The sequence below is a fragment of the Cervus canadensis genome, chromosome 16, assembly GCF_019320065.1.
Source record: "Cervus canadensis isolate Bull #8, Minnesota chromosome 16, ASM1932006v1, whole genome shotgun sequence".
Classification (NCBI taxonomy): Eukaryota; Metazoa; Chordata; class Mammalia; order Artiodactyla; family Cervidae; genus Cervus; species Cervus canadensis.
The window spans coordinates 6,497,269-6,569,357 of NC_057401.1; the positions used below are offsets into that span (position 1 = coordinate 6,497,269).

Here is a 72,089-nt window from a genome sequence, read left to right on the forward strand (position 1 = left end):
CTTGTTAAAAAATAATCTGAGGCATATAAAAAAATTTAAGAGTTTATTTGAGCAGAAATTGAATTGAATTGAGCAGCATCCAAGCTAGCAGACAGAAAGGAGCTCTAAGGAGCTACACAGAAAGGAAGACTCTTACATGCAGAAGGAAGCAAGGACAAGCAAGTTATAGAGGGTGAAAAGCAGGTTGGTTATTGCAAAGTTGCTTTTCTTTAGGGTGTGGCAGGGCTATCAGGCAGATGACCTAACTAGTGTTAATCAGGCCATTTCTGATTGACTGGTTTAAGATTCCATTTGCAGGAGAGTTGGAACTATAATTAAGTCTCAGTTTGGAGATGTGAGGCTTAGCATAAGTGATCTCTGTTGTCTTGTTTTTAACAAACTCCAGGTCTGGGACTAGAGGTCAGGACACTCTTGTTCTCATCCGGCTCCCATTACTCATGGTAATGGGTCAGACCTACCTGCAGCGCATCTGATGATACCAGCTGACAAAGAACAGTAGCTTGTTAACCTGACACTGGGCTGTAACTTCTCTCCACTTGCATCTGTCAAGGAAGAAGTATGTAATTATTGTGCCTTCATCCATTTCCAAGAACTGTTGATTTTAATCTCAATATTTAAGCTTGTGTAGCTGGCAGAATTTTGGCCCCCAGGACCTCTGCCCTCCTTTGTAATGCTCATGGTTATATTGTATTGTGTAGCAAAAGACAATCTAGACAGCATATTAAAAAGCAGAGACATTACTTTGCCAACAAAGGTCTGTCTAGTCAAAGCTATGGTTTTTTTAGTAGTCATGTATGGATGTGAGAGTTGGACTATAAAGAAGGCTGAGCACTGAAGAATTGATGTGTTTGAACTGTGGCGTTGGAGAAGACTCTTGAGAGTCCCTTGGACTGCAAGGAGATCCAACCAGTCCATCCTAAAGGAGATCAGTCCTGGGTGTTCATTGGAAGGACTGATGCTGAAACTCCAATACTTGGGCCATCTGATGCGAAGAACAGACTCATTGGAAAAGACCCTGATGCTGGGAAAGATTGAAGGTGGGAGGAGAAGGGGACGACAGAGGATGAGATGGTTGGATGGTATCACCAACTCAATGGACATGAATTTGAGGAAGCTCCGAGAGTTAGTGATGGACAGGGAGGCCTGGCGTGCTGCAGTCCATGGGGTCACAAAGAGTAGGACATGACTGAGCAACTCACTTGAACTGTAGCAAAAGGGACATTGTGGATATAATCAAAGTTACTAATTAACTGGCCTTAAGATAGAGAGATTATCTTGTATTATCCAGGTGGATCCAATGAAATGATACGAGCCGTTAAAAGCAGAGAAGGCAGACAGAAGAGGGGAATACATAAGTTTGGGAGAAGCATTTGAGGCACCATTACTGGCTTGAAGATGAAGAGGCTTATGAGTCAAGGAAATGGAGAGCACAGTCCTACAACCTCAAGGAAGTGAATTCTTTCAACAACCTGAAATGAGTTTGGAAACAAAATCTTCCTCAAAGCCTCTTGATAAGAGCTCAGGCTGTCTGAACCAGGACTTCAGTCACAGGAGCCTCTGAGCAGAGGAAAGAGTTGAGCCACTCTGTGCTGGCACTTCTGACCCACTGTGAGATAATAAATGGATATTCTTTTCCTCTTATTTATTTATTTTTGATGGGGGAGATGTGTGGGTTTTTTTTTTTTTTTTTAAGATTTATTTATTTTGTTTTTTGGCTCCGGTGGGTGTTTGTTGCTGGACTTGGGCTTTCTCTAGTTTCAGAGAGTGGGGTCTACGCTGTGTCACAGTGGGCGGGCTTCTCACTTCGGTGGTTTCCTTGTTGCAGAGCATGGGCTCTCAGGGTGCGTGAGCTCAGCAGCTGGGATCTTCCTGGACCAGGGATCCAACTGGTGTCCCTAGCACTGCAAGGCAGATTCTCAACCGCTGGAACACCAAGGAGCCCAACTTACTTATTTTTAATTGAAGGAGAATTATAATGGTAGGTTGGTTTCTGCAGATATTTTTTGTTTTTAATAACACTTTGGGAACTTCCCTGGAGATCCAGTGGTTGGGACTTTGCCTTCCCGTGCTGGGAGAGGCAGGGATAGTGGCAGAGGTGGTGGTGGTCCGGGTTTGATCCCTGGTCAGAGAGCTGGGATCCCATGTGCTTTGTGGCCAATGGCAAAAGCATAGAACAGGGGCAACATTGTAATAAAGTCAATGCAGACCTTACAAATGGTCCATATTAAAAAAAAAAAAAAAAAACTTTAGGGAGTAAATAAATAACACTTAAATTTTTGTGGTTTCCTTTCAAAAATTCCTAACATTAACCAAAGTAGTAAAGGCACGTGGATGCAGAACCGGCACAGAAGGACAAGAGGAGGGCAGCAGCCCCGGGCCTCACCCCTGCCAGCTTCAGCCCACTCTGCAGAGGCAGCTGTCCTCCAGCCGTTCCTCGCATCTGTCAATACTGCCTTCACACTGTGCACCTTTATTTCCCAATTTGAGATTTTTCTTACTGATTTGTTGCTTAGGTAGATGTTACTTGCCTTAAAAAAGAAAAGCTCCAACACGGACATATGCTTGTGTTCAGCATCTTTCTTCTAAAAGTTCAGTACAGGAAAATGTTTTATTAGTCATTCTAGCGATTTGGCTTCTAGACAATTGAGGTTTTATTGTGTTTGGCTTCTTCAGTGAGTGAAAAGCACCATCACATTCTAACGGAGGATCCATGCCTCCTCACTGACAACATCCTTCGCCATGTCCTTCTCCAGGGGAACTTCCTGACCCAGGAATCAAACTCAGGTCTCCTGCATTGCAGGCAGATTCTTTACCAACTGAGCTACAAGGGAAGCCTCCCATCTGTAAACAACTGTCCAATCAAAAGATTTCAAACTTTACCATAACCTATGTATCCTAGGCTTTTAAGCATAATTTCACAGTTGCTGGATATAGCCAAGCAGTACAGTGCGTCCTTTATTTTCCACTGCATGTTTTCTACAAATCCTTCCAGGAGGATACGCAGAGCTCTACCAGACATTTGGATTTTAGACAATGAAGTGGACAGGTATGTGTCTCTTAGCATTTGGTGTCAAGTCACAGTTGGCACTAGAGGTAAAGAACCTGCCTGCCAATGCATGAGACATGAGACTCGGGTTTGATCCCTGGGTTTGGAAGATCGCCTGGAGGAGGGCATGGCAATTCACTCCAGTATTCTTGCCTGAAGAATTCCATGGACAGAGGAGCCTGGCAGGTTTCAGCCCATAGTATCGTGAAGAGTCAGACATGACTGAAGCCACTTAATGTACACACAGTTGGAGAAATAGTGCTTCGTACCATAGTTAGGAGACTATGTCTGAGTTACATTTTAAAAAGCAATTTGATTAGGACATTATTTTGCTTGTGAATTGATGTACCAATTTCTAGTGGGTATAGTGTGCCAGAATGAAAGAATGATCTGATAACATGTTTAATCAACTATAGTTAAAGTGTAAAAATGAATAATTAAAAAAAATGTAATTTTAGTCAGTTGACTCCAGCTTCTCATTTGTCACATCCTTATGAGCAGAGCAAGCCAAACAATTCACTTCTTTTCCTTCTCTTGTAAATTCACTGCATATATACCAGGGGTCCACATCTGGCCTTCCAGGGGCTGGAAAAGCAGGGGCCCAAGCTAATTAGGACAGTAGAGGAGGCAGGGTGGATCAGTGGTTAGGAACACAACTCTACTGTGATGAAACCCACCTTGGGTTCTGGATTCCCCCATTGAGACCTTCAGTCTCTTAGGGTCATTGCGGGGATTAAATAAGGTGGGTGTGTGTAGTCTTTGGCACAAGAAGCAGAGATATAAAGAGGTGGCAAGAATACACATAAGAACTGTACAAAAAAGATCTTTATGACCCAGATAACCACAATGGCGTGCTCATTCACCTAGAGCCAGACATCCTGGAATGCAAAGTCAAAGTGGGCCTTAGGAAGCATCACTATCAACAAAGCTAGTGGAGGTGATGAAATTCCAGTTGAGTTATTTCAAATCCTAAAAGATGATTCTGTGAAAGTGCTACACTCAATACGCCAGCAAATCGGGAAAACTAGTAGTGGGGCCTGGAAAAGGTCAGTTTTCATTCCAATCCAAAGAAAGGCAATGCCAAAGAATGTTTAAGCTACTGCACAACTGGACTCATCTCACAGGCTAGCAAAGTAATGCTCAAAATTCTCTAAGCCAGGCTTCAACAGTATGTGAACCGTGAACTTCCAGATGTTCAAGCTGGATTTAGAAAAGGCAGAAGAACCAGAGATCAAATTGCCAACATCCACTGGATCATTGAAAAAGCAAGAGTTTTTCAACTATGCCAAAGCCTTTGACTGTGTGGATCACAACAAACTGTGGAAAATTGTTCAAGAGATGGAATACCAGGTCACCTTACCTCCCTCCTGAGAAATCTGTATGCAGGTCAGGAAGCAACAGTTAGAACTGGACATGGAACAACAGACTGGTTCCAAGTCGAGAAAGGAGTACGTCAAGGCTGTATATTGTCACCCTGCTTATTTAACTTATATGCAGAGTACATCATGCCAAGTGCTGGGCTGGATGAAGCACAAGCCGGAATCAAGATTGCTGGGAGCAACTAACACTTTTATTTTACTTTAAAATCACTGTTGATGGTGACTGCAGTTATGAAATTAAAAGATGCTTGCTCCTTGGAAGGAAAGCTATAACAAACCTAGACAGTGTATTAAAGAGCAGAGACATCACTATGCCAACAAAGGCCCATGTAGTCAAAACTATGGTTTTTTCCAGTAGTCATATATGGATGTGAGAATTGGACCATAACAAAGGCTGAGTGCTGAAGAATTGATGCTTTCGAATTGTGGGTGCTAGAGAAGACTCTTGAGACCAAACCCATCAATCCTAAAGGCAATCAACCCTGAATATCTATTGGAAGGACTGATGCTGAAGCTGAAGCTCCAACACTTAGGCCATCTGACGTGAAGAGCCAACTCATTGGAAAAGACCCTGATGCTGGGAAAGATTGAAGGCAAAAGGAGAAAGAGATGGCAGAGGATGAGATGGTTAGATAGCATCACTGACTCAATGGACATGAATTTGAGCAAACTCCAGGAGATAGTGAAGGACAGGGGAGCCTGGCGTGCTGCAGTCCGTGGGGTCACAAAGAGCTGGACACCACTTACGAACTGAACAGCAATAACAAGATAAAATAAATGCTGGGGATTCTTGTCATTCTTATCAGCTCCAAGACCATCCCAGTGGACAAAGGGGTCCCTGTCCAGCAACCTTTAGGACAACTTATATTGGGCCTAGCTGTGCCCTCTGTTTGCCAGGCTGTAGGTCATAAGAGTTGCAGACTGTCAGCCCCCAGATCACAGCTGACAGTGCTCATGTGAGTCATGACCTTCAGGGCTACATAGCTACACAAAAGGCTCCACACCGTGTCCACTATTTCTTTTCCCATATCTTGGTTGTGTGTGTTTTTGCTTAAGAAAAGCACTTTACTGAGATATAACTGACACAAAAAGCTGTACATTTTTTGTTTTTAAATTTATTTTTAATCGAAGGATAATTGCTTTAGGACATTGGTTTGATTTCTGCCATACATCAATTAGCCATAGGTGTATCTATGTCCCCTCCCTATTGAGCCTCCCTCCCACCTCCCAGCCCTTTAGGTTGTTGCAGGGCCCCTGTTCGGGTTCCCTGCATCATACAGCTAATTCCCACTGGCTGTCTATTTCACATTTGGCAGTGTGTACGTTTCCCTGCTTCTCTCTCCATTCATCTCACCCTCTCCTTCCTCCCTCCCCAAGCTGTGACCGTAAGTCTGTTCTCTCTGTCTGCCTCTTCATGGGTGCCCACTAAATAGGTACTGTCTTTCTAGATTCCATATGTATGTGTTAACATACAATATTTGTTTTTCTCTTTCTGATTTATTTCACTCTGTATAATAGGCTCTAGGTTCATCCACTTCATTAGAACTGACTCAAATATGTTCCAAAAAGCTGTACATTTTTAATATATACAACTTGATGAATCTGGGATTAAGTCTATACCATCACTGCAATCTAAGCCATGAACATAACCGTCACCTCCAAGTTTCCTCCTGTCCTCTTTATTTATCATTAAAATGTGATACGAACACTTAATAAAAGACCTACCCTCTTGGCAAAATGTCAAGTACACAATACACCATGGTTACCTACAGGCACCAAGTCCTAAAGCAGATCTCTAGGGTCTGAGCATCTTGAATTTTGTGTGACTCTTCATTGCGGTCAGGAGAGGGCACTGTTGCTTCACCCCAGTTCTGCACTGTGGCCCTGCTTCTCCGGCCTGCCCCGCGGTGTCCCATTCGTGACTTTGTTCAGGAAGACAGTTTCCTTTCTTATGTAACCAGGAAGGGGAAAAAAACAACTTTTGTCTGTAGCAGAAAAATATATACAGAAAATATTGAGAGAGTTTTTAAAGTTTTAACTTGTTTAAGTTATGCAACATTGTGTATGGCATTTTAAAAATATACCAGTGACTTGTTTGTAACAGATGACCAACAAGGACCTTCTGGGCAGCACGGGCAACTCTGCTCAGTGTTCTGTGGCCTGGGTGGAAAGCGAGTCTGGGGAAGGATGGATCCACGGTATGCATGCCTGAGGCCTTTCGCTGTCCACCAGAAATATCACAACATTGTTAATCAGCTATGCTTTGATACAAAGTAAAAAGTTAAAAAAAATACACAAGTGAGAGAGAAAATTCATGCTGATGAAACTGATCGAGAATCTGCCTGGAACACCATCAGTCAGAAACATCAGTGTTACTTGCTGTTCCTGCTGATTTGGGGCAAGGGACCCAAACCAGATGCAGAAGAAACTGATGCACAGTTTTGGGGACCCGAGATGTTTCCTTGCATCTCTTGAAAACAGAAGCCCTTGGCTTTGCCAAGAAGGTGAGTATTGACTCTCACCTCCTGCCTGTAAGGTTTCCCTTTTCCTTTCTTGGCTAGTGGCATTCTGAGCCACTTAACCATTTTTAACAGGCCAGTTTTTAATGAGGCAATAAAAGCTTTATTTATAATCCTTGGGTGAAAAATGGCAATTGAAGACCACCATTTCACAACCCCGGCGCTCGGCCTTCTCTTGGTTTCCTTCTAAACTAACAGCAATCAGGGTGACAGAAATTGAGCTCCTTTTCTGCCTGTGTTTATGTTCTTTCCCGCTTATTTCTTTCAAGTTTCTTTATATGACTTTTTCTGTGGTTTCAGCTTTGGGAAGAGACACATTCGAAATGCAAATACGAGGACATTGATGGCAAGCCGAGCCTACACAGTGTAAAATCACAGTAGAAGGCTAGATAAAATGGAACTGGGGACTTCCCCAGCTTTAAGTATTAATATGATGCCTGTAAGTAAATATTGGCTGGGTGAATGACTGAATGAGTGGACAAATGAATGAATAGAACCACAACTTTTCAGAATTGCAGGTAAGAAAATTGATTTAGAACTACTTGAATATATATACTTTTTTAAAGTCCTCATTTCTTCTTGATATTACAGTATTTCCAAATATCCTCAGATCAAGAAATAGCAAGTCTTCCAACTTTATTTGGGATTTTAGGACTGTTTTAAAAAATGACTTATGTGTCTAGGGGAACATTGTGACTTTACTTTTTTTTAAATTTATTTTAATTGGAGGCTAATTACTTTATAATATTGTAGTGGTTTTTGCCATACATTCACATGAATCAGCCATGGGTGTACATGTGTTCCCCATCCTGAATCCCCCCCTCCGACCTCCCTCCTCATCCCATCCCCCAGGGTCATCCCAGTGCACCAGCCCTGAGCACCCTGTCTCATGCATCGAACCTGGACTGGCGATCTATTTCACATATGATAATATACATGTTTCAATGCTATTCTCTCAAATCATCCCACCCTCGCCTTCTCCCACAGAGTCCAAAAGTCTGTTCTTTACATCTGTGTCTCTTTCACTGTCTCGTGTATAGGGTCATCGTTACTATCTTTAAAAATTCCATATATATATATATATATATATATATATATATATGTGTGTGTGTGTTAATATACTGTATTGGTGTTTTTCTTTCTGACTTACTTCACTCTGTATAATAGGCTCCAGTTTCATCCACCTCATTAGAACTGATTCAAATGGATTCTTTTTAATAGCTGAGTATATCTTGTGACTTTATATCCTTGCTCAGGCTGTATTTTCAAAATCATGAGGAGAAATAGTTACGAGAACTTAAAGACAACACACTCACCAGCATCTCTCTTCTTGTTCATTTTTTCTTTCTTCTGACTTGCAGCTTCCTGATTTCAGACTCTGGTCTGAGTCCAGTGTGTGCTCACAATGTGCCATAAAATCCTCTTAATATTCACTCATTCAAAGGTAGGAGCTCATGGACCACAAAGGTCCCTGCTTCTGGCCCCTTTTTCATGCCCAGACATGCTCAGACTTGGCGTCTTGCCCCGCAGTAAAGCCTATAGGCCAAAGAAAACCTTCATTTCACGGCTTGGAACAACGATCAATTCTTCAATGTAATTACTTAGGACAAATTAAGAGTTTAGATCCACGGGCTTTGGGACACTCAAAAATTATGGAGAAGCAAAGGAAAATGGTTTCAGATGCCCCTGGGCTGTGAAAGACCCCACCCTGCAGAGGTCCTGGTGTGATTCTGACAGACAGGAGTGGGCTTTTACCCAGTCCTCCACCAGCACCTCAGGGCAGGAAGAAGCAGGGGCTGTGTTTCACGTATGCACTGTTTTGGCCTGCTGCCTTCTAAAAACTGCTTTAAAAAAAATATGATTTCTTAAATACTTTCCCCTTTCATCTGCTTAGTTTTTAAGATGATGGAAGGTGAAGAATTGTTTCTCCATCATCAACAGAAGAACAATCAGGACAAAAAGAAGAAAGTGTCCGTAAGAGATGGAAGGAAGCAGCGGTGACTCCCGTGAATTTGAGTGTTTTTGCACAAGTTGGGTTTAAGAGAAGCACAGCCTCAGATAAACACTCCAAAATCATATGTATTAATAAATTAATTCAAGACCGGAAAAGTCCTTTAATCCAGTGCTATTGGGCAGGTTGTAGAAATATTAATAGCAGCTTTGATAAGGATTCAAGTCTTTATTAGAAGACCTAGGAAAAAACTATGGGGTTGTAGGAGTATCATTCTCAAACAGTTGACTACAGAATCATAAAAGGAACCATCATATAGCACTTACCACTAGCCGGGCTCTGTTCTACTCACTTTACATATGCTAATTTATTAAGGAGCCAAACAAACCTCTAAGCCAGGTACTGTTATTAGCTCATATTGCAACCTGGGAAGCTAAGGCACCCAGGTATTACAATACTTGGCCTCCAAACACCTCTTTAGTAAATGTCAAAGCAGGAATTCCAGCTTGGTTCCAGAGTCTCTGCCCTTAACCAATTAACTGCCAAAAATAAAATACCATGTGGATACAGAAAGACTAGAATTTAAATGCTAAGTGTCATTATCTCTAATTTTTTCTTTTACTTTTCTGTTTTTTCCCCAACCTTCTACCATACAGTGCTTTTATGATCAGAGAGAAAATAATAAATGCAGCTTTAAAAGCTTGACCCTAAAATCAATAACCCACCACAGGTTGTGAAGATCTTTGTTTTAAACGGCCCTGCAATAGAACAAGTCTGAATGGCTTGATTTACTAATGACTGGGACCTTACCGAGAAACACCAAGCAAAAGTGCCTCAAACGTGTCCCTCTGCAGTCCTGTAAGCAATCAATATACTACCACTTGCCATGTCACTTGGGGATGTGGAAAGCGAGTCTCATAGAAAGAATGAATTCCCCAGCTCTCACCCTGAATAGAGGGGCACAGTCCCATGGTGGTGCTCGGCACTGAAGGTCACAAATACACTACCACACACGACTTTCCACTAAACATCATTATACACAAGTCCCCTGTATTCCTATAGAGCAGCAATGAGCAATTGGAAATTAAAAAGTCACACTATAATCCAACTTAATTCACAAAATACACGTAAAGTAGTCACAGACATAATGGATTCGCGTGCTAAGTCACATCAGTCGTGTCCAATTCTTTGTGACCCCATGGACTGTAGCCCGCCAGGCTCCTATGTCCATGGATTTCTCTGGGCAAGAATACAGGAGTGGGTTGCCTTTTCTTTTCCAACAGACGCTTTTAGGAAACAAGTAAAAACTTATAATATGACCATGCCTATTTGGATCCAATTCTAAGAATACTCTCAAAGTTTATCATGACATGTTCAACGCAAATACAGTTAAAAAGATATAAATGCAGCAGGTGGTAAACCAAAATTTAGACATCAATTTAGATCTGTTGTTTCTTCCCAGAGAGACAAATAACTGACTTGAACAATGCTGATGACTTCTTGCATTGATTACTTTACTTTTTTCCTATCCTTGTCTTTTTAATCAATAGTCAAATTAAAAGAAAAATTCTCCCGTTTATTAAAGAGTTTTGCTGGTAGGAACTGAAGCCACATTTGCCTAGGTTTGTAGGCTTGTTGTCTGTGTGGGAGGGTGAAGAGTCAAAGCAGGCATCGCACTGAGCACCTCAGAATCTCCTTGGAGAATGAAGGACAGCGTGCCTGGTCCCGGAGATGCGAGCAGCAGTCCTCAGAACTGTCTCTGCGGAACGTGCATGCCACGGCCCCTCTCCTGGGCAGCCTGCCTTCTGCAACTGGTGATAGAGCCATCGAAAGCCTGGCCTTCACGGCGTCATTTCTGACCGAGACTGCGTCAAGGTCAGCCTCTCCCCCTGCCCACCCTGCTGCCCTCTCTCTCCTCCCACAGGAGCCGAGCCCAGGACACAAGCATGCCTGCGCTCAGCACCCACGCCGGGCCGGGAAGGGGTGGAAGGTGTGCGTGTCACCTCCGGCTGGGTGTTCACTTCCAGCGCAAATCTGACACTAGGGGAGCAAGAGCACAAACCTCTGTTGGGCTCCAGGCCCCGCTGACTCCACACACCTATGTCACAAGTCACACGAGGAAGGAAAGCCATGCCATCTTCCTTACACACACTCAAAAGGAGGTGCAAAGAACAAAGAGGGCACTTTTGGAAGAGCAGCAGGCAGCGTGCCTGAAAGGCGGGTGGGGCGTTCAGGGGACCACAGGAGGCAGGACGGCAGCTGCTTAGCCCACTGCTTGGTCTAATCCCCTGAGCTGTCCTGTTCCTGGTACTATGGTCGCAGGGTGTTAATTAAATCATTCTCATTAATTCAGCCCAAGTGTAAATTAGGATGGAATGAAGATAAATTAGGTTTGAAGGCAGCTAATACATTTAACCCCATGCTGCTTATTTTGCAGCCTAACAAAATAACATTGTTAAGAGAGATAACAAGGCCAAAGCCTTGGGCACAGCTTCCTAATAGCATTAAAAACGAGCCCTTGGTTTGCTGTCACAAGGCAGAGGCGAGGACCAGCTCCCAGGGGCCCAGGGGACCGGTCTAACATCTTGAGGGAGGTGGTGGCCATTCTACAACAGGGATGTCTGTAGAGTTTCCCAAGATGTTTATGACTTATATCTCCGAAGTCTGTATCATCCGGTTTGATCACAAGTCTATCTAGAGAGTTCTTCCTGTATAAATACAAGACTTGCTGACGCTTTTCCTCCAGTAAGTGAAGTGATAAGAACTACCTTTAGGACTGGCTGAGAGACGCTGGAGGAATAACAGTTTGAATGGCTGTGATCCTAAATTGCCAAATCACTTTCAGCTGTGAAGTAAACATTAGAAAGTGCCTATAGGCCTGAAAACTTATCAGGCATCGGCTCAAGCAAACCACTGTACGGTTTGTAGGTCATTTGTCTTCCAGTTTTTATAACCCATAGAGTAAGTAATTTCTTTTCCCTTCCTCCATGCCGCTTATCTCCCTAAGGCAGATGAAGTGAATGTATATAGTCACTGAATACGTTCAAGATTTTCCAGACCACAACTTTTTTCCGCTTCTCTTTTCTTCAAGTGTAGAAAGGTGGCCACGTTAGGTAGAAAAGATACAGGAAAACAGCGTGGGTGGAAGACAGGATGGCCAGATGGAGTTCTCTCTTGTCTCAGTCCTGCCTGCTGAGCAAAGCTATTTGCAAAGACATGTAAACTTTGCTGTCCCCCCACCCCCCGTTTAAGGACACTCTGCATTTTCTGAGTGGTAAAGACGCAACAGAAACAGATGGCCTGTTCTTAGCTCAGCGGCTTCCGGTGGCAAGATCTCCAGCCGACCAAATGAACTGAGGACATGTGTTATTCCTAGGCAGGGTCATCTAGGTACAGGTCCCCATAGATTTGGTAAGTAACTGAAATAAGAAGGAAATATTTCTCTTTAATGAGAAAAAGTGTATAATCTCTTACACAGAACACCCGCCCCCACCCCAGTACCACCCTCCAGGGCAGATACTAACAATTGGTCTTCAGCACCAACCCGCTTGTTTTTGACCCGCAGTCCAGAGAGAGAAAGCGCTAGGAGGAGGTGCCTCCAGAGGCTGCACTGATTACCTTCCCCCACACCTTGCCGCAGGCTAAGAAAACATGTTTTTTAAAAGACATCTGTGCAATACAACACGTTTACCCCTCTCGGCTTTTCAGCACCTATCTCCGGTATCTGCGGCCTTTCTCTGTCTGGTCTTTGCTGATTTTTATCCACATCTTTAGGAACCAGGGGTCGGCTCGCAACCTACCCGGTCTCTTTACCTTGCAGCTCGCAGACCCCCCTGCACGTGGGTCTGATCGGTTACCGATCTGGCCTCTCTGGCTTTGTGGAGCAGTCTGGAGCCGCGACTCTGCATAATAAGTTAAAATATGAAGCAGATTTGTAAAGGCTCGTGGTGAAGCTGACGAGTTAATGCGAACAAAGGACTTCAGAGGGCACTGTCTTTCTTTGTTTGCGAGGAGCGAAATTTCTCAGCGCGAATACCTGGGGGGACCGTGCTTAAAGGAAAGTGGGGTTAAAGGACCGAGAGGGCCTTGGTTTCTGGTCTCTGGACTCCGGGCGCGCCAGGGGGAGCCTCCTCGGCCTGTTAAACCATCTCTGCGTCTAACATTTAAAAGAAAGCCGGGAAGTGGTTATCTCCACTCTAGCTATAGGGCTATGCCATTGCGAGTAGCGGTGTGCCCTCGAACTGGACAATTCACTCCAGATCTCCCTGGGCCTCAGTTTCCCAATCTGTAAAAAAAAAAAGGGGGGGGGGTGGCTGGACCGGTAGTCTCTACAGTTCATTCATATACTTTATTCCAAATGCCCAATAAAAACAGGCATTTCAGTTCCCAGTGGAAAGACAAGCCCCTGGTACAAAGATCAAAAATGGGTTTCATAAAGTGATTGCCGTTCGAGATTATTTTCTAATCACTTTTCCTTTTCGTGGCACGCGGCGCTTCAAACATGTATGGGCTGAACCATTTCTTTGCTGAACTCCTACCTAACACAACCTGGCGATAAAAGATAGGAAAGAGCCGGGTCTGAGAGGACGATTAAAGGTTTATCTCTACGGAGAGGTGGCGGCGTGGCCACTCCTTGGAGCAGTTCCTTTTGAATCAAGCGGCCGCGGCGATTGGCTGCAAAGCACGTGGTGCGCGCTCCGCCGGACAGCGCCCGGCTGCTGCTGCCCAGGGCGGCGCGGGGCAGAGTCCGGCCGCGGGTGCCGCACCCGCGGTGGGTGGGGGGAGGACGTGGGGGCAGGAAGCGCCCGGGGCTCGAGTCTTTCTGGTCCCCTGCCCTAGAGAGAAGCCCCACAGCCCGGTTTTGCCCAACCTGCGGAGTGCCCAGAGTGTCCAAAATTGTGTTCACACCTCGCCACTGTCTTCCCTCCAGGTATCTCGCTCAGCGGGCAGGCTGTGTGCGCCCAGGGCGCGAACCACTAACCCCCGTCTCGCCTCTTGTCTCTCTTTGCTGAGCCTCACGTCCTCTCCCGCAAGGCCGAGATCACACCTGGGGGGCCGCGCTGTCCCCAGCCACCCCAGAAGGGTCCCTCAGCACCCGACTCTGCTCAAGACGCGGACACAGCGACCCAGGAAAACTTGTTTTACTCGCGATTCCCGAAGGCTGCAGCTGCTCGTGGCTGAGATTTCGCATCCGCTTTGTCTCTCTCTCTCCCCCTACTTGCCACAGCCCCCTCCCCCGCTTCCTCTCTCGATTAACTCCCCCGACACGCTCTCCTCCCCTTCCTCCTCCTCCTCCTCCTCCGCCGGCCGCTTTCACGCGCTTCCTCCCTCCCCCCCGGTGTCACTTTTTGCCTACGCGCCCTCTCCCCTCCCTCCCCTCCCCTCCCCTCCCCGTCTCGCCGCTTATAGCCGGGCGCTGGGCTGCTGGGCGCAGACTGCTCGGGCAGCCGGAGAGGAGGCGGCGCGGCTGAGGCGCTGCAGAGGCCGAGTGGAGACGCCAGGCGGCCGCCGGCGCGCACGGCTCTTTCCAGCTCCCTCCCCCGAGCGTTCAGCCCGCCTCCTTCCGCGGCGCCTGCGGCCGCTGGCTCGCTCTTCCCTCCCGAGCGCCCTGCGGGAGCTGCTCCGCGGGTGGCAGGCACAGAGTCCGTGACCTGGGAACCGCGAGACCGCGGCGATCAGCCCGCGGTAACCAGCCAGCGAGCCGGAGCCCCATGCGCGCTCCTTTCGCTGGGGCAGTCGCTGTTGCTCCTTGGGGCTGAGACGTCTGCTCCGTCGCCTCCCCGCCCGGTTACCGAGGCCAGACCCAACTAACTGGTTGTGTACTGTGGCCGGCCGCCACTGCAGTAAGTCTCCGCCACCGCCGCGGACCTGTTGCGGGCGCCGCGGGTTTCAGGGGCTGCCTGGTCTGCGTGTGTGTGTGTGTGCGCGCGTGTGTGTGTGCGCGCGCGCGCGCGCACCGCGGAGCCCGGAGCTCGGACTTCGGTGGCGGTGAGGAGCTGTTCCCGGGCGGAGACCCCGGCCCGCCGCTGCGCTCCTACGGCAAACAGAGCCGGGCGCTGCCCGAGGGGCCTCCTCTCCGCCGCCCCGACGAGCCGCTGGGGAAAGAGGAGCTCAGCCAGGATACGATCGACGCCCCCAGCAACACGCCCGCAGCCCCACTCCCCTCCTCGGGAAGAGCTGTGCCGAGCGCGCGGGATTGTTTGTTCCCCTTGCACCCTTTGCGGCTCTGCGAGCCCATGGGTCACGCACAGACACCCCTAGTGAGGGCATGTTCACTGCGGCCAGATGTCTGTGGGGAATGAATGAAAACTGCTTTCTGAAAAATTAGTTTTTTGTCATTGAAGTTGTTTAGTCTTAACATGCTTAGCTTGGAAGGATAGGAATTGGTAGGCGGGGTGGAGATGAACCACTGAACTTGGCGTGTATCTGGTGTGCCCTTACAGGCATGGCCTTGTGTTAAAGAGCGTTACAATGCTATAGAGGACTTTAAGGTAAAATGCTTTTCTTGTTAACAGTCTCTCTATAGTGTTGTTCCTTTGTTATCAATAATGTAAATAGCCTGAGAAAATCTGCCTAGTTTCTCCTTTGATGGCCTGGAGATCAGGTTCAAAACTTTAAGAAATGTGACGCGCTGCTAAGTACTGGAGGCTGAGATCCTGGTAAAAGAGCATTAAGTGAACTGAAGTTACTGTAGCCAGAATTCCTTTTGATGTTCACTGGTAATAGCAGCCCTTTTCCCCTTCTTCTTTGTGGAGGCAGGTTAAGTATATGTGTGCGTTTTTTGGCCACTTACTTGGCATGCAAATATTATTTCTCTGGGGGCTTAAAAAATGCCAGAAGGATGATTCATTCTGTGTTGAAGGTGTGTTTAGAGGCTGTATACAGGGTTTCTGCTGATGCTTTAACGTTTGCATACTTTTAAAGCAAAAGGCAAGTTGTCTCCCTTGGGTCTTCAAGTGTACCTTTTAATCAAATATTCCTGCAAGATTGTTGGATTTTGACTGTGACACACTTCTCCATCTGGGTGGCATCCAAGATGACAGGCTAGGCTCTTCTGCTGGCTTTTGAACCTACTTGGGAAATACAGGAGCATAAACACAGGCTGCAAAGAGATGCAGATCCTATATCCCACGGTCTTCTAAACTGTTATGTTAAGTGTAAGCCTGGCTATGAGTGTTATTTTACACTGCTCAGGGAAATGCCTTCTGGGCCTGGTGGGTGTGATTCCAGCTCAATCTGCAGGCACTTTGGTGCTTCTGTACCTTTTGCAAGAGCCTCATTCTTCTGTCAGAGCTGCATTCACTGTTTGCCAGAAAGAAGGCAGCTTTTTTTAAAATTGAAATACAGTTGATTTACAATGTTGTTAGTTTCAGGTATAAAGCAAAGTGTTCAGAATACACACACTTTTATGAATTCCTTTCCATTGTAGGCTATTGCAGGACATTGAGTATATATGCTATACAGTAGGTCCTCTGCTACACAGTAGGTCCTTGTTGGCTGTCTATTTTATATATAGTAGTGTGTATTTTAATCCCAAACTCCTAATTTATTCCTCCTTTCTCCTTTCCCCCTTGGTAACCATGTTTGTTTTCTATGTGTGTGTCTATTTCTGTTTTGTAAATAAGTTCATTTCTATCTTTTTTAAAAAGGTTTTCCATGTAAGCAATATCATATGGTGTCTGTCTTTCTCTGTCTCACTTACTTTGTATGATACTCTCTAGGTCCATCCAAGGGAGGCAGCTTTGGAGATTGCTTTGGAAGCATTAGTTTAAAAAAATTAAAAAGCATAGCTACTCATTTGGAATTCTTGCAAGTTTCTATATAAGGCATAAGAGTATTTATACCATTTTTTGAGGTTTAGGCTAAAACTCTTCTTCAAAGTACTTAAGATTGAATGTGCTCATGCAAATGATGACTACAGCAGTTGAACAGCAGGGATGCTAATTCAGGTTTTGAACACATTGGAGAACCTGGTGCATTTACATAGGATCCTGTTGCTCTTTGGAGCACTGGGCCTTGGGTAACATGGACTAGACCTTAGAGGCTTAGCTTGAGGTGGGGGTGATGCTGGCCTCCTCACCATTTGTCACAGCTCAGGTCACTGTGGAGATGGATGGCTGCTTCCTAAAGTCTTAACACCAGAGCCCTAGGACTCTGTTGTTTATTTTCATCTCCAGTAAGTCATGTTTACTCATGATAAAAAGTTACATGCCTAAAATAAAAGAAAACAAGTTGCAACCCCTAATAGTATGAGGCTGGTGTGTCAAAGGCACCTGCCTCTGTTGTTTTTCTGTGCCTGCCTTGCCGCTGCTGGTCAGGTTGAAGGAAACAACCTGGTAAGGACTGGCTGTTCCCTCTCTGGAACAGATACTGTATCGATGCAGTTCACTGTCCAGGAGTAAACAGTTTCCCTACGAATCCTCTGACAGGTGGGTTCTTGAAGCCTTTATTCCTTTGACTTAACAGAAGGGTAGGGTTAAAAAGGAAAAAGATAATTCAATTTTTGAAGATAGGTGATAGGCGTGTCCTGTATCTTTAGTCTACACTTTGATGATTGAGGAAAGCCAAAGAGTCAATTCAGTTCTGCTATAATTCCCATTTAGATACTGAGGAAAGCACTGTAGTCAGCAAATAAATTCTAGGGTGCAAATAAATTCTAGAGTGACCGTAAGTTAACAATGGCTGGCAACACACATACACACGCACACGTGTGTGTATGTGTGTTTTGATTTAGATAAAGTAACATTTGCGTTCTGATCTCCCTGTTTGCAGGTGCCAGCGTTTGCAGGTACCCAGGGATGGTCCTGGTGATCCCTGTGTAGCCGAGAGCGAGCAGTGGATACACTCTTCGTTCTTGCAGCTGGTTTTCTAAGAATTGATTTAAAGCAGGGAGAACAGAACAACGAAACTCCTGAGTTTGCTACTCAAAATAGTCTTTCTTTTCTGGGCACAAATCCCCATTTTGGAAGCCGGCCAGAGCAGGAAAGGTGGGTGGTAATTGAGGCCAGAGTCTATTCTGTGTTTCCAGGATAGCTTGCTGATCAGTAAATGGTCATGTTTATACTGGGGCTCTTTTAGGACTGAAGTGGTAGAGGTGTCTGGTTAGAAATGATTTGTGATGTTAAATAAATGTTTGGTCACTTCAGAAGTTGGCTTACACCTGTGGTTTTAGTGTTACATTTCCCATTTACTGTACCTACACTTTGGTAAAGACAGTGGGTCTTACCAAAGGAATTCTTAATGGAATTAATTAGTAGGTATTTGTCTTACACATGGCTTTATGTTGCATAGGGCATTAAAACTTGTGCCCATCCCGGCATTACGAGAGCTGGAGGCCTGGCATTCATTGCAAGGGACCAACCCTGAATCAGCTGGCCCAGGGCAGGGACCTGTGAGAATGAGACCTTGATCCTCTTGGCTTTTGCTGACTTACATTCTCCAGGACTTCAACATCCTGAAAGTTGGCAGTCAGGTTTTCCAAGATGAACCTGCTCTTGAGCAGTGATTTTTTTTTTTTTAAACAATGTATAGTTTACATAGCTCAACAGTAGTCTTGAGTGTCTTTCCTTATAGGTAACTGTCTCTGGCTTTGGATAGGCCTGGCCATCCATTATTCAGAATATTAGGCAGCGGGGCCCGCCGTGAAGTTTTTTGTTCCCTCGTGTCTTTTGTCTTCTGGTTTCCATGTGGCTTTGGTTCGGCTGTTCCGAACACCGGGAGCATCCCTGTTCAGTAGTTGCGTGTGGTTTTTTTCAGGAGTGGAGACAATGTCTGTCAGTGTGCACGAGAACCGCAAGTCCAGGGCCAGCAGTGGCTCCATCAACATCTACCTGTTCCACAAGTCCTCCTACGCGGACAGTGTCCTCACTCACCTGAACCTGTTACGCCAGCAGCGCCTCTTCACTGACGTCCTTCTCCACGCGGGCAACAGGACCTTCCCCTGTCACCGGGCCGTGCTGGCCGCGTGCAGCCGCTACTTCGAAGCCATGTTCAGCGGGGGCCTGAAAGAGAGCCAGGACAGTGAGGTCAACTTCGACAATTCCATCCACCCGGAAGTCTTGGAGCTGCTCCTCGACTATGCCTACTCCTCCCGGGTCATCATCAATGAAGAAAATGCAGAATCGCTCCTGGAAGCCGGCGACATGCTGGAGTTTCAGGACATCCGGGATGCGTGCGCCGAGTTCCTGGAAAAGAACCTGCACCCCACCAACTGCCTGGGCATGCTTCTGCTGTCCGACGCGCACCAGTGCACCAAACTCTACGAGCTGTCCTGGCGGATGTGTCTCAGCAACTTCCAGACCATCAGGAAGAACGAAGACTTCCTGCAGCTGCCCCAGGACATGGTAGTGCAGCTCTTGTCCAGTGAAGAGCTGGAGACCGAAGACGAAAGGCTTGTGTACGAGTCTGCAATTAACTGGATCAGCTACGACCTGAAGAAGCGCTACTGCTACCTCCCAGAGCTGTTGCAGACGGTGCGGCTGGCGCTGCTGCCGGCCATCTATCTCATGGAGAACGTGGCCATGGAAGAACTCATCACCAAGCAGAGGAAGAGCAAGGAGATCGTGGAAGAGGCCATCAGGTGCAAACTGAAAATCCTGCAGAATGACGGCGTGGTGACCAGCCTCTGTGCCCGGCCCCGGAAAACTGGCCATGCCCTCTTCCTCTTGGGAGGACAGACTTTTATGTGTGACAAACTGTATCTGGTCGACCAGAAGGCCAAAGAGATCATTCCCAAGGCTGACATCCCAAGCCCAAGAAAAGAATTCAGTGCGTGTGCAATTGGCTGCAAAGTATACATTACTGGGGGCCGAGGGTCTGAGAATGGAGTCTCGAAAGACGTCTGGGTGTATGATACCCTGCATGAAGAGTGGTCCAAGGCGGCCCCCATGCTGGTGGCCAGGTTCGGCCACGGCTCTGCTGAACTCAAGCACTGCCTGTATGTGGTCGGGGGGCACACTGCTGCCACTGGCTGCCTCCCAGCCTCCCCCTCAGTCTCTCTGAAGCAAGTGGAACATTATGACCCCACAACCAACAAATGGACCATGGTGGCTCCCCTCCGAGAAGGGGTCAGCAACGCCGCAGTGGTGAGTGCCAAGCTCAAGCTGTTTGCTTTTGGGGGTACCAGCGTCAGTCATGACAAGCTCCCCAAAGTTCAGTGTTATGATCAGTGTGAGAACAGGTGGACGGTCCCGGCCACCTGTCCCCAGCCCTGGCGTTACACGGCGGCAGCTGTGCTGGGTAACCAGATTTTTATTATGGGGGGAGACACCGAGTTCTCCGCCTGCTCTGCGTATAAATTCAACAGCGAGACTTACCAGTGGACCAAGGTGGGAGATGTGACGGCAAAGCGCATGAGCTGCCATGCCGTGGCCTCCGGAAACAAACTCTACGTGGTTGGAGGGTACTTTGGCATTCAGCGATGCAAAACTCTGGACTGCTACGACCCAACGTTGGATGCGTGGAACAGCATCACCACAGTCCCGTATTCACTGATCCCTACTGCATTTGTCAGCACCTGGAAACATCTGCCTTCTTAAATGCCTTGCATCCTGGAGAGAGTGAGCATGAGGTAAGTCAGCTTAGCTGTAAGTATCTGTATAGTTGAGTAAGCTGTGTAAGCTCGTATGTGGAATAAGACAGGCTCCATATAGCCCATCCTGTAGAGGGACCACACAAACTATACCAATAAAAGCACTTGCACCCCAAAGCTTAAACACTTTTGTTGACCACAGCTGCAACCCCCCCAGATCATCAGCCAGTGGTTCTCAGCCTCTACTGAGCCTCAGAATCTCCCAAGGAGCTTGCCAAAATCTGCCCACCCCAGAGCCTAGGTTTGTTGGGTCTGGATGGGTCCCAGGCATTAGCATTTTTAGAAAGTTCTTCAGTGATTCTAATTACGACCTGGTTGGGAACCCTGACCTATGTTAATAATGCCAGCTGATGTCTTCTGAGCCCTCCCCATTTGCTGGCTGTTGGGCTGTGTGTTTCACATGGATCTTTTCATTTGGTCCCTACAACAACCCTGTGGGGCATTATTACAGGAGCACTTTATAGATGAAAACACCTGATGTACACAGGGGTTAAGTAAGTTGCCTGAGGTCATAGGGCTTAGCAGGTGGAAAGGTTGGTCAAGACCTCCGCCCAGGCAGTCTGGCTTCAGAGCGTAAGCACTTCAGCTCATGCCGAATGGACACTTAGTACACTTCACATTGGTATCACCCCAGGAGATAATTGTTGATATTTAGATTGAGCTTCCTTAAACCCTTTTAGGAATAAAGTAGGGTTTCAAAAATCGAATGCTAAAAATTATTCCCAGTGTGTTCTGTCCAAAATTATTTATTAGCTTATTTAAAATGTCCACCCGCCCCCCATCCCCAAACTGCCCCCTATAGGGCATTCACTAACTTTTGTGAAATCTGGGTCTGTCCTTGGAAACAGTTGCACCTGCATTGTATAAGCTTGTCTGATGCATGGACACAGAGCCATCCAAACCGCCCTCCCTGCAGCTTTTCAGAGTTAATCATTCAGGCTGACCTCATTGTCAGGGTGAACAAAAATTGTGTTTCTGTGTCATATATCTGAGTACATAATGGTTGTCTTGTGTACTTAAGAGTATATCATACTCTTGGTTCAAATAATTAATAGGCCTTTGCAGTTCAGGGTTCAGGGAGCTAATGGCTGCCTCGCTTGCTTGTAAAGCACTCAGGATTGGCCCCGAAGTCACTTAAGCATGTGTACGTGTAGCACAGAGCACGTGGAATGGGTTGATTTGTTTTGGTGACTAGAGGGCTCGTTACTAATAATAAGAGGATGAAGTTTAAGACTCTGGAGGAGCTGCTTGTGAAGAGGAACTCATTACTTGGAAAGGTTCAGTTCTGTGTCCTCTAGTATGTTTCACACCTTTCAAGGGGACCGTCCAGCAAAGAGGGGATTTGGACTCATTTGTCTTTTCTTTACCCATCTCTTACAGCTCGTTTAGAAACACCAGTAAAATTGACCTCCCTTTCACATGTAATCTTTTTATTTCTTTCATTTCTTCCACCATCTCCTCCCGCCTGTTACAGTTGGTACAGTTCTTAGTAATGTAATGTTTACCTGCTCTGAGACACCGTCAGGGGTGCAGGAACTGTCAGGACCGTCTTCTGGGGAGCGAATGGGGTAACTGTTCAAACCAAACTGGTTTTTGCAGCCTTGCTGGCATCTCAGTAATCCTGAATAAACAAATGCTCTGAAAGGGGTTACTTCATTTGCAATATAAATGCATTACTCAACTCTAAAGCAAGTTTAAAGAACCTTCTAGGCAGAAACATCAATTAACTGCGTGCTAAATTGGGTGTTAGTCCAGAATTGAGTATATTTGCATAGGAGAGCCTTAAAAGTTGCCAGTGACAGTTTCGATACTTCCAAGCGGTAATTGGCCTGGCATCCTTGGAGGGAGATAAGGAACTGGAGGCAGAAAGAGAGTGACCACGTGAGTCTGGTTCTAGCGTTCAGCTGTGAAGGCTAGACCTCTCTGCACTTCAGACTTCTCCTTTGTTAAATGAGTGATTCAAATTGTGCTTTCCTTGAGATCTGTCCCAGTTTAGACTTGGATGAATTGATAAATGAGAAAAAAGCAAAGAAAGGGGTGAGAATACCTAGCCCATGTCAGTAACATATTAAGTGTTCAATACTCTTTACTAGTTTTCTTTCCTCCCTTCAATTTAGGCCTTACTGCGAAGTGGAATTAGCTTTATGTGTTGTGGGAAAATGAGGTTTCTATGACTGTTACCTGCTTGTTATCTCTATACTTCAATTTTGGTACCTTCTTTCTCAGCCCAGAGTGAGTATGTTAGCAAACACTTGAATTCATCCTCTCCTGGGGCTTTGAACCTTAATCACACATGTCCGGCCCCTGGGAAATGGAGCAAAAAAAGTGTTGGGTTATATTCGAAACATATCCTCTCCACTCTTGGTGCTATTAGCCAGAGAGTCAAGCACAGGACAAGCAAATTTGACTGGGCTGGATTTGCCTTTTTAAAGGATAGTGTGGGCCTGATCAAAGCCGCTCTTGCAGTTTCCGACGGGGAGAATGTTGGTTTAAATTTTTAAAGTTTACTGCACACAAGATAGTGTTGAAACACTTAAGCCGGATGGAGTGACTTAAAAGAGGTACTGTGTAGGTATCAGCCGTGAGCTGCAAGCATTTCCGGGACCTGGCTTTGCCTTCCAAATGTAGGTGCTACCTGAATTAATACAGTGTTAAACTTTACCTCTGCCTGAAAGCTTATCCACCAAGGTGATTTTAATTCTTTCTTGCTGCTCTGTCAGCGCTGGGAGGGACGGAAAGGAGATGACTTTGATTTCACTGCATGTTCATGGTGCTCTGTGGCCCCAGCTTGACAACACTTGGATTTTGGTTCGCTTGTGCCCTGCCCCCCTTTCTAGAGGTGTTTTTGTTTTGGGTGTTTTGTGTTTGTTTTTTTTTTTTTTTTTATGGTTTGTTTTTCTGTTTGAGTATGCAACATCTTGAAATTTCATATTGTTACAAGATACATTCTTTTGGTCTCATGTTGATGTATAGGTTCCAAGGAGGTGTGGGGGTGGGGGGTGACACCTTAGTCTAAGGAATGTCTTGAAAGCTTGAATCGCTGTTTTGAAATGGAAGAAACAGCTAATGGAATGATCAGACTTCTGAACACACGAGAGCAAGAAGGACTCCGTGAGTGATGAGCGGCCGCTCCTGAATTCCCTTTGTCTCTACTTGGAATTTCAGCATCGGGGCTGCAGATTCCTATGCTAGGGCTGGAAGTGTGCTCCAAGAACAGATAGGGGGAGCTTTTCAAAGACAAAAGCCCTCTGCAAACTCTCCTTATGTAAAATTAGACTTAACCAAGTGTGAAGGATGGGTGCTGTGAGAAACCACCAGCTCCCATGAAACCTGCAAGCTTTGTGGTTCCAGCACCTTGAATTTCTAATTGACGGGCAGTCAGTCCTGTGGGTAATGATGCTGAATGCTGCATCCCACAGCCCGAGTCTCCCAAGTGTGGACTGATGAACTTGGAGAATAAACTCCAGCCCTGGCTGCTGAGGCCTGATGTGCTGTCATGTGAAAAGAAGCGAGACTGATTTCTGCCATAATGAATAGCAGAGATGCATTTAAATAAGAGGATTAATATGTCTGCTTTCTATATGGTGAATAAATTTAATTTGGAATCCTTTATGGTAAATGGGCCAAAGCGGGTGGGGGTGAATTGGCAGAGGAATCTCTTGTGACCCTCTGGTGATCACTTTACAGTGGCTCTGTTTAACCATGGAGAGGAATTACGCATATCAGAAGCAGAAGATGTAACAGCACCTAGATGTGTAGGTTTGGTTTGAATGTATGTGTGTTTAATCAGGAAGTGAGGATCTTTTCTGTGGATACCATTGTTTTTGCTGGAGCATCTGCATGCACAAATGCACAAGTGTGTTCATTTAAGTCTGGCACTTTAAATATCTTTGCACTGTGCCTACCAAATGTGTAATTAAGACCTTTAGAAGCAATATTGACCAGCTCTGTCCTGAGTTTAAATTTTTTTTTTAGATTTGAGACTTAACAAAAAATCTTCCTTCTCCTCTATTTTAGCTGACTCCATCCCTCGATGAGACAAGATGTGATTTCTACTTTAGAGATGCCAAATTGAATGAAAGACAAGAAAAAGGAAAAGAAGTTGCTACAAGACTCGCATCCAATCCACTGCACCTTGTAAATGCTTCAAACTGGACATGAAGGAAGGGGATGGGGGAGGGGGTGGGATTTTCAGTGCAAGTAGCACATGGTTTAAATATGAATGAACAAACCTGTGATCTAGTCCTTGTCTTGTAATTGTGGATTAATGTCAGCATTAATCAGCTTCTCAAAGGGAGAGAAAAGCCAGCCCTTTTTCCTTGCTGTACCATATTCAGCATTTGATTTTCCATGGGTTCCACCACTTAAGTGTAAAATTTGAAATGGTTGTCACCTCTCTCTGAGGAGCAAGCTTGAAGCCTCCACACCAGCTGCTGTTGGAGATTTGAAAACCCGACTGTGGGGCCAAGAGGGGAGCTGGCTGGGCTGGCTGCAGAAGTGAGGACCGCTGGACTCCACGCTAATCTCCCAGGGCTGTGCTCCCCAGAAATGCTTCTGAACAATGGGGACATTGTTGGTAGCTGTTTGCTAGATGTTCTTTTCTATTTATAAGTGACTTTAAACTTTCCCTTGGCTGGTAAGAAATGTGTTGTAGATTTAGCTATTTATTGTTTGAATCCTGCATGCTGAAACAGTGCTTATAGTTGTCTTCACGTGTATGGACGCGTGTGAATGGTTGTATGTTTTGCACAATTTTGTGACCATTGTGATGTGCTCTGCTGCACAAAAGTGAAAACTTTGGCGTTACAATTAGGGGAATAACTGGAGGGTGGGTTGGGCAGGGTTGGGGGTGGGCGGATTTTGTAAATGTCAAGACAGGGAAAGATTACAAAATAGAAACTTAAAGTTACATCCTAGAGGTAGGGAAAGCATGAAGGTCATTTTTTTCTTAAACTTAAGTCAACTTTGGGGTGTCGTGGGCTCTGGTCATGCTGGAGGCTCCTGGGGCAAGGGAAGCCTTCTTTCTGTCCTTCCCATCCCTCTTCGATTTACTTGCTTCTGTCTCAGCTACTGAAGTTTGGAAAGGACCAAATCACTTGGCAGGTTTTTTTTTTTTTTTTTCCCCCTTTGTGTGATATCCTGGAATCCTGGAAATTCTATCGACTAGTTCTGTATATAGGGCACAGGTAAAGGCATTGTCCAAAGTTTATTTATTTATTTATTACCCTGTGAGAATGCTTGGCCATAACCCCAGTTAAAACAGAACTCTCACCGACAGAAATTAATTCACTCATCAGATTTGCTTGACCAAGACTGGTCGTTCTTTCTTCCTGCTGTAGCATTTAGCAAGTGCTAGAAGTTCTCCAAGGCGATATTCAGAGGGGTAGAGTGTATACTTCAGTGCTCTCTCTTAGGTAATTCTCTGAGAGAACTCTTTGGTGCACCAAAGTGACACGTATGGCCCCCCCCAAACACCAGAGAATTGTAAGCAGTGGCCCCCGCCGAGAGGCCTCCCTGGAGAGCTGGGAATGGGTTGTGAATACATTCTTTGCTAGTTGCAGTGCTTGTTTGCTAAACATGTGCCGTGATGGGTATTAGCGGTAGACTCCTAGGTGCTTCCTTGCAAGTGTCCGGGGAAGCCCAGCATTTGCAACTCACACTGCTTCCATTGCTGTTTCTCATAATATTGTATCTTAGAAAATAGGGTTTAAGACTGATAACCTTTGACATTGTGTGTTTGCATTGTCTGATGACAGATAAATCCCTCACATTTCTCTCCACCTGAATACATTAGACTAATTGTACATGTCTGTCCGTGCCGTGAATAAGTGGGCTATAGTCGGACCAAAATAAATGAGCCATTGAAATCAAAGGGAGGGTCTCAATACTTTCCAGCAGTCAGTCCCTCGCTCTTAGATGTGTTCTAAGCAATGCAAATGTCTGATTGTACCCTGGCAGTGTATTGTAGCAGTTACAGCTCCGTAGTTTGTGATGCAAATCTGGCAAGATGTGGGTGTCGCTACGTGGCTTTTGAGAGCAGGGTGAATTTTCTGCAGCTGTTTCGAAGTTGTGGTCTGCCCTTGAATTCTCTATTAATTGCAGTGTGTGAGCCAGAGGGAGCGGTGGTCAGGGTGGGCCCGCAGCCTGCAGGGAACTTTCTGGACTCCTGCTCTTTGAATTGACAGAGGCATTTGGGCTCACTGCTTGACCATTCTCACCCTGTGAAATGTCCTACACTTTGAAGCAAATACAATTCACAGCACAGCGCACACAAAAACCTTGGCATAAGACAGAAAAGGTTCTTCTTATTCTGTGGACTGGTTGCTGTGGAAACGGATAACAAAGGGCAGCCTTCCACTTCTGGTATAATTGTGTAGACCCCTTTTCTCTGGGCTTGACACCTGTCTGAATAAGAATGATTAGAGCTGAATAATATCCCTCTCTTGACTATTTTGAGTATGTGGTTCACGTACAAAACTGTAAGTTGAAGAAGTAAAGTGTTCGTGTTCATATGTACTTGTTTGCTACTACATTTTTGAGGTTTTGTAAAACTGTTATTTTTTTTTTTCACAATGTGAAACTGAAGGTCAAATAAATTATTAGAGATTTTCTCTTCATTGTGTGTATGGGTCATTATTGAATATAACTTTAGGCATTTAAAAATTGTGCTTTCTCTAGTTGAATTCAAAAGAGGATCATTTCAAATTTTTCTGGGTGTCCTCTATTTCACCATTTAGTTATATCCATTTATTAGAGCAGTTTTGCACATTAAGTAATTTAAAATTTTGGCCTTTTAGAATATTTAAGCAAACCCAAAGTATACCTCAGTTGGGCTTACTGGTAGTTTAGAATATAAAGTCATGTACTATGCAGTGATAAGACAGCATGCCTAATATATAGAAGGAATTTAGTTTCTGTACTCCTTGTGGGATATATTTTGTTACGAAAGCTGTGAGAGAAGAGGCTGGAGGTAAATCCTGTTTTCATCTGACACTGCCTTAGAGTCATTTAAAGTAAGTGAAAATGTATGCATATTATTTCTTTGAAGTGGCACGAAAAAGCACAAGTTTAACCCCTCTGGTACACTTAGCTTCTTTCCAGTTGAAAGCCGCCATCCCAGTCGGCTCATCGTAAAGCCTCTTGCGCCCACTTCAGGATGGCTTCATGTCTCATGGAGATGGTCCCTTATCACTTAAGGTGGGCCCCTTGTTGTTTTAATGGGCAGAGCAACATTGGGCATGATCTTTTTTGGATAGACCATAAATTCTACCTAATTAGAAGTCTAGGAGAGACACAAGTAGGCAGAGTGCAATTACTGCCCTTGGACTTGGACCAAGATGTCAGAGCAGATGCCTCAGGTTTTACAGAAGCGTCTTTCAGGCCCATGCTGGGTGAGGCTGGTCCGGAGCCAAGCCTTGAGAACAAGTGACTGAAGAGTCCTTCGGTCCCTTGGTGCACAGTGACCCATGGAAGCCCTGTTGGTGACGTCATCTATGACACCATGTGACGTGGTGAGAGGGGAGAGTTAGTGGACCCATGGGATCCTGAGGGAAAGCCTTGATGCCAGTCCTCAGAAGGCCGGAGAAGAGTTCATGTAGAGATGATTGGGGACCGACTTCTCATTCTCAGGAGTTCTTTATCATCTCAGTAGGGATGTGTAAACAGATTAAAGAAGATACTTCAGATTCCTAATTTTCATTCATTTGGAAATTTCACTTCATTCAGATACCCTTATCACCCCAATGGTGGCTACATTAGTCTGGATTGCCTTCAAATGTGTATAATAGCAATTGAAATCTGGCCATGGTGGTTTATCCACAGTTGGTGAAACCTTTTGGAGGCTGGCAATCCAGGGCTTGAACAGTATGCCTACAAGGCCATTAGTGGTCTGGGGTTCTTCTTTTTAAAAATTTATTTATTTATTTTTTGCTTGGCTGTGTGAAGTTCTAGCGTGGCAGGTGGGACCCTCAGTTGTAGACGTGGGATCCTTTTGTTACGGCATTCTGGGTCTTTAGTTTCAGCATGTGGGATCTAGTTCCCTGTCTAAGAATCAAAACCAGACCCGCTGCAATGGAGGGGCAGAGTCCCAGGCTCTGGATCACCAGGGAAGTCCCAGGGGCTCTTCTGCCTTGGCATCCTGGACGTGGGCCTTTGGTCCTTATGCTTACAGGCTGGCAGATGTGCTGTGCTGTACGTAGTCTCTCAGTCGTGTCCAAGTCTTGGACTGCAGCCCACCAGACTTCTCTGCCCATGGGATTCTCCTGGCAAGAATATTGGAGTGGGTTGCCATGTTCTCCTCCAGGGAATCTTCTGAACCCAGGGATCAAACCGCTGTCTCCTGCCTTGTAGGTGGATTCTTTACCAGCTGGGCTACCAGAAAAGCCCATGGCAGCTGTAACTCACAGAACTACATGTGCATTCTAGGTGGCAAAGATGGGGGCAAAGGGGAAGAAGTATTTGTCAGATGAAATTTCCTTTTTCTTGAGACAATTAAGTTTCCCAAAAAGACCCACCTCAGAAACTTAAACACCTCTCACTGGCCAGAATTGGGTCTCACGACCTCCTAAAGAAGTGAGAGAGCCTGATAAGAGGAGTACTTTTATGTACTCCTCTTACAGGGCGTGATGCCACCCCATACAAAAAAGTGATTTTTTTGTTGCTAAGGGTGAAAAGGAGAGCAGATGTTGCTAAGCAGTTGCTGCCTAGGGTCTGCCACAGTGGATGATCCAAGGGTCATTTTAAACAATAGCCCCATTGATGGAGTGACTATGAGGCACTGGGGCTGCACTAAGGACATGCTTTCCTTCATCTCTTAATTCTCACAACAAATGCAGGTAAGTACAGAGAGGTTCCCTAACATCTCTAAGCCTCAGTTCCTTCCTCTGTAAAATAAGGGTGATTAATTTTTGTTCTTGTTCAGTCACTAAGTCGTGTCTGACTCGTTGCGACCTCGTGGACTGCAGCACGCCAGGGTCCTCTGCCCTCCACTGTCTCGTGGAGTTTGCTCAGATGCATGTCCTTTGAGTCGGTGATGCTATCCAACCATCTCACCCTCTGCTGCCCCCTTCTTTCTCCTTCAATGTTTCCCAGCATTCAGGGCCTTTTCTAATGAGTCAGCTAGAAACATTTATTTATATGCTACATTTAAGCACCAAGCTCAGTGCCTGGCACATCGTAGGTTCTCACTAATTTTCATGTCATTTTTAGATATTTTAAACATCCAATAAATCAGAATCTGAGTGCTTATTCTGTGTGACGGATTGTGCTGACATGTCCATCACCTTAATTGATCCTTAGAGCAATTAAGAGGCACTTTTTTTTTTTTGGCTGCACCCACGAGGCATGTGGGATCTTAGGTCCCCACCAGGACTCAAACCCCTGCCCCCTGCAGTGGAAGCTCAGAGTCTTAACCACTGTACCCCCAGGGAGGTCCTGAGAACAGGCACTGTTATTACCCCCGTTTTGTAGATGAAGAAACAGGTTTTGAGAGATTAACTTGCCAAGGAAGTGGTGAAGCCTGGATTTCAAGGCATGCTCTATGAACCTGTCCAGGAATGTGGAGGATGGTGACTCACGGGGCTGAGCCTGACTGTGGGAAAGCCAGGACTGCCCATATCTATTGTGTCTGGGAAGGCGTGACTTCGTGAGAAGGGCTGAGAAGTTTGCAAGTGGTGAGTCCCACCCTGGACACCAGGACTAAAGCAAAGGCAAGGAAAATCTACTAGGCCGCTCACAACGTTCCTTGATGACAGGTTTCTGAAATTCTGATTGAGGAGAATTTTTAAATAAATGGGGGCCCTGGGTGGTTGTTACACTTGATAACTCACTGAGCTGTACACTTAGACTCTGTGTACTTTTCATTCGTATAATGTTAATCGCTTAAACATTGAATATACAAATGGACAATGGACAGTGCATAATAAAAATACAATTCTGAACCATAAAAACCTGCAGCAACCAGACCAGGAAACCAACCGTATTATCTTCTGTAACCAGCCCAGAATGTCAGCCTGCAATCTACAAGTCAGACTTGCAGGAAGTCAGATTACTATCTCTAGCAACTGGTCTAAGAAGTCAAACAATAACCTGTGCAACAATTGGCCCCAAACAGCCAGGACCTGATTAATAACTTCCAGCTTTTCTAGTTTTTGTTGCTACTCCCCACTTCGGACCAACCAGAAAAAAATCAAATATCCCCTCCTAACTATCATATAGCATGCCTGCTTCTAGTTAGCCTGCCTCCAGCTTCCCTAGGTCACCAGCCTCCAACCCGGGCATATCTGAAACCTTCCATTTTTTCCACTATAAAGCTTTCCCACTTCTGTGCCGCCTTTGAGTCTCTGCCAAAACCAACTGACAGTGACCGACTCCCCTGCAATACAGCAAGCTCTGAATAAATAGCCTTTGCCTGTCTCATTTTGTTGATTTTTGTTTATTTTGACAGACAAATGTTTGTTCGATAAAAAGTTAAATATTTCAATAAAAGTGTTCATAAAAATGAAGTGAGAACCAACATTTTGGGTTCTGGGCAAGCTGGGCTTTCAGAGGATGTTATTTGCATCCTGCATGTCACAGTAAGATGAAACGTACACAACACATATTGTATGAGAAAAATGGATTTTGAGTTAATGAGGTTGAGATTAGGGCATCTGGTTTGCCAAAAGGAGAGCAGTTGCTTTGTTTGGGAATATTGTGAATAAAGTGAGAACACTTAAGTGAGTTTTACAGCCATATTCATGGTGCACATGAATGTATGAATAAATGCAAAAACTTAGCAGTTAATTCCTGGTCTTGCCTGTCACAAATCTTAAGTGCTTTGCCTGTCTGACACATACTCAGACAAGCCATCTGTCCTGCATTTGAGTTTAATCACAGACAATGAATTGTAAAGCTCTGTTATTTGTCAGACCTTGGACCACTAAGTGCAAGACCTAACTTTCAGAGGAAAAATAAAGTGTACATTGAAGCTTGACTAGGAATTAAAAGCAACTTGACTAAGTAAATTATAAATCTACCATAATCTCGTCCCGCTCTGCTTACAGCCCAGCTTGCTTTGTGAATTTGGGAAGACCAGATGAGACAAAGTTTCTGTCTTTCTCTTTCTCTGGTCCTGTTTCCTTGGCAACCATAATCTTTATATGGGCAAAGATGGGGGACGGCATCGAGGAAAGGCAGTTGGAGGGGCAGCCAAGTCTTCTACTAATCCTTTTCTTGGGTTGTTGGATGATTTGTTTTGTTACAAAAAGTGATTTTACACCCAGTTTTTAGACGTTGCTGGGGGTGTTTATTGAATATCCTAGAAGGGCTGAGAGCACTTGCTGATATTGTAAGTACAAAGAAGATGAAATCAGTAGATACAAATTGGGCACCTGCAAAGTGAGAACTAAAACCTCTCTCTCTCTCTCTGAGGATCTAACTAATCTATCCGCAAGCTCTAAATTGCAAACACCGGGGTACCACTCAGCCACCCACACACATTCTGGCCAAGTCCGTTGCTGCCAGGAAAACTGTTTTTGAGAGAAGAGATCTAGGAATTCTGCTATCATGTGTCTGCTCTGAAGGGAAGGAAGGGAGAAAGAGTAAAAGTAGAAGGATCCTGGGGCAGACGTGCCTGGGGGTCCACCTCACATTCCTTTCAGATGCTTACTGAGGTTGCACCTATTCAAGAGACGGAGGCGATCAGTCAGTATCCTGTTAAAATGGAAATCCCTAAGCTCAGTCTGGGGGGCTGTTGGTATTTACCTGTTCAAATGATCCAGGCCACCCTGGGGCGTGGGTGGGGGTGGGGGCGCTGATCAGATGCGTCAGGGAACCCTGTGGGGGGTTCTGCCCAAGTGGGGCTCAGGCTGGAAGGCACACACAGGGGAACACTGGGAGTCAGGAGGCCTGTGGGTCTTGTAGCAGCAGGTGGGAGAACAAATGAGAAAGGCACGATTTTACTTCAAAAATGTTACCGTTGGTGGGAGGGAGGGATGAGAGGGCAGAGCATGGAAGATTTTTAGGGCCCTTAAGCCATTCTGTATGATACTATAATCATTGAAATGTCCTTATGTATTTGTCCAGACCCGTAGAATATATACCAAGAGTGAATCCTAAGGTGATAATGTGTCAGCGTTAAGTTCCCAATAGACCCAGGCTGCAACAAATGGACGACTCTGGTGGGGACTTTGACACAGGGGGATGTTGTGTGTTGCTGGACGGGGGGGTTATGAATCCCTGGTCAGGTGGTGTGGGAACCCTGTCCTTTGCTGGCAGTTCTGCTGTGAACCTAAAACTGCCCTAAAAAAAAAAGAAGGTGTATTAAATGCCAAAAAAATAAAACAGAGTCTTTAAAGGATGTCAAATACATTGTTAAACCTAAATAAGTCATATAGTGTATATATATATATTTTAAAAACTGTTACCATGGGTGAACTCCATGTACTGGAAAGAGAAACTCTCCCATCCGTGCATTCATTGACCCAGGACCCTGGATCAGGCCCTCCTAGTGCAGGCTTAGGACGTGGAGTCATGATGAGGAACGAGCCACCAATTATAACACCGCTGCCAGGAGGATACGTCCTACACTCCAAGCTGCGAACTCAAAATTCACACTGTCAGAACCGACTGACTCACAAATTAATGACAGTCAGTATTTTGGCAAATACCTATACATGAATATCTGCATTCACAGTATAAGCGTTGATTCAGGGATCTTTATTTCTGCACATTTTTTTTTTCCTTCTTAAGACTTTGTGTTTGAAATTTAAGGACTGTAATATATTCTTATTTCCATGTTCAGGTATTTTTCTAGTGCAGAAAGTCAACTTCATAAATGGCAGTTGTTGTTCGATCACTAGGTCGTGTCCAACTCTTTGCAACCCAATGGACTGCAGCACGCCAGGCTTCTCTGTGAAAGTTGCTCAGTCGTGTTTGACTCTCTGTGACCCCATGCACTATTCAGTCCATGGAATTCTCCAGGCCAGGATACTGGAGTGGGTAGCCGTTCCCTTCTCCAGGGGATCTTCCCAACCCAGGGATCGAACCCAGGTCTCCCACATTTCAGGTGGATTCTTTACCAGCTGAGCCACCAGGGAAGTCCAAAATACAAATGCCTGTGTGACTAGAAATTCATTTTGTCGTTCACTGGTCTATTGGCTTGGAACATTTTCTTTTGAAATAACCAGAGAAGGAAGGGATAATAATCCCAGGTTGAAATATAGAAATGTTCAGAGATAAAACAAGCCATTTGGGAACAACAATGGGTCTTTTAAAAGTTCTGGTAGCACTGATTAAAGATAGCTGGGAGAAGCAGGGTGTCTGTCTCTCGAATGACACAGCAAGGCTGGCCTTGCTGGCTGGGGCTAGGGCAGACGGCTTGAAGTATCTGTGCAGAGGCACCTTGGAAATCCCTGGGGGGTGGAGAATGGGGTGGAGCATAGAGTCACGATGGAGGTGGGTAACAGGTTGGGTGTCCTTCACTCCCAGCAGACCAGAGAGGAGGCTGTGAAGAAGATGGGTCTTGGGGGACGACTGCCTGAACAATCTCTGAATGGCACCCCCAGCTTTTCTTGCCATCCAGGAACCATGTCCAAGGGCAGACAGTCACCCTAGGGCAGGGATTCCCGAGGCCTCTGGGCTGGCACTGCGTGTGCCCTAAACGCTGCACATTCAGCGAGTTACTCAGTCTGGGTGGTGAGCTGTCATCAGCAGATCCCTTCCTGCCTCTGAGAGCAAGGGCTGGGCAGCATCCTCCCCTTTGCATCTCTGACGAAGGGTGTAGGGGCTCTTTCAAAAACAAGAGAAGAAAGGGGCCACCTTCCAGGTGGGAAGGGGTGGTGGGTACTGCACCTGGAGACCAGGGGCCAGGCAGCAGCCCTCAGTGGGAACAGAAACGGGCGAAGCGGAGAGGGGAGAGGAGCCGCTCACCTCCTCAGGTTTGGCTCATGCACAGATGGCCACGTTCACAGGTGGACCCGGAGTGGCGTCAGAGTCTGTGATGAACGTACATGGTTTCTGTACCCACCGTATGGGACAGAGCCTATAAGAAAGGGAAGCGGGGGGACTTCCCTGGATCCAGTGTTTAAGATGCCACACTTCCAATGCAGGAGGTGCAGTTTGAATCCCTGGTCAGGAAACTAAAATCCCACATGCCAAGCAGTCCCTCCATAAAAAAAAAAAAAGAAAGGGATGAGGGATGGGTAGATGATGGAGCTGTTGATGCCTGGCAGGCGCCCCACTAGCAACAGGGAACATTAGTCTTTAGAAAAGCGCTTTCTCTCCTTCCTGCCTTGCTTCACAAGGGTCTGACCTGGGATGTGGTCTGAATCTCTCTCCACTTTCTCTGGTCATCTCCTCATATTCTTCAGGCCTTTCTCCTGAACATCTCTCGCTGGGCCCATCCTGTCTTGATGTCCGCTTCTCAGAAAGTCTTAGTCACTCAGTCATGTCCAACTCTTTGTGACCTCATGGACTGTGGCCCGTCCATGGAATTCTCCAGGCAAGAATAATGGAGGGGGTTGCCTTTTCTTCTTCCAGGGGATCTTCCCCACCCAGGGATGGAAGCCGAGTCTCTTGTGTCTCCTGCAATGCAGGAGATGCTTTACCGTCTGAGCTACATGAGGACCCGACTAACCCAGGAGGGTCACAGCTGAAGACAGATTGGAATCGCCGCCTACCTGCTACCTCACCCCTTGACCCTGTGATTTCATGCAGGCCAGGCAGGTGTGGGAGCAGGTGAGGGACGGTTTCCAATAGGGATGAGATCATCTGCATGGCCCAGCTCTCAGTATCTCACTTGCAGAGGGATAGTTTTTTTTTTTTCACTTTCAATTTTGTATTCAGGGGAGATGACTAAATGGTTTTGAAAACTTCCTAGCATTTGGCAGCAGTCTGCCTGAGCAGAGTGATATGATTGCTCTGCTAGCAACTAAGCTGCAATTTTCGGCAGGATTTCCAGAGCGTCTCAGCATCTAACAACTCATGAAAACTGGGTGGTAGTTTCAGGATGCCTAACATCTGTTTGTTCGTTTCGTTACAAGTCACCTGGGCAAATGCTCTTCCTCCCTCTGCCCCATAAATGAGCTAATATCCAATTAGAACATTCTGGTTAATAGCAGCAGCAATCATCCAGGGGCAGTCTACAACAAAGCCTTAAAAGTAATGGCACTTCCCCATGTTAACAAAACCAAACCATTATTTTTCTCTTAGCTCAGATGGGCTATTTGCTGATGTCTTACCAGCCATCACAGCTTATTCTCTGAGGAAGCAGCAGCCTTGGTTTCTTTGAAAAGAAACTGCTCCTTTTATCTGGCGGTTTTGAATAAAAAGATTTGGGAGCAATATAATGTGCATTTTTACAATAATGTGGTTCCATAATAGCACCGTGGCGCATCCCTTTCTGATTAGTTTTAGAAGCATGACTACTGCATCTATTCAAGATTTTCCAATGGAGACCTTTGAGCATGGTTTTGAAATAGATGTTGAGCATGCTGAGTTCCACAGTTATTTCTCCTCTTTTTTTTTTTCTTCTCCGAAATGGCTATCATGTTACTCAGGAAGAGCATGGAGATTGAACATACCTGGAAAGGTCTTAACAGCTTTGGAAGCAGCAGGAAGCCCACCCTGGTCACCTTCAGTTTATTAAACATCCTGACACCCTAGTAAGTATCTTTCCTCAAGGTCAGTCTTCTGCTGCTGGGGTGGAGAATTGGAAGATGACCAAAAGACAGCCCTTAGAAGCTGCCACAAGTGGATGCAGTGTCTCGATGCCGTCAGCCAGCAGGCAGGAGGAGAGGCACAGGCATTGCGGGGGCATCCCATCCTGCCTGAGGGCATCCAGGGCAAACCCCGTGGGACAGGGGGTGACTGCAAGTGGTCTCAGCTGGGGCCCCACCGAAAAGCTGAGAGCTCCCTTTCTGTTGTCCATTCAGGTTTTCTCTCTCTACCCCAAAGACAACGCTTTCGCAATATCATGGGATCAGGACTGGTTACCCGTCTGGGGTTTATAGTCAGCCTTGGATCCTGACTCTCAGCCTGTGCCTAATTTTCTGTGGTGACAATTAAAGCTCATTAAAAAGCTGACACATTGTTTTCAGCCTTCCACTTGTCTCTGTGATTCACTTAGAAGTTTTAAGAAAGGAGGAGGAGAAACCATATTAGTCACAGGAAAGAATAAAGTTTGGGGCCTCCCTTTCTACATCGTAAAGTCATTGGCAACCGGAGAGTTATTGAATGACTTCCACTAAGTCCTTCTGCTGAAATGGTAACAGCAGGAGATGAAGTTAAGCCTTGTCGGGGTGCCATCCTTCACCCACTGGCAGTGGTGTTAGGAACTAAAATAGAGTCAGTGACAGCCACATACCTTGCTTGTCACAAGCTCAACCTAGGATTTTAACTGAAGGAGAAATGACAGATGATAAAGAATAAGTTTTTAAAATCCAGAAAAAAGTTTTCATGTGGCAACTTGAGAAAAATAATTTCAAACTTCTTTTTACCAAAATTGAAATATCTAAGGAACTCAACCTGTTCCCTGTAGAGTAGGTGGCCTAAACCTATATTTATTTAAAGAAATAAATACTTAATTTGATATTTAACCTGATGATCATAGTTCCAGATGGAAATATTTTCCAGGGAATTTGAAAACAAATATTTCTGGAGGTGAGGTTTGAGTCTTTACGTGGCACCTATGGTAGGAAGCGTCCACAGAAATGTACCAGAGGCCTGAATGAAGATGAGAGCATGTTACCTTGCTCCTGGGAAGTAATTTTTCATAAACCACCCACCTTTTGAGAAATAAAAATCAAGGTAGGGCCAAGTGAAACCATTGTGTAACAAATTTTTGAAAGCCTTTAAGTATGACTCATGTGTAGAAGCTGATAAGCAAGAACTGTTTGAAATTTGGGACATACTTTTCCACGGAAGAGGTGTCATCCTTGGATGAACTTGCTGTGATGGCCTCTAACATTTTGTGGCCTAAATGCAGCTGACCCCACAATACCATTTGCTTGGATTCTGACCAATTTGGTCACAACGTGGAGCAAGGAGGATCATTCATACTACTGAATCTGCAACTTGCATTTTCTTTTAATATGTCATTGAGCTGTTTCCATGTGGATATTTTTCTAATATGTTCTCTTTTCCTCTGGAAGCAGCTTGGGCATCAGGACTTTAGAAATATAGTAGGCACCCTGGTGCAGTTTTAAATATCATTCAACAGCAGGTACACCCAACCAGAAACAGTTTGGGCTCCTTCCTGTTTCACGTTCCATTAGCCTCCTCAATCCAGGCTGCCTGGTAAACACTTGCTACTGTTGTTGCCTACTCGCTGATTCATGTCCGACTCTTTGTGACCTCATGGACTGTAGCCTGCCAGATTCTTCTGTCCGTGGGATTTCCCAGGCAAGAACACTGGAATGGGTTGCTGTTTCCTTCTCCAAGGGATCTTCCTGTCCCAGGGATTGAACCCGAGTCTCCTGCATTGGCAGGTGGATTCTTTACTGCTGGGCCACCAGGGAAGCCCAATAAACACTTATTTCACTTCTGCTTTTTGGGGTTCTTTTGCTAGTTTAAGACCTGGGATTTCAGATATATTTGAATGAATGGAATCAGAAAATATATTTTCTCAGTGGCTTGGCTGTGAACAGAGCTTCTTAATTAATACAGTCTCTCAGAAGCATTTACTGCATAGAAGTGCAGTCTGCTGGCCAACATCTCAGACCCCCAAATCAATTTTCTTGAAATCTTTGCAGTGCATTTGACACCACCATTGTGGTTGTAGTCTTGGCACTGCTGAGCCGCTAACAGTGATGTGCTGGATTCTGTATCAATCAACACTGTCCTGGGATGTAAACTGTTCAACTAAGAGCTGCTGTGTTGAGCAGCAGAGTAGGTGTGCAACAGTATAACACGCCAATTTTACATGTGAGAGAAGAAAATGCATGTGCAAAGCATTTGCCTAAGCTAACTGGCCGTCCTTACATAGGCTTCCTGCTTTTTACAGCAACATGAATGTATTTTTTTTCACTGAAGTACAGTTGATTCACAGTGTTCTGATAGTTTCTTCTGTACAGCAAAGTGACTCGGTTATATACATATATACGTTCTTTTTAATATTCTTTTCCATTATGCTTTATTACAGGATATCGAATACAGTTCCCTGGGCTACACATTAGGACTTTGTTGTTCATCTAGTTTATGTATAGTAGTGTGTATCTGCTAATTCCAAACTCCTAATTTATCCTCCCCTACCCCCTTTCCCCTTTAGTAACCCTAAGTTTGTTTTCTGTGTCTGCGAGTTAGTTTCTGTTTTGTAAATGTTTGTGTCATATTTTAGATTCCATATGTAAATGATATCATGTGGTATTTGTCTTTATCCTTCTGACTTACTTCATTTACCATGATAATCTCTGATCACGGATCCATCCGTGAGCAACATGAATATTTTAATAAAAGCTCTCTCTGAGGTACAAATGATGTGATGAGCAAATAGATGTACCATTTATTTCTTAACTCAATTTTTAGCCTTGAACTAAGTGACTGGAATAGAATTGTACAGCTTTGTTATCTGTGAAATAGAAGTTGAGTGAGTAAAAGCATTTCTTTCTCAACCTGGTGTCTTCTTTCTTGGGCACTAGGGCTTCTTTTTATGTGAGGCAGGCCCTAAGTCATGAGAAGAAGGTAAATGGTATTGCTGCTGTAATAGGGATGCTTGGCTTAATCTTATTTTCCTAGCTTGCAATTACATTAGCCTATGTCACTAGAAGCAGAATATGTTCCATTATGTAGTGTCTTTAATCTGGACTGTCTCTGTGCTTGAAAACCATTATTGCTTTAATTATCACCACACCCCAGGAGGAACCAGAGGTGGAAACTCTGACTGGCATTCTAGGGTGACAGGTGAAGGAGTTAAGGAAGAGATACTGAGTGATGAGACAGCCTCCAATACCCAGCCAACCTGGAGACAGTCTGCCAGCCCTGAGGAGCCACACTCTCAGACTCTGATCTGTGTTTCTGTGTGAAATGTCTGACAGTTAAGATAGTCAATGATCCTGTGGCATCTTGAAGAATTATGTCAACAGTCAATTTGATTAAGGTCACAGAGCCAGGTAAATAACCCTCAGCCTGGCTTTACTATAAAGGAACACATCCCTGGCATGATTTTGAATTGATGCTTTTGAACTGTGGTGTTGGAGAAGACTCTTGAGAGTCCCTTGGACAGCAAGGAGATCCAGCCAGTCCACCCTAAAGGAAATCAGTCCTGAATATTCATTGGAAGGACTGATGTGGAAGTTGAAACTCCAATCCTTTGGCCACCTAATTCGAAGGACCGACTCATTGGGAAAGACTCTGATGCTGGGAAAGATTGAAGGCAGGAGGAGAAGGGGATGACAGAGGACAAGATGGTTGGATGGCATCACCGACTTGATGGACGTGAGTTTGAGTGAGCTCCTGTAGTTGGTGATGGACAGGGAAGCCTGGTGTTCTGCAGTCCACGGGGTCACAAAGAGTTGGATATGACTGAGCAAATGAACTGAACTGAACTCCCTGGCATGAGAAAAAATTTAGTTCTTTCCAGGGATTTTGAATCACTGGCTTGGGGCAGCCTGGTTTAGAGGGCTAAACCAGAGGAGGAAGTGTGGTGCTCGCTGGTCTTGCTTTTGGCCTGTCCTCCTCTACTGCCCTTGAGGCCAGCAAGCACTCTCTCCCACACAGCCCTGCACAGCATCCACACGTACACACATGCACACATGCTCACGCACACATGCACACTCCAGCTCTCCTCAAGCTCTGTGAATCTTCGTCAGTTGACAGTTTAAGGAGAACTACAATTCTGTGATATTAAGAATGATATTAAACCTGTATTTCATCCAAAAAAAAAAAGTCTCAAAGGACAAAGTGCCTGGTGCTATCGAGCCAGTTTATTACTTCTTTAGGTACCTGGCATCTCTCAGAAAGCTAAAGAGTCAGCCGGCCGTTCACAGGCGAGGCTTTAAAAATGTGGGAAGGGCATGCACTGCTGCGGGTTGCTGGTTGCAACCAGCAAGTGCTTGCTGAAGGATACAGGGCCTGGCAGGTGGATAATCTGGGGGGAAATTGCTGATGTGAAGTGATGCTGTATAGGAACACTTGTTTTTTTTTTTTTTTTTTTAATTTTTTTATTAGTTGGAGGCTAATTACTTCACAACATTTCAGTGGGTTTTGTCATACATTGATATGAATCAGCCATAGATTTACACTTATTCCCCATCCCGATCCCCCCTCCCACCTCCCTCTCCACCCAATTCCTCTGGGTCTTCCCAGTGTACCAGGCCCGAGCACTTGTCTCATGCATCCCACCTGGGCTGGTGATCTGTTTCACCATAGATAGTATACATGCTGTTCTTTTGAAACATCCCACCCTCACCTTCTCCCACAGAGTTCAAAAGTCTGTTCTGTATTTCTGTGTCTCTTTTTCTGTTTTGCATATAGGGTTATCGTTACCATCTTTCTAAATTCCATATATATGTGTTAGTATGCTGTAATGTTCTTTATCTTTCTGGCTTACTTCACTCTGTATAATGGGCTCCAGTTTCATCCATCTCATTAGAACTGATTCAAATGAATTCTTTTTAATGCTGAGTAATATTCCATGGTGTATATGTACCACAGCTTCCTTATCCATTCATCTGCTGATGGGCATCTAGGTTGCTTCCATGTCCTGGCTATTATAAACAGTGCTGCGATGAACATTGGGGTGCACGTGTCTCTTTCAGATCTGGTTTCCTCGGTGTGTATGCCCAGAAGTGGGATTGCTGGGTCATATGGCAGTTCTATTTCCAGTTTTTTAAGAAATCTCCACACTGTTTTCCATAGTGGCTGTACTAGTTTGCATTCCCACCAACAGTGTAAGAGGGTTCCCTTTTCTCCACACCCTCTCCAGCATTTATTGCTTGTAGACTTTTGGATAGCAGCCATCCTGACTGGTGTGTAATGGTACCTCATTGTGGTTTTGATTTGCATTTCTCTAATAATGAGTGATGTTGAGCATCTTTTCATGTGTTTGTTAGCCATCTGTATGTCTTCTTTGGAGAAATGTCTGTTTAGTTCTTTGGCCCATTTTTTGATTGGGTCATTTATTTTTCTGGAATTGAGCTGCAGGAGTTGCTTGTATATTTTTGAGATTAATCCTTTGTCTGTTTCTTCATTTGCTATTATTTTCTCCCAATCTGAGGGCTGTCTTTTCACCTTACTTATAGTTTCCTTTGTAGTGCAAAAGCTTTTAAGTTTCATTAGGTCCCATTTGTTTAGTTTTGCTTTTATTTCCAATATTCTGGGAGGTGGGTCATAGAGGATCTTGCTGTGATTTATGTCAGAGAGTGTTTTGCCTATGTTCTCCTCTAGGAGTTTTATAGTTTCTGGTCTGACATTTAGATCTTTAATCCCACTACCACTACTGTTCATTCATAGTTTGGAAGTTTTGGCCACAGCAATCAGAGCAGAAAAAGAAGTAAAAGGAATCCAGATAGGAAAAGAAGAAGTGAAACTCTCACTGTTTGCAGATGACATGATCCTCTACATAAAAACCCTAAAGACTCTACCAGAAAATTACTAGAGCTAATCAATGAATATAGTAAAGTTGCAGGATATAAAATTAACACACAGAAATCCCTTGCATTCCTATATACTAACAATGAAAAAACAGAAAGAGAAATTAAGGAAACAATACCATTCACCATTGCAACAAAAAGAATAAAATACTTAGGAGTATATCTACCTAAAGAAACAAAAGACCTATACATAGAAAACTATAAAACACTGATGAAAGAAATCAAAGAGGACACAAACAGATGGAGAAACATACCGTGTTCATGGATTGGAAGAATCAATATTGTCAAAATGGCTATTCTACCCAAAGCAATCTATAGATTCAATGCAATCCCTATCAAGCTACCAACGGTATTTTTCACAGAACTAGACCAAAGAATTTCACAATTTGTATGGAAATACAAAAAACCTCGAATAGCCAAAGTAATCTTGAGAAAGAAGAATGGAACTGGAGGAATCAACCTGCCTGACTTCAGACTCTACTACAAAGCCACAGTCATCAAGACAGTGTGGTACTGGCACAAAGACAGAAATATAGACCAATGGAACAGAATAGAAAGCCCAGAGATAAATCCACGAACCTATGGACACCTTATCTTTGACAAAGGAGGCAAGGATATACAATGGAAAAAAGACAACCTCTTTAACAAGTGGTGCTGGGAAAACTGGTCAACCACTTGTAAAAGAATGAAACTAGAACACTTTCTAACACCATACACGGAACACTTGTTTTATTTAAGTATGTGAGAAGGAGTTACAGAAGGCATCATCTGAGTCTGGATTACTTGCCCACCTGGGACAGGGAGTATTCCTGCCCTCCAGGAGAGGGCCTTGAGTTGGAGGGACCCTGCAGAGATCACCTAGTCCAGAGGCTCTCATGCCCACAAGATACAGTGCTTCTTTTCTTATTATTACAAATATTTGCTAATTTCCCCCTTTACTATCCTCGGTTAAAATTGCCAGATAAAGACACCCAATGTCCAAATGCCATTATAATGCTGTACTTATGTTACAGTCCAGGTTGCCCAGAGAACCAGAGACGGCCTTAGGCGGTAGGAAGCACATGGGACACGCTCTCAGGACCAGCACGCGTGGGCGAGGGAAGGAAGCAGGACTGAGTGGGACAGAGGTTGGGCTGTGCTTGACCACCGTCCCACAATTGGCTCAGCAGATCCCATGGGGAGCTCTGGAGCTGGGGCGATCCTGCATAACTGTGCCAAATCAGAGCCTTATTACCCGCCAGCGACCACGCAGTGGATGGAGGCGGCTCCGATGAGGAATGATGGGGCAGGACCTTGGCAGAGGCAGCCCTCCGGAATGATGGCTGCGAGAGGGTGGTGGCGCTCAGCTCCGGGCTGTCAGCAGTCAACACTCCAGCAGCTGAGAAGGCCCTGGGGTGGGAACTGGCCTGGGTCACACAGGGTCCAGCACAACCTGTAAGAGAAAGGAAAAAGATAATAGGGAAGTAACTTATAATAAAAGCATATGCATTTTTGGTATAAAATTAAAGATATTCCATTCTATTGTCTAGCCACAACTCTTTCTTTTTTCAAGTTAACTTCATCTTTTTACTTTCTTTTACTTTCAAAATATTTATTTGTAATATTTTAATACTTTCTTTGTAAAATTAAAAATGATTTATAATTTCTTTATAGTAAATAAACATAAATATATTTTAATTTTTTGACCTGGACCATTTTTAAAGTCTCTATTCAATTTGTCACAATATCGCTTCTGTTTTATGTTTTGGTTTTTTGGCTGAGAGGCATGTGGGATCTTAGCTCTCTGAAAAGTGAAGTGAAAGTGAAAGTCGCTGAGTTGTGTCCGACTCCTTGCGACCCCATGGACTATATCCATGGAATTCTCTAGACCAGAATATTAGAGTGGGTAGCCTTTCCTTTCTCCAGGGGATCTTCCCAACCCAGGGATCGAACCCAGGTCTGCTGCGTTGCAGGTGGATTCTTTACCAGCTGAGCCACCAGGGAAGCCCAAGAATACTGGAGTGGGTAGGCTAACCCTTCTCCAGCGGATCTTCCTGACCCAGGAATTGAACCAGGGTCTCCTGCATTGCAGGTGGATTCTTTACCAACTGAGCTATGAGGGCAGCCCTCAGCCAGGGATCAAACCCGCACTCCCTGCATTGGAAGGTGAAGTCCTAACCCCTGAACCACCAGGGAAGTCCCTAAATATATATTTTCTAAACGTAAAAGATGCACTGGGGCTTCTCTGGTGGCTCAGTAGTAAAGAATCCACCTGCCAATTCAGTAGACACAGGTTGGATCCCTTGTCTAAGAAGATCCCACATGCCAAGGAGCAAGTAAGCCCGTGCTCCGCAACTACTGAGCCTGTGCTCTAGGGCCTGGGAAATGCAGCTGCTGAGCCCGTGTGCTGCAAATACCGACACCCCCATGCCCCGGAGCCTGTGCTCTATAACCGGAGAGGCCACAACAACGAGAAGCCTGCAAGGAGGGCGAGGCTCCTGCTCACTGCAACTAGAGAAAAGCCCATCAGCAACGAAGACCCAACACAGCCAGAAGAATAAATCAATAATATTGTTTAAAAAAAAAAAGGCCCTGGTCTTGATTGTGGCATGTGGGATCTAGTTCCCCAACTAGGGATTGAACTCAGCCCCCTGCATCAGGAGTGCAGAGTCTTAGCGATTGGACTACCAGGGAAGTCCCTAGCCACAGCTATTTCTTACGAATTAATTTGGGCTTATGAGAAAACAACACTCAGATGAGTATTGTCAACACTTTTTTAATACTTGGCATTTTGAAAGAAGGGCCAGGGAAGTATATTTGTATTTGTACTTGAATGCAGCAGTTACACAGGCATACTAATACACTTTCACCAGAGATTACTGAAAGGGTGATCATTTCTTGGTAAAATTCCAAAGAAGTATTTGCACACAATGGTACATTTTCAAAGAATCCAATGTATATTAAATCTGAGAAAAAATACATTGTGTTTATATGTTAAATGGAGTTAGACCTTAGATAATTTTATCAAGGTTTTTGCTTATATAACTGGACGTTCATATGAGCTTAGGGAGGGATATGGGAAAAATTTTTGTCATGTGGACCAAATCCCACACTTAGTAAGGTGCTGACTGCCTCTGGTTCCACCCATTAAATGCTAGTGGTGCCTCCCAATCCATGCAACAATCAAAAATACTCCCACAGATTTCCGTATTACCCCAAAGGGTACTACTATTCCTTCCTCTGAGAACCAAGCTGGTCAATCCTCTGCTTCTAGCTTAAATATATCTGCTTTCTCTTCTCAAGGTTTTTTAAAGCAAGGGATGTGGCAACCTCTGGTCAGTACCTGTTTCAGCAATACTGTGCTGTGCTTAGTCGCTCAGTTATGTCCAACTCTTTGTGACCCTATATAGCTATAGCCCGCCAGGCTCCTCTGTCCCTGGGGATTCTCCAGGCAAGAATACTGAAGTGGGTTGCCATGCCCTCCTCCAGGGGATCTTCCCAACCCAGGAATCAAACCTAGGTCTCCCTCATTGCCAGTAGATTCTTTACCATCTGAGCCACCAGGGAAGCCCTATTTAAAGCAAAGTTGTCCAAATTAAAGAGCCTCCATGGCCACATGCACATCTGGTCAAGCTCAAAATCACACCAGGAATCCCATGGCCTTGAGTGCCGGCCTCCCAGGCTCTCCCACAAGACTTGGGGATGTCTCTCTCAAGTGTCTGAGCAACAAACAGGTTGTCAAAGGTGCAATATGGTTTCTTGATGGCTAGCATCCAGGAAGGGCTGTTGCATCTTGGGCTCCCTTTACTTAGCCCACTGTGGCTACTCCCCTGCTTCTTGCTGTGGGAAAGCTGAACTTCAGGAGAAATAAATCTATCCTACCTGCTTAAACACAAGCAAAGGAAATGGTTGTTTTCTCTGTGTGCTTGATTTGACCCTTATGGATCAGATGCCGTATTCCTTTCCTCCTACATCAAACGTCCATCCTAGCAAACACAACAGACGTAGCCTGCCTGAAGGCATGTCAGGCCAAGCACCAAGGAAATGGAATTAGAGAGAAGAGAAGAGGTTTCTAGGCTGAAATTGGGGAAGGAGTACATTAAGGCTGTATATTGTCACCCTGTTTATTTAGCTGATATGCAGAGTACATCATGTGAAATGTCGGGCTGGATGAAGCACAAGCTGGAATCAAGATTGCTGGGAGAAAGAGCAAAAACCTCAGATATGTAGATGATACCACTTTAACGGCAGAAGGCAAAGAGGAATAAAGAGCCTCTTGGTGAAAGTGAGGAGGAAAGTAAGAGGAGATTGAAAAAGCTGGCTTAAAACTCAACATTCAAAAAACGAAGATCATGGCATCTGATCCCAGCACTTCATGGCAAATAGATGGGGGAACAATGGAAACAGTGACAGACTTTATTTTCTTGGGCTCCAAAATCATTGCAGATGGTGACTGCAGCCATGAAATTAAAAGATGCTTGTTTCTTGGAAGAAAAACTATGAAAAACCTAGGCATCATATTACAAAGCAGAGACATTACTTTACTGACAAAGGCCCATCTAGTCAAAACTATGGTTTTTCCAGTAGTAGTCATATATGGATGTGAGAGTTTCCAACTCTCACCATAAAGAGAGGTGAACGCTGAAGAATTGATGCTTTTGAACTGTGTATGGTGTTGGAGAAGACTCTTGACAGTCCCTTGGACAGCAAGGAGATCCAATCAGTCCATCCTAAAGGAAATCAGTCCTGAATATTCACTGGAAGGATTGATGCTGAAGCTGAAGCTCCAATACTTTGGTCACCCGATGTGAAGAACTGACTCATTGGAAATGACCCTGATGCTGGGAAAGATTGAAGGCAGGAGAAGAAGGGGACGACAGAGGATGAGATGGTTGGATGGCATCACCGACTCGATGGACATGAATTTGAGGAGGCTCTGGGAGTTGGTGATGGATAGGGAAGCCTGGTGGGCTGCAGTCCATGGAGTCGCAGAGAACTGAGTGGCTGAACTGAACTGTGAAGTACAAGACAATAGCAACGGACAATTTGGAAACTGAAAAGGAAAACCTCTGATGTGACTTATTTTGCACAGAATGTTTTATGCTAATTTAGATGTCAGGATTTAATGTTAAAGTGCTTATGCAGCAAAACTGCTAACACCCATGATGGCTTGGGCTGCATGAGGAATTACAAGACCCTGGAAATGACTGCCTGAGCCTCAGAGTAATTTGCATCCAGAGGACTCCATGCAAGGAGATGGATGTATTTTATCTGCGCACCTGAATAACATACAAACAAGTGTTAGTCATTTGTTTATGAGTATTTTCCATTACGGCTCCTCTCCCGAAACATGGCAAACATTTCTTATTGTTCGGGTCTGTCCCCTCTTCGATGGGCTGCCAGAAACAGCTGGCATGGATCTTTCTGTTTTTGTTGATGACTTTTCTGATGCACTGGGTTTCTTCTTGGGATTAGAGTGAAAATTTATTGATCTACTGAAAACATTAGTATGTTTTCATACTAATGATGTTGCTGAGATGTCTAAGAGTTTTTTTTTTTTTTAATGAATAATCAATCACCTTTCAGATTCTAACTCAGAAAGCGATTGTCTTAGGAATTTTGAACAAGCGTATGTTGGCATAAGCCCCATTCTATACTCCAAGGAGCGCATTGTGATAATGTTCTAAATTGTGGTATCACACCTTTTTTAAAATTTATTTTTGATTGAAGGATAATTGCTGCACAGTCTTGTGTTGGTTTCTACCAAACATCAAGATGAATCAGCGGTAGGTTTACCCGCGTCCCCTCCCACTTGAACCCCCCACCCTCCTCCCTCCCCATCCCGCCCTCTAGTTTGTTGTCCCGCCCCGGTTTGAGTGCCCTGAGCCATAATGAGAATTCCCATTGGCTCTCTGTTTTACACGTGGTCATGTATGTTTCCATGTTACTCTCTCCACACAGCCCGCCCTCTCCTTCCCCCGCTCCCGCCCCGGCCGTGTTCATAAGTTCGTCCTCAGTGTCTGTGTCTCCACTGCTGCTCTGCAAACACACCTTTGTAGGTTTCACACTAGTTCACATCTCATCAGAAAAATCAGTGCTCAAAATTATGTGCACACAGTTTTACTTGTAGCAAACCTCTTGTTAAATCTGACGTAGTACAGCCTTACTTAATTCAGCTTAATCTTGATTTTACACTTTTCTTAGTTTTTGAAAAAAATAATAAAAGCAATTCTGAATATTTGAACTTCAAGTAAGGACTCAACATGGATTTTTTAAACGCACATTTGAGAGGCAGGGCCATCGCACTCAGCGGTACCGGCTGTGCACGTACACCTGCTCTCGGAGACTGCCCCCGTTACCGACATATGCAGGTGACTGGACGCCTCCATAGTGTGTGGGTGCGTGCTAAGCCACTTCAGTCCTGCTCGACCCTTTGCAGCCCCATGGACTGTAAACTGCCAGGCTCCTCTGTCCATGGGATTCTCCAGGCAAGAGTACTGGACTGGGTTGCCATGCCCTCCTCCAGGGGCGGAACCCTAGTCTCTTATGTTTCTTTCATTGGCAGACAGGTTCCTTACCACTAACGCCATCTGGGAAGCCCCTCCTTCATAGTAGGTTTTCTTTTTTTTTTTTTTTTTCATAGTAGGTTTTCTTAAATGCATTATGCTTATTTCAAGGACGTTATTTTACCCTAAACCTCCTCGCTACTATAGTTTTCAGATCTGAATTTAGATTCTTGGGATTATAGACTGATGTGGACAGATGCAATGTGGCAATCATCTAGTCCTAGAGATGAGAGAAACTTTATCATTAGAATCTTCCCAAAGTAGGTTAAACCAAAATAAGTAAATAAGAATTATATCAACCTGGGTAATATTTGCAACAAAAATGAAGGAGGCTCAGAAACTAATTGGAAGGCAATTCCAAAAGAGGATTCTAAACAAAAATTTCGGTGAAATTAATGCACAGTTTTTCAAATAGTTATTTTTTAAAATAAATTACCTACTTAATTAAATTTTAAATAAAAGTTTCTCATTTTTTATTTTAAATACTCAATCCTTAATTTTGTTTGCTTCTGAGAGCAAAAAATATCATATGTACTTGACTGGACTGGTGACTAAAACAAAAGAGAGCAAAATTAAAATTTGTCTCCTCTTTTGCATCTCAAATGAAAGCTGCATTATTTGTGTTCATAGTTTAGAATTATCACCACAAAAATGTAAAGGGTCAATAGGTTGAAAAATATTTACAGTGCAAACTGGGGAATTCTTTTCCTCCAAAGCATAAAAGAAGGCTAATTGAAAATGGACAGAGAACATTAATAGACAATATATCAAAAAGAAAATACAATTAACACCAAATAAAGGAATATTATTAAGCACACAGAAATGCAAATTAAGATACTACCCATGACATTTTTTGCCTAGCAAATTTTTAATAAAAGTTAAGAGAGTGGAAAGAAAGTAAGAGAGAGGAGACTGGCAATGTGATTGCAAGAACGAGTGCTTGCATACATTGTCAACAGGAGGATAAATTGATACAGTATTTGAAGACACAGTCTGCACAAAATTTTAGGGATCTTTGAAAATTTATACCTTTGACCTAATTATGCCATATCCGGAAGTCCTTGCTGATGAGTAGTCCTCTTTATTCAAAAAAAAAGTCAGGTTAAAAAGCTTATGGAAGCCCTAAATGTCCCACAGTAGAAGACTGGTGAAGTAAACAATGGCACTCCCCCTCAATGGGATATTGTGAAATCCCCAAACATAACATTTACAAAAGTTATAACAGAGGAAAATGTGTATTATAGAATGCTAAGTAAGCATTACATAGCTCTCAGTTATATGTAGATTATTAAATTACTTATATTCACAACAAAAGATAAAACTTGAAAAGGAAGAATGAGAAAAAAATGGAAAAGAAATATACCCAAATGTAAATTATTGTTTTTATTTGAGTAATGATTTGAAAGATGGGTCACTTCTTTCCTTTTCCCCCCTACATTTCTCATTTTCTTTTAAAAAAGTAAAGACTATTTCTAAAACTATCCATATAAAAACCATCAATAACATGTTATAATTGTAGGCCAAGATAAGTGAGCAGTGAAGTTCTGGTCTGGTAATACATGAAAAGTCCTACCATCAAGGGAAATAGGTGAATGTTCCAAAAATTCTGAACGCTGATATGGTTTATGCTGAGTCATTACAGTCTAGCTGGAGGCATAACACTGACCATTAGCTACTGGTGGGTGTCATTTTGCACAAACGAGTCATTTGTGAACAAACCTCCAAGGGAGGGGTATTATTCTACATTTTTCTTTTTGGTTGCCTGAAAAGGTTCTGTGGACAAATCACCACCATTTACCCTGTCCTGTGTGAACTCCGTTTGACTCAGTCCCTGTCCACCAGCCCCTGCTTCTGTGGCTTGCCCACATGTCCCCTTACTTTTCTTAACCAGGGAGGCCTGACTCTGGGGTACTCCACAGAATGGATGCTGGAACAGATCACTGTCAGGCCATTGTGAGTTTCATTTCTAACGACTCATTATTGCCTGTCTACATAAGGGCCTGGTTTCGTTAGGTATGATATTTCTTGTTTTTTAGAATTATGCGTGTAGCTATCAGTAATATCAGACGTTTAAACTCGAAAAATCTTAAAAAGCTGAGTTGTAACAAACAAACGGGGTTGGGAAGCTTCCAGGTTTGGAGGAAGAAAGGCTTTAAAATATAATCATTTTGAAAACTCCCTTTGCTTTACCTGACTGCAGAAAAAGACTGGCTTTGCCCTTCCCCCATCTCTGAGCTAATCATGCCTAGTTGATGTTAAGCTCTCAAATTAAGCATCACTTCCTCATTAGCCGCTTTCCTTGAATCCTAAACTAGAATAGACCCTACACTCGCTGTGGTGGGCTGCCCTTTTTCTTCCAGGACTTCTCAGCATCACTTCTAAGTATTCATAATTGAGATGAATACTTGTAAGTATCAGCAAATCTTTCTTTCCTGCTGAACTCTGAGTCCATGAGAGCAGAGTCCTTATCTATTTTATTTATCATCATGTCCCCAGTGCCAAGAACAGGAGCTTGGTATGCACTGGGTGCTGAATAAATATTTGTTTAATGAATGAATTTTCCGGTGTGACCTACTAAAGCAGAAAAAGAATGGTTGGCACAAAATCAAATAGTGGTGGAGTTGGAAACATAAATACTAAAGGCTTTGTTACTTTTTCTTTAAAATTTTACTTTTATATACAGACACACGCATACACAAAATCTTATATATCATTGCTCTAGTTTTGAGTTCCAGAACTTTTGTTTTTGTTTTTGTTTTATTATGTTTGAAAGTTATGAATACGTGGTTTGGGTGGTTCCTCTGCTATGAGAATAGCAAACATTTGGAACCCCTCCAAAAGTTTAGGGTAAATACTTCTTAGACAACTTTACCCACTTGAGCTGTGCTTTTACATAAATAAAATTTAGTACAACCTCAAAGATAGCTGCATTGCGCGGTATCCTGCAACTTGGCCTATGAATCCAGAGATCCCTAAGTCCCTCTTTCCTGAAGTTCACAATAAATTACTCCACTTAGCACGTCTGTTATTCTGCCACTTTGACTTCTTTGCCTTTTGTAAAAGCAAAATTCTTGGAATTTATTTTACAGGCACAAATCACCTTGTAATTCTTTGCACTTAGTTAGTAGCTATTGAGCATGTAACTACAGAGCTGAACAATTACCAGATACTGTAATCATGCAAAGATTTTAATCTTTCAAATTAGATCTCACCTCCACGCTAGGGAAGAGTAGGAAATTTGCAGGATAATTAGCTCATGGGCTAGTCAGCACTTCCAGGGATTGTCAGGAAGTGTCTGCATGAATGGTCTTAAGGTATTATTTATTTTTTATTAAGCTCCTTTCCTTGAAACTACCCTGCATGCTTTGCATTGTAGAAACTGGAGAAAAATGTCTTTAGCAAGCTGAGGCAGCCCGTCTGCAATGAATCTTGGGCAGAGGGTGGCATATTTGGGGATGGCATATTCTGCTACTCTTCCAGGGAAATAGTCTTCCGATTACAAAAAGGGAGCTGAGTAAACCTTTAAAAATGAGATACCGAAAAGCAAGAAGCCAAAGTTATGATTGTTTTCTTCATAATGTTTTTTGATCTTTCTAAATGTCCTTTCTGGCAATTACCAGTGTAATTGATTCCCCCCCCCCCAAATATTTAGTTTTTGTTTATGTATTTATTTGGCTGTGCTGAGTCTTAGTTGTAGCAGGTGGGATCTAGTTCCCTGATCAGGGGTGGAACCTGGGCCCCCTGCATTGGGAGCCAGGAGTTTTAGCCACTGGACCACCAGGAAAGTCCCCTATGCTTATTTTTTATGAGCTTATGTTTTCAGAAACTTTGGGAGAGAGAATTTTGAGTTGCAGGGCTACCTACCCTTACCCCAGACTGGAGCCCGATCCCCCCTGCTCAACGGCACAGAGAATGCAGAATGCATTCAGTGGTGACACACTCCTAACTTGAACTTGGCTATGTTATGACAGGACCATCTCCCCAGGCTACACATCAGGGCTCCCTCCTCCAGACGGGTTATCACACATTTACCAGCACTCCCCACCTGCAGCAGAAGAGCCCCAGACCCACACAAGCATTCAAAGAACGCGACTTCTTCCTTCTTTTTGGTAGCAGACAAGAGAAGTGAGACTTTCAGGCCACTAGAGCAGTGCGTGGGGCTGGGAGCAGAGGAGCCTTCTGGCTGCTGGCCCTTCGTTCTGACAAACAGGGCATTTTCAGGGGGTGGCCTGTAAAAATGAGGAGGCTGGAGAGGGCTATAGCCAGGAAATATGGGTGAGTTGAAAAGGGAGGTGTCCTACTCAGCACCAACTTCTGAGAGCAGGAGACGGGCTGGGAAATTCAGCCGTAAGTAGTAGGATAGACGGGGACTGCATTCAGGGCTTTGGAGGGCTTGGAGCAACTCCTCTTCAAGAGAAATATTTTTTAAAAGGTTTGAATTTAGTAGTCTTTCAGCTTAGCAATTTCATTAGAAGTCATCCTTTTTTCACTATGATTAAGAGAATTCTCAGGCTGAAATTACATTGCCAATCAAAAGTGTTCCTGTTCTGTAAATAAGCTCATTAGTGTCATTTTTTTAGGTTCTACATATAAATATCATATGGTACCTGTCTTCCTCTTTCTGATTTACTTACTATGATGATCTTTACATTGTAAATCAACTGTGTCAATTTTAAAAAAAGTTACAGAGGACTTCCGTGGGCTTCAGTTTAAAGGGTCGCAGAGTTGGACATGACTGAGCATCTAAGCAGGCTTGCATCTGCGACCTGTGACCCGTCCTGAATCTGGTACTGCAGAGGTTCAGGAGAAACACCAAGCCTGAGCCTTATTTCCAAGGGTCTTTCCATCTCACTGGGACAAAGCTAACCCACAGAAAATAGTAAGATAAGAGTTAATCACTGGCAGGTTGATACTTGCTAAAAAAAAAAAGAAAAATTCAGAGTGGTTTAGGGAAGGGAGGGAACACATTGGGCAGATCATTCTTAAAGGCCATAGCAGTAGAGACTTTCTGAGCTTCCAGGCCTGCTGATGGATTTCTTATATTATTATGAGCTCCGTTAACACCATCAATAAAATTATAGGACTGCTAATAGAGATCCATAATCATAAAATCTTGACTATGGTTACAGACTCATTCATCCTTACAGCTTCATTCCAAAGTGGATGAATGCCAAGTATTTTAAATCCCTGCTTTATACTGACTGAGAGAGTCAAGTTCAGTACCTTGTCTCCAGCTTTTTATCATGTCAGTAGCGGAGCCAGGGGAAAACAAAACAAAACACAAATCTCTACTGGCTCTAATGAAATAGCTTGAAGAGCCATATCAGATTTGAAGATGGCAGTTAGCCTAGAGAACTCCCAAATGTCCGAGGAGATGAGGACAACCAAGGAAGTGATATGTGCACCTCTTGGATGTGGAGCAGACACAGGATTTTCATCTGTAGACTGTCAGACAATAGGGAGGTGTGTGGCCCATGTATGGGAAAATTGGACCTGTCAAGATAAGTCGAGATTAGATGTGTGCATGGGTTTCGATCTCATCAAGGAGTAATTCTAGGAATGTTTTAGAGATAGTGCCAGGCAGGCCAGCTGAGAAAGTGGCTGTGGGAACTCAGCGTAAGTTCACGGGTCAAGGCCTTGGGAACAAATTATAGAAAAGAAATAAAGAAGAAAAAAAATGATATAGTTTTTTTTTCAAAGAAGAGATTAGATTAGAGCAATATCAGGCTGGAGAGACAGGAAGTACTGGTGTGTTCAACAGGTGACAGAAAAGACAAATAGGGGAGAAATGTACATTTGAGGAGTCAAGAGCATCAGATGATACTAAATAATATTTAGTATATGAAAAAAAGGGAGGTTAAATGTCAAAGGCAAAAAAAGTACAGCTAAGCCTAGGAAAGCCCGGTACTGATTAGGCTATAAACTTTAGTCCACCTATTCAGAGAATCTAGAGCAGAGCAAGTTTCTGAGACCTAGAAATGTCAGTTGTCGCCTGTCACATAATGGTGCAGACAGGGCATGATAACCAATTTGACCAAAAGATGCAAGTAGGATGGTTCTTAGGTTTAACAGACTGCTTCCTCCAGAAAATAGGGCTTCAAATCTCGAATTCTTTTCCTTCTACATTATTCATTCATTCAACCTTCCATTTTTTCACTTAACAAATATTTACTGAGTGCCCAGCTTGGGTCAGTCTCTGTACTGGCTTTGAGGATATGAAGATAAGTAAGACCACATAGCACACACTCTTGGTCAAGCAGACAAAACAGATGGTTTGGAAAATAAGTGATTACAAAATAATCTAATAATGTGTTGTAAGGAAAGAGTTCAGAGACAGACAACTGCACTTTTTTTAAGTTGAAAAATAGCTGACATCCTATTCGTTTCAGGCATACTACATAGTGCTTTGACATTGCCTATGTTATGAAGTGGTCACCACAATAAGTCTAGGGACCATCTGTTCCCAAACAAAGTGATTACCATATTCTTGACCATATTCCTTATGTTGTATGTTACATCCCTGTGGCTTATTTATTTTATAACTGGGATTTGAAAATGGCCTTCATCTCATTTCTGAAACTCTATGTTGCTTGCCCTGCACTGGAGAACCATCCCCATCCTCTGTGCTGCCCTTTGGGGGTTCTGGGGGCAAGGGAAGGCTATGTCAGGATCGCACGTCATTGCACAGAAACAGCACAGATGTGACAGGGAGATACAAAGCTTGCCTCTAAAGGACACTTTTTGCTGGAGAAGCTTTCCTTTTCACAGCATCCAACATAGTTCAATACTGAGCACCCCTGCGGTAAGAATACCGGCATCCTTCCTTATCTCACAGGGCAGCTCTGGCCAGATGGCCTTTCCATTTTGCACAGTGACATATGTCATCGTCGGACACAAAGGAAAAGTCTCAGTTGAAAAGTCGAAGGTTCAATCAATAGGCTAGCTTGTTGAATTGATATCAAATAAGCAATTTTTGCTAATCTTGGGATTGAAAAGATATCTTTTTATCCACTGCATTAACTAAATTGGAGGCATTTGGGGGCATCAGATGGACAACCAAGTAAACTTTTTTAATCTTGTTCAAGAAAAGTAAAGACAATACTTGTAAGCATCCTGGAAAGACCATGTGAAATACACACAGGTACAGGATTTGATCTGGAGGAAGATCAATGACCCTATGTCATTGATGATATAGGAAGATGTCCTTCATCATGGTTTATCTCAGCTACTGGTCCATGCCTCTGGCTTCTTTCCATACACTTTGTGGTGTGAGGGATGTGTCAGTAAGAAGGCCTATTGGGTAGTGTTCTATGAACACAGGCTGAATGCTGTTAAGAACTGAAGCAAGTTTGCAGATAATTCAATAGAAAAATATCCGGATGGGCACATATGGATAGTATAAGAGAAGTACATAGACATTTTTGAGGTCTGGCATTATCTTTGCAATTGCTTCAACTCTGTATGTCTCTTGCATGATGTAACTGTGGTCAGGGTATATTTGACCTACTGCTTCATAACTTTCTTCTCAGAACACATTTTGATCCCCAGTTCTGTCCAAGTTGCTGGTGTGAGCCCGTGAGAACAGGCTTCAGCCCTCTATTGACTGAAGATTGTGTTTATAGTAAGATAAGTATTAATTGAGTTTATGTGTTATGGGGAGGGGTAGTTGGGGGGGGCTGCTGGAGAGATGGAGATTATTGGGGTGAGGTGTGAAATGCTCTCAAGCTCCCCCTGGGTGCTGCCCCTCGCGTATGGTCAAAGCTTGGGAAAAACTCTCTGGAGAGACTCTAACATGATTAGGCTATTGAAAGGCTGAGACCTGTGCCACTGTAACTCAGCACCTCTCAAACTTAATCTACCACCGAGACCCACCTCTCCTCACATTGCTTCCTTCTCAACATGTACTGACATCCCAAGGAAATCAACTTTCTTAAAACTCACTTGCTGGGGGCACTCCCAAAAGGTTTTTCCATAACTATGTGCTCTTTTATAAACATTTAAATTAACATCTATCAGTTTTCATACTGGATTTAAAGAAGTTCACTCTGTTAGTAGGAGATTGAAAATGTTAATTATATTATAATTATAATTTGAAATCAGATGAGAACTGATTGTAATTAGAATACATAGTTGATGATGCACTTGGCAAAATAGATTTTAAGTGACTTCCTGAAATGCCACTTGAATCAGAAAGAATTCAAACTGAATTTTTACCTGAGGGTTTTATCTTTAAAAAGTTGATAACTCTAGGAATGATTCAAATAATGTTATAGATTAGTGTCACTAATCTATATTGCATCGATTATTCTGAATTCAGAACCTCCCTCAAAGGTCAAGTTTCATCCTTAACAGAAAGGACCAAGAGGACAAGGAGACAGGAAGCCCGTGCATTTAAGGAATCTTGATGAATAACCTATCATTGAAAGATTTGGCATAGGTGAGGGAAACAGGCTTCATTTCAGGTGTGAGTCTACTTATCAGGCAGTTTTAGAAAAAAGAACATATAGAAGTTGAAGATCTAGAAGTTGATTCCTTTCAAATAGTCCGTTTATTTTACATCCCTCCCCCAGAAAGTCTTTGTGGATCCCTGGGAATGTATCTCTACTTGAGGACCCCTTGCCATAGAGTTCTCTTGCCATTGCTTTGAGTGAAAACCCCTGGGCTGTTCTCTTGCCCTCCTTTCTCTAGAAGGAAATCAACTTCTTAGCCAAGTGGGAAAGCCCCTCTACAACATAGTCTCCTCTACCCTCACGTTGTCTTCCCCTCCTAACAGCCCCCCACAACTTCCCTTCAGCCCCAGGGATCTCCAGGCTTTTTCTTGAACATGCGTTGCTCTTTCTTGCCACCAAATTCTTGTTCTCTCTGTCTGGGAATATTATTCTCCAGATAGCGGCTTCTTGTACCTGTTGTTAGTTCAGTTCAGTCACTCATTGTGTCCGACTCTTTGTGACCCCATGGACTGTAGGACACCAGGCCTCCCTGTCCATCAGCAACTCCCGGAGCTTGCTCAAACTCATATCCATTGAGTCCCTAATGCCATCCAACCATCTCACCCTCTATTGTCCTCTTCTCCTCCCACCTTCAATCTTTCCCAGCATCAGGTGCTTTTCCAATGAGTCAGTTCTTCACATCAGGTGGCCAAAGTATTGGAGTCTCAGCTGCAGCATCAGTCCTTCCAATGAATATTCAGGACTGATTTCCTTTAGGATGGACTAGTTGGATCTCCTTTCAGTTCAAGGGACTCTCAAGAATCTTCTCCAACACCACAGTTCAAAAGCATCAGTTCTTTGATGCTCAGCTTTCTTTATGGTTCATCTCTCACGTCCACACATGACTACTAGAAAAACCATAGCTTTGACTAGATGGACCTTTGTTGGCAAAGTAATGTCTCTGCTTTTTAATATGCTGTCTAGGTTGGTCATAACTTTTCTTCCAAGGAGCAAGTGTTTTTTAAGTTCAAGGCTGCAGTCACCATCTGCATTTATTTTGGAGCCCAAGAAAATAAAGTCTGTCACTATTTTCATTGTTTCCCCATCTATTTGCCATGAAGTGATGGGACCAGATGCCATGAGCTTCATTTTTTGAATGTTGAGTTTTAAGAAAGCTTTCTCACTCTCCTCTTTCAGTTTCATCAAGAGGTTCTTCAGTTTCTCTTCACTTTCTGCCATAAGAGTGGTGTCATCTGCATATCTGAGGTTATTGATATTTCTCCTGGCAATCTTGATTCCAGCTTGTGCTTCCTCCAGCCCATGATTTTGCATGATATACCCTGCATATAAGTTAAATAAGCAGGGTGACTATACATCCTTGACGTACTCCTTTCTCAATTTGAAACCAGTCTGTTTTTCCATGACCGGTTCTAACTGTTGCTTCTTGACCTTCATACAGATTTCTCAGGAGGCAGGTAAGGTGGTCTGGTATTCCCATCTCTTTAAGAATTCTCCGCAGTTTGTTGTGATCTACACAGTCAAAGGGTTTATCATAGTCAATAAAGTAGAAGTAGATGTTTTCCTGGAGTTCTCTTGCTTTTCCTCTGATCCAATGGATGCTGGCTATTTGATCTCTTTGATGTTGGCAATTCGATCTACCTGTTAAGGAAGAGCTTAAAGCCTTCCAGGAGGGTTTGCCCATCCTTGTATCTCTTCCTTTGCCCCACTGTCACCGTGTCCTTTGCTTGTATCTCCAGTACATCTTCCATGTCTGTGTGCCTTGTATTAGTGTTACCTGGACAAATGTTTGTCTTCTTTTTAATTTGTTTATCTGACTGTGCTGGATCTTAGTTGTGATGCCGGGATCTTCAATCTTCACTGTGGCATGCAGCCTCTTTAGTTATGGCATGTGGGCTCTAGTTCCCTGACCAGGGATTGAATTCAGGCCCCCTGCATTGGGAATGCTGAGTCTTAAACCCTGGACCACCAGGGAAGTCCCAGGGTTTGTCTTCCTAATCAAGATCAAATCTCTGAGCAGCAAGGAGACTTATACTGTACTTATCTGTGTACCTAACAGTACCTATCACAGGGCAGGATTAAATGTTGATTGAAAGATGCATCTAACTAAGTTTCAACCCATTTTGAATATAGATAGTACATGGAGCTGCCAAGGGAGAGTATTGCTCTCCTTGCACGTGGGGGGCCCCTGTCTATGGAATTTGCCATTTTGGCACTAGCCCTTAGGATACAAAGGAGGAAAGCATCTGTGCTCCCAACCTACCCTCACTGTGATGTGGGTGGTATGCAGGTGACTTGCAAGCTGGCTTATATTTGTGGAACAGCTGTGAAATTTGCAGGGTTACCCTTAGACTGTACTTATTTACAAAGGCAAATAAGTATCTCCTTTTGTTTAAAAAAAAAAAAAAAAGTCTGCATACCCAAAGTATTTTAGGGAAATGAAAACCTTAGTTTTCCTTAAAGGGACTAACAAGGAATTTCATTCCTTGTTGTCAGTAATGTCTTTGTGGCAGGTCCCTAATCTTTTCTTTTTCAAACTTCCTTCAAAGGATGGTTCAGGAGTCTTTAATTAACTATTAAAACGGGTGTTCTAACATGGGGGCAAGATTTAGAAAATCCCTTTAATTACTGGAACCAGATTTTCTCCTGATGTGTAAATACGAGTTTACTCCTCTACCAAATTGGGCTTTAATTAAACTGGGGGTGGGAGGTTGGGGGCCTGAATACTGGAAAGTGCCTTAATTTGCATTGGTCCCTGTTTCAATGAAATTGGCTTAAGGGTGGGGATGAGAGACTCTTATGGTTTATTGTTTAAACTGGAAAATCAAGCAAAATGGGATTTGCTTTCCATACAGAAACTCATAGAAATTAGACACACCCTTGCCACCTCTGATTTATTCAAATACCCGTGCTATAGGATTACCACGGGGACCCTCGGTGGTATGAGTTTATGATCCACCATGCATTTCTTTTTGTTTTTTTTCCCCTTCTGGATACATTAATCAGGCAAAACTAGGCTTACGGTTCTAGTTGACAAGGAAAGAAAAACCAGAGCTTGCTTTACCCCTCCCTCAATTTAATGCTTAACATTCAATATGGTGCACAGTTTGTTGAGAAAATAAGGTACATGTTTTGTCATTCCCCTTATGGATTTCAGTCAACACATGGAGGTGTTTGAAATGATCGGCTAATCCAGTTTCCTTTCCTTGAACCATCTGGTTCGAATTCTGTCTACCTGCTCAGAGTGCACGAGTCTCGTCTGCATGTACATATAAGGAAGTCACAACTCATTAACAGTTTAGGGAAAATCCCTGTGGAAATATACAACTTTACTATTGTGGTAGATTTCCTCTTGGGAGCAAATTAGATAGGACTTTGATGTAAACCAAAGAAACTTGAGAGTTTTTGGAAGATATGAGTGGTCCTAAAAAAAATTCAACCAACTTAAAAGCTTTTATTTTAAGTAGGAACAAAGTTATTGCATACTATCAGCTCACTCACACCATAGCTCAACTTGAAGTGGTCAGGTGATGAGCAGACCTTGGCCTTACTAGCTTCATGATAATGTCCTTGATCAAATTTCAGCAACAAGCATGTAGTAATAATAAAATTAATGGAAAATAATTTGGTGGCAGATGCTTATTATTGGTTGAGCCAAAAGATCTACTCAATTTTCTTATTATTTCCATTTTATTGACTTAATTTGTTATTTATTTTAATTTTTATTGGAGTATAATTAACTTAGACTCCATTTTAGAGGCTGGGAAACTCACCCCACCCTTTCCAGCCTCCCTAGAAGGTATATCACATATTTTGCTCAATGAGTTAGTTATATGTCAAAGCTTGCTAGGGGCTTCTGGGAAACATTTCTCTTTCCTGGGAAAAGGGAAAGCTATCACCAGACTTCCTTCCTTCTTCTTAGATGCTAAGAGAATGATTGAATGTAGATGTGATGTCCAGAGCATAGCAATCAGCTTATGACCATAAAGGAAAGCCTATAAAAATTGCAGACAGCAACCTGAAATCGGTCAGGGGCTGGACCCAAACCAACAACTGCCTCCCTCTAGGTTTCTTCCTATTTAAGCCACCTTGATGGTTACTTGCAGCCGAGAGCAATGTAACCAAGCAGGACCCTATGGGACCTTCCCAGGACAGACCCCTCCCCTGAGTCCTCTGCTGTGGCTTCTCTCTGAAGTACCTATTAGATAAGAGCATCTCATGCACATTTCCTGAGTTTTCCTATAGATGCTAAAACTCCCACCAAATGGAAGATGTTAACTACTTGATGACCATGAGCATATAGTCCCCAGGCCTTCTGAAGCCTAAGAACTGAATATTAACCCCTGTGATACTGCTCTGTTACATGCATACGTGCTGAGTCCTGTCTGACTCTTTGAGACTCCATGAACTGTAGCCCGCCAGGCTCCTCTGTCCATGGGATTTCCCAGGCAAGAATACTGGAGTGGGTTGCATTTCCTCCTCCAGGGGATCTTCCTGATGCAGGGATTGAACCTGTGCCTCCACGTTTCCTGCATTGCAGGGGAATTCTTTACCACTGAGCCAGCAGAAAAGCCGCTCTGCTCTGTTCCCTCACTACCAACCAATTAAAGAATTGTGCTTGAGTTGACCACACACCCTGCAACCCTTCTCCCTCACCTGGCCTCTAAAAATACTTCGCTGTAATCCTTCCAGGAGTTCGGGTGTCTTGAGCAATGAACAAAGCAATGCTTTGTTGTTGTTCAATCCCTCAGTTGTGTCTGATTCTTGGACCCTATGGACTGCAGCACACCAGGCTTCCCTGTCCTTCACCGCCTCCTGGAGCTTACTCAAACTCTTGTCCATCGAGTCGGTATAGTGCCCTGCAATAAACACAGAAATTTCCTTCACCACATCCCCATGTCAGAAGATGGACTTTACTATTTGAGGGCGAGTGGACTCAAGTTTGGTTTAGTAACAGCAATACTAACTGATGGAGATAAAGTCTATATATTTGTATCTGCTTTGAGACAGTCTTCCTGAATTGAATAACTCAGTCAACCTTCCTTCCTCCTCCATGGCGCCTGGGATCTCCAATAGGTCGAAACATTCATGAGGGCCTGGGATGTAGCTTTTGGGTCTAAGCATGGAATGGATGAAAACAGTGTAGGTTGAAGGATTAAGTCAAAGGCTAAAGAAGAAAGATTAAAGGTGATTTCCCAGCTTCCATTACACACAGGGAGACGTGATGCAATAAGAACGTTACAGTCTCTGTTACATGTTTTGAGTGAAAATGAGAGGTCAGCTCTTCATAGAGTATTTGCAGCACCCTGTGCCCCAAAGGCAATGGCACCCCACTCCAGTGCTCTTGCCTGGAAAATCCCATGGACAGAGGAGCCTGGTGGGCTGCAGCCCATGGGGTCGCTACGAGTCGGACACGACTGAGCGACTTCACTTTCACTTTTCACTTTCATGCATTGGAGATGGAAATGGCAACCCACTCCGGTGTTCTTGCCTGGAGAATCCCAGGGACAGGGGAGCCTGGTGGGCTGCCGTCTCTGGGGTCGCACAGAGTCAGACACGACTGAAGTGACTTAGAAGCAGCAGTGCCCCATCACAGACCCATTCTCTGATTCACCCCCTTTTCCCTCTACTTCTCTCTTCCTTCTTCTCCAGGGCCCGGAACCTCGTAATGAAGTCAGTTTATTTCTTTGTTTGTCATAGCTCAATCTGATGGCTATTATAGCCCCTTCTCAATTCCCTCCATCTTCCCGTTTACTTAAGTACTTTCCCTCAGCTCCCTTGGTCTCATCTTACACAAAGTTAGTTCAAAGGTGCATTCGAATTTATAGGGTCTGACAGTTTAGCCAAAAACCCCCACAAAACTCTGGTGATGAGGAAATAAAAAGAGAATCCTTAAGAGCATATGCAGATGCTGTATTTCCTGATTTAAAATGGGATATAATACCTAAAAGAAAAAACGCTGTTGTAAACATTTTTACTTTTCCTGACTGGATTTTTTTTTCTTCCCCAAAACAGTGCTTCTTATTGACCTAAGATACAGAAAAAAATAGGAAAGAAGGTTACAAAAATCTGACTGTGTTCGTTCTTTGATTTTTCCCTCAGGGTGCAGTGCTGAAGGACAAAGGGGCTTTTCTAAGAGGAGTTTTTCCTCTGTCCTGGAAAAAAAATGCCCCAAACAGATCTCTAATTCAGCAGGTCAAAGGCCCACTTCATCAGAGGGGCTGCTTGGACAGGAAGTGGTGGATTTCCTCTTCAGTAGGGATCCCTCCCAGAGCTGGGCAGGTTTGGTGGGAGGGGGGACAACTGTTTGGACCACTCAAATCCAGAATTTAAACTGGGAGAGACCTCTGAGATCCAGTCCCCAAGTTTACAAGGATGGGAGAAGGTGCCGCTTCTCATTGCCAATCCCTGTCAGCCTTGGTAGAAAGGCCAAGTCGGAATTTTTGGTAACTCTGCAGAACCCACGTTTCCTTGACCAAATGAATCTTGGGAAACACTGGCAAAATAAAGTTAAAGAGGACTCTTCACTACTGTGGTTCTCTACTGGACACTAAATCCAGTGTCCAGTACTCCCCAAGTTTATATGATTGTAAACAGACTGTTTATCTTTTTGCTGGAGTAGCAAAAATACTCCTCAAACAGGAGCACGCAGTTCCTACCGTGTGGGGAAAGGCTGAGGTGATAAATCTGTTACTAGGATCCGTCTTCCTTTGCTCCCCAGTCTTCCTCAGCTCTGTGAGTAATAACAGCTGACTCTACAGGGCTTCCCTGGTAGCTCAGCTGGTGAAGGATCTGCTTGCAATGCAGAAGACCCTGGTTCGATTCCTGGGTTGGAAAGATCCACCGGAGAAGGGCTAGGCCACCCACTCCAGTATTCTGGCCTGGAGAATTCCATGGTTAGAGGAGCCTGGCAGTCCCCAGTCCATGAGGTCACAAAGAGTCAGACACGACTGAGCAACTTTCACGTCACTACTTGATCACTTGGCCATGTGTGCTATCCCAGTTCTGCAGCTTAGCGGTAACCAAAGTGGGCTACCATCTGAAGACTTTTCTGAAAGAACATGGTCGCAGCAGAAAGAACGTGGAGACTTATTCTGCCCCTGCTTGGTGGCAAGGCTCACTTTACCTTTTCAGAGGGGGAGAAAGCTTCAGAGAATATGGTACTGTTTACATGGGCACAGGAAATTATTGGCAAAACAGCAGCTGTATTTTTCAGAGCTTCATGAATTACCCATTGCATTCGTGTAGCAAGCTGATCTCTTCCCCGTTTTTGTTTAGTATTGAAACAAACCCTTGGCTAATTCTTTTGTTGGGAGAGAAAAGAATTTGAAAATGATTGTTCTTTTTTAAAAAAGAAATTACTTTTCTTCTTCCCTTTTATTTTTTTTAAATAGTTGGAATGAAATACGGGTTTAAGATCACTATTCTTTATCATATCCCCAAAGCACTACATATGATGACAGCTTGTAAATTGAATTCCCCAGACCCAACTCTGCTTCTGAGTCCAAACCAGTGTTTACCACCACCCACTGCCCAGCCATTCCAGGACAGGGCAAGGCCCTGCAGACCCAGCATCCTCACTCCTGCTCTCTGTTCCCTGCACCCACCCTGACCAAGGGTACTGCTGTCCATCCACGAACACAGGCCAGAACCTGGGGCTCAGCCTTCTTTCTTTCTCTTGAGAGTCATTCTCTCTAGGGTGAATTTTTGCCTCCAATTGTCAAGCTGCTCCAACAGCTTTAGAAAATGCTCTTCTTCATTGTCTTCCCCTCAGTTCAGCAAAGTGAACCTTGGCATTGCTTAACATCCTTCCAGACCTGACTCTTCCAGCCTCTCCTGTCACTGGCTACCACCCCTGCCTCACCCTGCACATGCCGATTTCTGCACAGTTCCCCAAACTCATTCTGTTGTTTCACATTGCTCTGACTTGACCTATTATTTCTCTTTCTCCCAAATAACCTCCTTTCCCACACCGTCTTTGCCTAATGAGCTTCTACCTCTGTCTGAGGGCTGAGACCTCGATTAGGTGCTTCTCTTTTCAGAGGCTTCCCTGAGTTCCACAGGAAGAAATAGCCATATCCATCTCAGTGCTGCCGCTGTCCCTTCATCAGAAACCTTAGTTTTTACTTGGGCATGCAGAACCGTGAGAAATAATACATGCTTATTGTTCTGGGGTGAATTGTCACGCAGAAAAAGCAAATGGGTGCAACCTGACATCTAATAGGTGCTTAAGATGCATTCAGAATCAGCAAGTTGTAAATGCTTGAGGGTATTTTATTTTCCTCTACAAGATGAAAAAAGAAGATGATGTTTTGTGATTAAGTTGCCTGACTTAGAAGTTGACTGATGGAAAAGACCCTGATGCTCAGAAAGATTGAGGGCAGGAGGAGACAGGGGCAACGAAGGATGAGATGGTTGGATGGCATCACCGACTCGATGGACATGGGTTTGAGAAAACTCTGGGAGATAGTGAAGGACAGGGAAACCCACGGGATCGCAAAGAGTTGGACACAACTGAGCAACTAAACAACAGCAATGGGGAAGAGGGTCACTGGAGGCCTGCCAGGGACTAGTCATTCTGTCTTTGCCATTCTGGACCATTCAGTGGGCAGATGGCAGTGGGCTAGCTGCTCCGTCAGGGCCCTTCTGCACAGGCATTTTTGATGGCCTAAACTCCAGTCTCACAGAACTGGGACCAGATGTCACTTCCACCTCCTGTAGCCAGCTGAGCTGCTGAGACTTTTAAATGATCCCGTAAGTGTCAAATTACCTAGTACCAAGCCTGACAGAGAATACTCACTTGCTAAGAGGGAGTTTTCTTGTTTTGCCATTTTTTAAGAGGAAAAAACATACAAAACTTTTTTTTTTTTCATGAAAATCTGTGCCTGGTATATGGGAAGAGAATGGTTACTAAGGTACATGATGTTTTGGCTGTTACACATTCGTGGTTCTAATGCAAATCCCCCTCCATCTGCACCCTCCCTCTTTCTCTTACATCCTCAGCCTCTTCCACTTGACTGACTCCTGCCGCTTTACCTGTGAAGAAGGTCAAGACTTTCCTACCATAAAGATCCCTTCTTCTTCTTCTTTTTTTGGGCCACATTGCACAGCATGTGGGATCTTCGTTGCCCAACCAGGGATTGAACCTGTGTCTCCTGCAATGGAAGTGAGGAGTCTTAACCCCTGGACCACTAGGGAAGTCCCAAGGACCCTTCTTAATTCCTCTCCACATCCAGTCGGGCTTCTTCCATCGAGTGACCCCCAAACAGGACTCCTCTTGGACCTCTGACTCCCATTGCTGTTCTGGCCACTGCAACCTGGCTTCCATTTCAGCTCTTTCATTTACTGCTCCTGCTAATGTCAACTCTGATCTCCTAACTGCCTCCTGATTGCCACCTTGAATGGAAAGTTCAGTCCTTATCTAATTTGCTGACATCGAAACTCCTCCAGTTCTCTCTCTGAAGCCCCGCCTCCTCTGGGCTGTTGGGACACTGCTCCGTGCTGGCCTCTCCTATCCATCTAATGATGTCTTCTCATATTTCTGCCCTCCTTTTCTACCCACATATTGATAACAAAGTCTTCCCCATTCTTCAAAACTCAACTCCATTCTACTTCTTCCAAAAACCCAAATCCCATGTCTGTACTTACTGAAGGTCACAGTTTTTCTAAGACTCAGTTTCTCCATCTGTGAGATGGCGATCCTATGAGAACTTACTTCGGAGGACCACGTGAGGATTCAACATAAGGAACTTAGCACAGTGCCTGCCATGTGTGGAGGTCTTCATGCATGTTGGTTATTAGAAGTACTGTTTCCAGATGGAATCAGCATCTCCATCTCACTGGGATTTATGAATGACTGTCTCTGTCTGGATTAAGAGATCCTGAGGTGGTTGGGGAGGTGAGGAATTACTCATCTGTTAATTCCTTCCCAACCGCTGTCGCGTCTCCTGTGCCTGATGTTGCTTGCACTCATGGTGACAAATTGTGTGTCATTCAGTATATTTAGTTTGTGCATTTCAGTCCCGTTCACCAAAGCCACACACAGCTACATATGGTGTATCAGGTGTTGTACTAGCCCCGGAGATGCACAAGAGAGGCAGACTCAGTCCTTTCCCCTGAGGAGCTCTAAGTTGGGCGAGAATGAGCTTGGGTACGAACCACTATACCTCCACACCGACTTTGAGATGTATGCTTGATGACGACAGTGTGGCTGGGCTGGTGAACATCGGTGGGTTGAATGGGTGGTTCAGGGGATGGACATAGTCACACCAATCAGTGCTGTGACGGCCTGAATCCTGAAGCTGACTCTGCTCTTTGGGCACCTGTAAGGTTTCCAGGTTCACTTTGTGTCCTGCCTGGCAGCCCCTGCTTCTTCCTGGGCATGAGGCTTCTATCATTGACCAGACACCCCTCCTGGGTTTGCTCTCCTAGGAAGCTTGGAGAACGTAAGCCCAGCAGTCTCTTTCCTAAGCAACAGAAGAGAGTTTAGACTTGGTGACCTCTGGAGTCCCTCCTGACCTTGAAACTGTGATGGGATAAAAGTGGCCCAGAAACAAAGGTCTGAGTTTCAGCGGCAGCATTCATGCTGACCTGCCTGGCTCATTAGGGTTAATCAGTAAACGGGTTGCTAAGACAATATTTGAGAGGTGGATTCTAGTAGATTAAGGTGGAGGTGGGTGGAAGAAAGTGTACTTTAAAGACAACAGTTGTTGCAGGGCCATATAAAACAAGCCTGGCACAAGTCCCACCTTTTCCTGAAAGTCTTTTTTGCTCTGTGGGCCCTCAGCTCATACAGCACACTGGCCTTTAGAAAATATTCTGGACTTAGACCATGATGAACCTCTGACCTACATGGTTTCTCTCGCCTCTTAAAATGTGTGTTTGCTTTGTAGCCCCCAAGGAGATTAGGAAACATTTTTGGGAAATGCCCCATTTCCCATAGTACCTGGTTTTAATCTGGAGACAGAGTATGTGTTTCATAAGAACTTGATTGATAGCACAAAAGCAAAAGTGTCCAAGGACTGTAGGAAGTCTTCTGTGCTGGGCAGGCAGGGCATACTGGAGTTTCTCTCTCCTCGGTCCAAGTCCCTGAGAAGGACCTCAGAGATGACCTGGGCTAGAGTTTGGTGATCATAGTGTGGCTTTGCTCCAAACGTGGGAGCCACGAAATTCATTGCTGAGGTGAGCCAAATACTTTCATGGTTGGTTTCCAGGAAGAATCAGGCAAGTACAAAAGGTGGGGTGACAATCTTTCTTTGTGGTGCAGGAGAGAGGCCAGTTTCCCCTTCCTCTGGGGCAGCAAATATTTTATGTCCCCAACTCTGATTCCCTCTTTGAGTTCAGGTCCCACAGTCTTCTTGCAGGTTGATAACGGCTGTGGGAGTGGTAGATGCATAGTTTTCCAAAACTTCATGCAAATTTATGGTGTATACTTTTTCTGGAGAATGATCCCATTGCTTCAGACACCTTTAAGTTCCTCAAAATGTAAAGATAACACTACTCCATCCACATTTCTGTTGTAGAGACTTTTCTGAGAATGATTTATATAGGAATATGCATAGAATACTACAAGAGAGGGTAGGGATGAGTAAGCCTTTGGGCTTAGGGTTTCAAGCTCAAAGGTGAAGCTCAATTTTTTTTTTTTAAAGACTTCATCTTTTAAACTTGTTTTTGGTTCACAGCAAAATTGAGAGGAAGGTACAGAAATTTCCCTGGCCCTGCATGCATGCATAGCCTACTCCATTATCAAGATCCCCCATCAGAATAGTACATTTATTATGATGAGCATACATCGGCACATCATTAAGACACAAAGTCCACAGTTTACATTAGTGTTCACCCTTAGCACTGTACATCCTATGGGTTTAGACAAATGTCTATATATCCACCTTAAAGTATCATACAGTATTTTCACTGCCCTAAAATTTCTGTGCTCTGCCTATTCGTTCCTCCCTCCCAGCCAACCTCTGGTAACCACTGATCTTTTTACTGTCTCTGTGGTTGGCTGGTTTAGTTGCTAAGTTGTGTCCGACTTGCGACCCCATGGATTGTAGCCCACCAGGCTCCTCTGTCCATGGGATTCTGCAGGCAGGATTACTGGAGTGGTTTGCCATTTCCCTCTCCATAGGTTGCTTTGTTTTACATTTTCCACAGTGACATACAGTTGGGATCATAAAATATGCAGGCTTTTCAGATTGGCTTCTCTTAATAATATGCATTAAAGTTTCCTCCATAGCTTTTCCTGGCTTGTTAGCTCATTTCTCTTTACCACTGACTAACACTCCGTTTGCTCCACAGTTAATCCATTTACCTTAGAAGGACATCTTTGTTGCTTCCAAGTTGTGGCAGTTATGAACAAAGCTGCTATACACAGCCACATGCATGTTTTCTGTGTCACAGAATTTCAAATTCCTTGCATAAATACCAAGGAGAAAGATTGCTGGATCATAGGATAAAAGAGTGATTAGTTTTGTAAGAAATTGCCAAGTTGTCTTCCAAAGCAGCTGTCCCATTTTGCATTCTCACCAGCAATGAATGAGAGTTCTTGTTGGTCTACATCCTTGCAGCATTTGGGGCCGTCAGTGTTCTGGATTTTGACCATTCTCATAGTCAAATAGTATGGTGATAGCTCACTGTCATTCTAATTTGCATTTTCCTGTTGGTGTATGAGGTGGAACATCTTTTCATGTGCTTACTTGCCATGTATTTGTTGGTGATGTATCTGCTAAGGTATTTGGCCCATTTTTTAACCAGGTTGCTTGACTTCTTATTGTTGAGTTTTTAAGAGTTCTTTGTGTATTTTGGATAACAATCCTTTATCAGATATGTCTTTTGGAAATATTTCCTTCCAGCCTGTGGTTCGTCTTTTCTTTTTCTTGACAATGTCTTTTTCAGAGCAGAACCTTTCATTTTAATGAAATCCAGATTAAGAACTTTCTCTTAGATTATGCTTTTGATTTCATATCAAAAAGTTACCACTGTACCAAACTCATCAAAGTTTTCTCCTATGTTATCTTTCTAGGAGTTTTACAAATTTGTGTTTTATATTTAGGTCTATGATTCACTTTGAGTTAACTTTTGTTAAGAGTGTGAGGTCTGGGTCTGATTCATTGTTTTGTGTGTGGATGTCTAGTTGGTTCAGCACCATTTGTGGAAAGACTATCTCTTCTCCATTTTATTGTCTTTACAATCTTGACTTTTTAGCAGCAAACTTGTTCATGCGTGCAGTTGAGGTCCTGACACTAATGCTTATTGAGCATTTAATACAACCTAGGTACTGGTCAAGGCTATGGTTTTTTCCAGTGGTCGTGTATGGATGTGAGAGTTGGACTGTGAAGAAAGCTGAGCGCCGAAACATTGATGCTTTTGAACTATGGTGTTGGAGAAGACTCTTGAGAGTCCCTTGGACTGCAAGGAGATCCAACCAGTCCATCCTAAAGGAGATCAGTCCTGGGTATTCATTGGAAAGACTGATGCTGAAGCTGAAACTCCAATACTTTGGCCACCTGATGCGAAGAGTTGACTCATTGGAAAAGACCCTGATGCAGGGAGGGATTGGGAGCAGGAGGAGAAGGGGACGACAGAGAATGAAACGGCTGGAGGGCATCACTGACTCGATGGACATGAGTTTGAGTAAACTCCGGGAGTTTGTGATGGACAGGGAGGCCTGGCGTGCTGCGATTCATGGGGTTGCAAAGAGTCGGAAACGACTGAGTGACTGAACTGAACTGAACTGACTGAAGTACTGTTTTAATTGCTTTATACACATTTTATCAGGGACTCCTTACAACCACATCATAAACTACCACGATTACCCCCAATTTACAGATAGAGAAACTGAGGTTCTAGGATTCAAACAGGCAGTCTGGTTCTCAGTGATGCTGTGTTTTTCTTCCAAGTGTCCAGGCTTCCGATAAGAAACTCCGAAAGGGTTGTAATGGTAACTTTGATCTTAGTGGTCTTTGGACATTGAGCCCTTTCATGTCACTTCTGGGTGAGCAGGCTTTCTCTTGCCCCCTGGTAAGTACGGTGAGGAGGCTGGAGGAAAACCTGCAGACATGCACACTTCTGTTGAGTCCTGGGGCACCTCTGTCAGGCACATAGTGTGAAATGAATAATGACAGAGAATCAACGTCTAGTGACCTCCTGACGTATTTCCCCCTTATTGTGTAATCTTCCCAAGCAAGATAATATTTTTGGTATCAAAGCAAATTGGAAATCAGAAAATGTGAACATGGTCAAAACTTTCACAAGAAAAAAAAATTTAAACTTCCCACACACAGAAAAAGGGCTTCCCTGGTGGTCCAGTGGTTAAGACTTTGCACTCCCAAAGTGGGGGCCTGCGTTTGATCCCTGGTTGAGGAAGCTCTGCATGCCGTGTGGTGCAGCCAAACAAACAAACAAAAGAAAGTGTGGTAGAACCAGAAATACAATTTAGCTAGTGGCCTAGTCCTTCCAAATGAAAGCTTCCTTTTTCATTAAAGATAGACTATTTGAGGGAATTCCCTGGTGGCCCAGTGGTTAGGACTCTGTCCTTCCACTGCAGGGGGCATGGGTTCGATCCGTGGTTGGAGGATTAAGATCCCCCAAGATGTGTGGTGAGGCTGAAATAAAAAGAAAAGATTATTTGAAATGAACTCTTATTTGAGATACTGAGTTGAGAGTCCCTCCTACACACACGTTCTGCAACCTACACTCTTCCAGCCACACAAACAAAGGAACCCAGAACTCCAGGACACCCGGACATCACAACAGGGAGACAACCTGAGGCCTTGGCAGAGTAAGCAAAGAGCCTCCTAATCTGTCTAATATGCTTTGGGGCTTAGGCAAATATCTGCTCTGGTGAAGACAGTCTGGCTCCAGCTGAAGTAAACACTCCCTGGTGTCAACACTGCCCTCCAACTACTGCCACGGACAGCAGCAGAATGCATCAAGTCCTACAGACGCAAAGGGTGGGCTTTCCGCCTGGACTCCAGTCAGAGCAGTAGGGCTGAGGGTTGAGTTGGTGGGGGGCTCAAGCTGACGCTGAGCTGATGCCGTTCTGGAG

The 72,089-nt window shown here is 44.2% G+C and overlaps 1 protein-coding gene across 2 annotated transcripts; it reads left to right on the forward strand.

Annotated features, from left to right (window-relative positions):
- The first annotated feature begins 13,696 nt into the window (after nt 1–13,696).
- Nucleotides 13,697–27,102, forward strand: ENC1 (ectodermal-neural cortex 1). 2 transcript variants are annotated; one of them, XM_043488767.1, is made up of 3 exons: nt 13,697–13,825; nt 18,652–20,464; nt 24,503–27,102. In XM_043488767.1, exon 2 carries the CDS (start codon nt 18,663–18,665, stop codon nt 20,430–20,432), a length of 1,770 nt encoding a protein of 589 aa, XP_043344702.1. In that variant the 5' UTR covers nt 13,697–13,825; nt 18,652–18,662; the 3' UTR covers nt 20,433–20,464; nt 24,503–27,102. The 2 variants fall into 2 exon arrangements, with proteins under 2 accessions (XP_043344702.1, XP_043344701.1); XM_043488766.1 differs by lacking the exon at nt 13,697–13,825 and adding an exon at nt 14,354–14,738.
- The last annotated feature ends 44,987 nt before the right edge of the window (nt 27,103–72,089 follow it).

Excerpts from the sequence above, each read along its gene's own strand:
- ENC1 (XM_043488767.1), top strand. The coding sequence starts at position 18,663 with ATGTCTGTCAGTGTGCACGAGAACCGCAAGTCCAGGGCCAGCAGTGGC.